The following is a 71,701-nucleotide window of genomic DNA, read 5'->3' as shown; positions in this document are numbered from 1 at the left end:
GTTCAATATAAACATTTGTCGGATGTATTTCATTAGTTGGTACTTATATTTTAGTTTTTTTAAATAAATGAGTATGATATGACATCGTACCATCACCGACACACAAAAAAATTAATAAAAAGAGTTTGTATAGACATATGTTTTTTTAAGAAAATTAAATTAAAAACATTAAAAATAAAAAAGAATTGAAAAAAATTACTATAATAATATAAAAAATTGCTATTAAATGTTAATAGTTTAAAAATATACTATAAAGTTATATTTTTCTTAAATAATTTTTAATATGGTTGATGAGGAAGTAGTTAGTATCTTCTCCAGGGAAAGCAGCAAAACTAACTTTACACATGTTACCTTCCTTTTTTAACATAATCTGCTAAATTTTCTTAGGTAATGTGTCGTTTACTGTTTTTAAGGATAAGAGAAGAAGACATAAGTAGGAACTGTTTTGGAAGCAGGTGATTGCGTTCCTTGTTAGATTTGTGTTAACCAATTCATGAATAGATAGAATAGCTTGTGCATAAGCTATCGATGTTTGAAACTTTTAAAGACCATAAATATACTATGCATAGTTATAAATACAGTCTTGTCACTTCTTGGATGATCATAAGTAGCTAATTGATATTCTGAGATGCTTATTCTTACGTTATTCACGCCAGCCATCGTGATTCACCTTAGTTTGAAAGTCAAATTTTGACATGTTTTACTTTTTGGCACATAATTAAAATGTGGAGGTTGAGAAAGAGAAGTGAGTAGGATCCATATAATGTGACATGAAATGGTAGGTATAGTCCTTACTACTGTTACGTTCAATTTGAACTCTCCACGTTGGCTTAAAAGGGTCAAGTTCTGATGGCAGTTTGACAGTTCTGATATGACAGTTATTTTGTCACACATATAGAAAGCCACCGTGATGATGAGAAGGGAAAGTGGTTCACATTTTATAAATAAAAATAATTAAATTATAATTTAAATTTCATTTCCTGAAATAATAATTGAATAAAAGAGTTTGAGTTTGTATGATTTAACAGTCTTAGACTGATACATAATTTTGTAATAGTTTGACAGTTTAACAAGAAAAAAATTATACTTCATCTAAAACTCAACGAAAGTATAATTATTTAGGAAAAAAATTTAAAGTAAATATAAAGTTATTTATGTAGGAGGGAATTAGGATAAGTTTAATTTATATAAATTCCATCATATAAATTAATTTTATAAAATTAAATTATTGAAAGTATAATATGAGAATTATCCCAAATTGATTCTAATAAAATTTGTTATTTATAAAATTACTTGTCATTTTTAGTGAGATTACTTAATAATATCTTATTTCATGTTTAATATATATATATATATATATATATATATATATATATATATATATATATATATATTAGAATAAACAACAATTATTAAAAATTTATATTAATTAAAGATAAAATAAATTTATTATGTATCAAGTAGTTGTTAATACGATACTATAAATTAATTTTATAGGTTGAGTTAAGTTTGAATTAAGGTTAAATCATTCTAAAAGTCTCCATTTTTATAGCAAAATCTCAATTAGGTCTCCTTAGTTTTATTTGACTCAATTAAGTCCTTATTTTGAAAACTTCGTTACAACTAGGTCTTTTCCGTTAGTAGTACACTAACGGTGTTAATTATGTGCCACGTGTGTGATTTTTTTAATTGTTTTGATTTTTATTTTTTTTTATAATTTAAAAGAAAATAAAAATTGTCACGTGTCAATCTGACATTGTGCCACGTGGTCAAGACAATATGATGTGGCAATGGCAATGTCACGTGTCACTATTGGATGTGAAAAGTTTCAATGCAGTCCCTGTATTTGCTTTTTTATTTCAATTTGGTCCCAATTTTTTAAAAACTGAACCAATTTCATCCCTATATCAAATTTAATTTTTATATAAAATTTACAATGATATTTAAATTATAATTGATATTTTAACAAAATTAAGTTTATTTAAATGTATATTTTGTATTGAACTGAATTTAAATATTGTTTTAAATATTTATATATCAATAATTTATAGATAAATGTTAGAGTTGGTTTAAAAATAACAACTTTATAAATTAAATTGAAAATTTTTAAATAAATTTATTTATTTTAAATTGTTTTAAAATTTTATATTTGAATTTATAAAGTTTTTGTTTTTAAAGCAACTCTAACCTTTATCCATAAATTATAGATATATAAATATTTAAAACAAAATTTAAATAAAATTCAATGCAAAATATACATTTAAATAAACTTAATTTGGTTAAAAATATTAATTATAATAAAAATACCATTGCAAAATTTATATAAAAATTAAATTTTATATAGGGATGAAATTGATTCCATTTTAAAAAATTGGTACTGAGATAAAATAACAAATACAAGAATTACATTGAGACTTTTCATATCAAATAGTAACACATGGCACTACTATTGTTACATCACATTGTCTTTGTCATGTAACATAATGTCATATTGACATGTGATAATTTTTATTTTTTTAAAAAAATTATAAAAAAATAAAAAATGAAAATAAAATTTTAAAAAAAAATCACGTGCTGACATATGACACATAGTTAACACTACTTGGGATTTTACTACAAAAATGGGGATCTCTTAAATGGTCTAACCTTGAATTAACATAACTTAAAAAATATTTAAAAACAAATTGTTAAAATAGATAAAATATAATTAGAACAAATAAGAAGGTTTTGTTTCATTTTATTAAAAATCTAAGAGTGATTAAAAAATAATATAAAAATTAAACAAATATGATGTAAGAATATTTTCTTGTACATGCACACACCACATCCAAATATATTAATAGGATAAATTTACCACAATTTATGATGTGGGTCATTAGAGAAAAACTTTTAATCCACGTCCACCTATCAATTAATATTTCACACAAAATGCTATAAAATTTTAATTTATCATTTTCTTTTTGTTGTATATGTATAATTGTTCAATCATCTACTATCATAATATCTTACCTCTTATAGACAAAATAAAGTATAGATTTATTTTAATAAGAAACTTTTTTCATATTATAGATAAATTTAATACAGTTAAAATTGTTCATATTTCAAAATTTAAGTTCTCTCATCACTTAAAAAAATGAAAAACATGTAATAACAAGCAATTTTACATAATAATAATAATAATAATATTATTATTATAAAATAGTTGATGACAAAATTTCCTATAAAAAACAATGTTAATAATTTTTTTAATACAATTACATTTATCATAAACAGCATTTTGTTTTAATATTTTTATAATACATATGTTCGAGGCTAAATTTGTCTGAGTATAATACAATGTGCTCATAAAACTTTAGAAAATAAGATTGTAATCATCATTCCAATACTTTTGAACACAAGTGTATTATAATTTAGAAATTTTCTAACATTTGCTTTAGTAATTTCTCTTCTTAATGTTTTTTAGTAGTGTTAGTGATAACCAACACAACAAATACACTGATTCCATATAGCAAGTAATAAGTATTTTATCGTTCTCTTTTAAGAAATTTGTGCAACGTATGATAACTATCGCACTTCACGACCCTATTAGGCACAAAGTTCACAAAACACTAAGAAACTCTTTTTATATTTTATCAAACAGTTAGTGTGCAACAAAAAATTAACATAGTGTATTTACAATTTGTCAAGATTAAACTTCAACCACTTCATACTCATGCATTCTAAATTATCTCAATTCTATATTCATGTTAAAATCAACTCACAAATATACTTAAATTCTATTCCTAGAGCCTTTGAGTGTAAGACCCATGAAAAATAAATAAATATTTATTTAAAATAAATGCAATTGAAGGGACCTCTATAGTAATTAATGCAGAGAGTTAGGACAATGAACAATACTAGCTTAAGTGATTGAGAGTACTTGATTATATGGAAATGATTTGAGTTTGAGTCCATTGTATGTCATTAATGTGTTAATTTAATTATTTAATTATTTTGCATGTGTGTTATCACTGCAGTGTGATAGTATAATCATAGGTGTGCATGAATTATATAATGAAACATGGATTGATTGGTTGGTTGTGCATATACTTGGTAATTGGGTGAATTTGAGTTCAAACCTAGGTTAGTGCGAGATAGTTCCTTTTCACATTTTATATTTTTTTTGTTAAGCCGTGGAGAACCTAGAAACCCTAGCCGTCAGGGAAGCCAGAGAGGTAGAGGTAGTGCATTATGGAGGAGAAACCTTAAAGTAATGGCACTTGATGGACATTAAGCTGTATTTTCGTTTTTTTAATTTATTATTATTATTAAGAGCTGGAAAAGAAAGGTGAAGGGTGAAATTAGGGAGGAGAAAGAAGGGAGTTGATACTACTGCGAGGGAGACTATTTTGAGTGCACTAAACCTGACCCAAGGAGTACTCAGAGGACTAGGAAGAGTGCTTTATGAGAGAGGCAAGGAATTGGATCATTTTTTGGATCAAGAGAGGACTAGGATTGCAATTGGAGCAAGGAATCTAGGTAAGAGGAGCTGTAATTTTGTGTTTTAATTGATGTATGTGTTTCATGATGTGTTGAAGTCTTGATGCCTGAAATTCTTTTCAATTCACTTTGTTTTCGAGGTTTTTAGGTTTCTATATAGAAATTGCATGGCGGCATTAAAGGCTCGCCAGATGACACAACATGAGTAAACCCAATTTTCTGAGTTTTGGCACGAACCACCTGGTAGTGATGAATGCCCGCCAGGTGACATAAGCAGACTTGGTTCGTTTTTGGGTTTTTTTTGAATTCTAAGGTTATTTTGTTCAAGGGAATCCAGTTTGTAGTATTTTGTTGAGTGATTGATGTCATAAACTGATGAATTGTTATTGTGTTTTGATGTATTGGATGAATCATTGCGTGAATGAAGATGAATGTGTGCTAGGGTTTTGGGGGAAGAATGGGGAATATTTATTATGTGATTTATGAAAAAAAAATGATGTTGGTATGATAAATTAGATTCCTATATTTACTGGAAGCATGAATACATGTGTTTTGCATGCAATGGGACGACTGTTTGAGTGGTTGGGGGTCCTTGTGGTTCTTCGCAGGTGCAAGAGAATCTGGGATTTTCTCAGAAACTGATGCACCACCTGGCGGTACATGACTTTCTGCCAAGCGACAGCCTAGTGCGCAGTTGCACTTCACGTTGTGGCTGAAATGGTTACGAGTTGAGGGTTCTACTAAGTTTCACTTTGATTTATGAACGTGGTATAGTGATAATATGAGAGGGATGCTATGGTTGTAAGTCTAATGCATGAATTAAGATTAGGGAATAATGTTAAAATTGAGTTTTGGTTAGAGGTATTGCAATGCGGAAAATAGTTCAAATAAAGTTAGATAAATCAGAAATACGCACGAGTTGTATGTGGAACTTGGTTGCTAGTTTTGGTGCCACTAAAACATAATTAATCTTTTTCTAAACTCAATTGCTAGTTTGTAAAGTGATGAATGCATGGATACTTATGTTTATATACTATTGGTGTATGAGATGAGTCATTGTGCAATGGAGTCTTATTGGGATATAAGAATCCACAATGAGGGAATCTTATGTGAGAATACGAGAGCGATGTTCGTATTGGATGGCTCTACTTGATTGTTACGAGCGAGACGTTCATAACGGGATGATTCCACGCGTGTTGGACCACGAGCAACAGGTTCGTGGAAGCATTGAAATCCCTAAGATCATGGTTGAGTAGGTGCTCGTCTTATATAGGTTATGAGACATGTGGGCATTATACAAAGGGTTTTATAAATAATAAAAAAGTTAAGTATTTTGGGTGAGGGTTATTTAACTTCTTTTATGTATGTTTTATTCATTTTAGCTCACCTTTTCTGTTTGTGTTTGGTGATGATCATGTGATTTGCCATACGGGAGGATGATATTTCAAGTGATGTTGTTGACGCATAGAGCCAAAGTGAGAGCAAGCATGGGGATTATTTTAAATAAGCATGTTATTTTGTATTTCTTTTAAGTATGATGTTCAAACTTTGGAACTTGTAATAATTATGTTTGAATTGTGGATTTTGGACTTACGCACGATTAATAAAGTTTTAAATTTTCCACGTTTTTGGGAACTTTATCTTTGATATAATTTATTTGAAATTATAAATTGTTTAATTAAGTAATATTTGCCTAGGATATTACATTGAGCCTATGGTAATTTATCAAGTTCCAATTCCTTGAATCCTTAACAAGTAAAATCATACATTAAGTTCAAGAGTCTTAAGATTATTAATGGTGCAATTATGCATTAAGTTCAAGAGTCTTAAGATTACTAATGAATCATGTTCTATCCCTGGATACAAGCTCTATTATCTAGGTTCAAAAGACATTTTCCAACACCTCAAGAATCATAAATCAAGCATGGGAACGATCCACATCAAGCATGAAGCACGAAAATCAAACACTAACTTGAATTGGAAAATCATAATATTAACAACACAATTTTACATAAGAATTCAATGTTTTACATATAATCTCAACAAATAGAAATTGCTTTCCATAGTGGAGAACCTAGGGTTTTACAAAATTGAAGAAAGGAGAAGAAATTAGAACCATAAAGTAGAAGCAATCCCTCTTCGAAGGTTCTCGACAACTGCTTCATGCTCCAATTTTTCCTCTTATTCGCATCTCTGCCTCCAATTTCGTAACCCATCATCCTCTCCAACACAAAAGGGGTAAAACCTCCATGGATGAAGAAAGAGGTCCAAGAAGGAGAAGGGGGAGTTTCCCAACACCCCTAGCAGCCTCAAAGAGCCTCTCTCAAGCACCCAAGGTGTTTCTATTTGTTCAAAATGAGGAATGCCCCTAAAACTCTTGTAGAAACATGATCAAATAACCATATTCGCGTATCAGGGTCAATATTCTCGCCCACCAGCTTCATTCTCGCCCATTGAGGCCTAAAATCGATGTTATTTGACTTGTAACTCGTTGGGTGAGACATATTTTTGCCCAGCGACTCGAATATTGCAGTTTTGTGCTGTTATTTTGGCCCAACGAGCCATCAACTTACCTAGCGAGTCAGTCTGGCACCCAATGGTGGTTTTTGGGGCTTCCAAGGGTGGTCCAAGGCAGTATATACCTATAGGTGAGTCATTTCTTCATGTTTGCAATACTGGGCACAATTCTGGTTCACTCAAACATGAGCTACATCCAGTTAGTCAAGGCAACCTGAGCTTGACTTTGCACTATTTCAAAAGATTTACAAAGTTCACAACATTACACTTTTAAAATATGTAAGAACACCACACAATGACTCTTGAATCACACAAGAATCAAACCAGCACAACAAGACACCTCTTGCAGACATGGAAAACCACCAGGCATAACCTAAAAGCTTGAGAAAGACCAAACCTTAGTGGTAGCACAACCTTGCCTACCACAACCACCTTCTCCAAGCTTCAAACACCAAGCAAAATGCTCTAAGAATGATCCAAGATCAATATTCACCAGTTGCACTCTGTATGATCACAAAAGAGAGAGAATTCCACAATTTCCAAAAAGATTTCACACTCAAAAATGATCTTCACACCTCTCTTTCGAAAAATATAGCTTTAATAGTCAAATTATCACGAAATTCAACATGTTGATTTTCAAATCAATCCGTTGATTTCACTTAAGTGAAATCAGTCTATTACAAAATAAATCAACTAATTGAATAAGTCTAGTTAAGACTATTGCAACTAACCTTTTAATTTGTTAAAAATTCATTCAATAGATTAAAAGATATCATTTAACCTGTTGAAAAACATTTCAATAGATTAAAAGACACAACAAAGACCTTATACACCTAATTGATGAAAAATGGTCTACAACATGAATTACAATCTTCAAGCTTGTTTTTCCCATGATCAATCCAAATAAAGAACATACACACAAGGCTTGATCAAGACGTGAAACATCAAATCTTCACATCTTCATCAATGTAAGCATGGTTCCAACATCTTCCAAGGCAATGGCTTCAAGTACTTCATTAAAACTTCATCAAATCTTCAAGCACCAAATCATCTAGGGTATTTGTGCCAACACATCAACATATCAATTTGAGCTACCAAACACAATATCAACACACAACCATACATTCAAACAAAAACATCATGCAAGTAAGGTTTAACTTCCCTCACCTTCGAAGATAGACTCGAACTCTAATAACCCTCAAGGCACCTTCAAACTCGCGAAAGTTCAAATTCGACCTGAGACAATGGAAAATAATTCAATCGTGCCCACACAGCCACCGATTAGAAGAGATACAAGTTGGAAACCAAAAAAGATGTAAGCATTGAAGACTTGCATGCATCGTAGAAGAAACAAAAAAGACGAGAAAAACTAACTTGTCCCAAACAAAAAACTAAATGGTAGGAATCGAAGGTCTTGCTACGAGAAATGACCCTACAGTCACAATTTTATAAACGAACAAACAGAAAGTGAAGTATGAGGATTCAAAGATGAAGATGGATGAGATGGAGTTGAGAAAAAAGAAAAAAAGGTTTATGCTTCTTTTGAAAGTAAAAAACTTGAAATTTGGGATTATTTAGAAAAAAAAATTTACAGAATTTTACGAACAACATATTTTACGATATTCATTATTATCATTATCTGTTAAAATTTATTAAAAATTTTAGATTATAGAATATATTTGTTAAATAGTATGTGAAGTTTCAAATTTATACCAATTTTTAACTAATAGTGTTTAAAAAATGTTTATTAGAGAACGTTACTACTTTTTTTCTTTGTAATTATATCATTTACATGATTGTGTATAATTACCAAAAATTAGAGGGACACTACAAAAATATTTGTAAGAAATAAGTATTTGAAAAATATTCATAGATGCTTCTTAAATCAACAGCGCGATTGACGCTATTTAAATCTATTCACAATCATAAAAATTCTGACAAGTATACAGAGAAATAAATTTACTCCATCAATTATAAAAAATACGTGTCTTCTAAACAATCTTTTACCAATATCCAACCAACTTCATATGCATGTCAATAGTAATTTAGTTAGCAAGAAAAGAAACTTGATAGAATTTAGTTAGGATTTAGCCAAAATTAGAATTAGCATTGAATTAGTCAAATGAAAGAAACTACTTATTTCCATAGTTAATGTACAATACCAACTTTTACAATATTTCTAGCAAAATATATATATATATATATATATATATATATATATATATATAATATAATATAATATAATATAATATAATATAATATAATATGGTTAGACGCATGCTAATAAATTTAGCTGAATATATGAATTTTCTTTTTCTACTATTTCAAACATGTGGAATTGAAAAGAAATAAATATTTATAATAAAAACAATTTTTTAAAAGTTTAATATGTTATTTATAGTGGTGTTCCATTCAAAATTATCTTTGAAAACTTTTATATGTATCGAAACTATAAACACTAGTTTAGAGTGTACAAAATGACTTGTTTGAACTGGACCATTTTTTATAAAAAAACTCTAAAGCACTTTAAATTGTATTTATAATTAAACTAGTTAAAAGAATGCATCATACCGTTTTAAATTAAGTTTCATTCAAATTAAATTAGTTTTATTAAACAAGATTATACTGTTACTCATTTATATTTGATTTAATTGATATTCTATTAAAATATTTTGTTTTATTGAGTATTTAACTTTTTTTATTTTTGTCTTAATATTTTTTCATGTGATTTTTGTAGTTATTAAGACGATATGATTGTTTGTTTGTTTTTTTTTTTATATTTTTATCTCTAACTTGTCAATTAGTTTGTTTTCTCTCTCTCTCTCTCAATCATCTTTAACTAATAAACATTAGAATACTTAACAAAAATAAAAAATATTTTAAGTATTCAACAAAACACAAATTTTTAATAAAAATTAGATCAAAAAGATTAATTTATAATGTATTTACTACTTAATTAAATTTTTAAATTTTAATTCCTTTATGCTATCAGGTAATCATTAATTTATTCGTAGCTTTTAAGTAATAAAAATGTATTCCTTTTTAATTTATTATGATCAGTGAAGGATATTAATATTTTTCTCTTGGCTTTATAGTTTTGAACTTCAATGATGATTATTCAAAATATAATAAATTAAGTGAGAAATTTCTTCATAAGGTATTTGTAAAGCTATACGAAGAAAAAGAAATTGGTTAGCCTTTTTAATAACTTAAAGCCCAATAGTCACGGCATTTCTGGAGCCCACTGGATCGAAATGTGAGAAAATATCTGTTTTCGGCTGATTAATATAAGAATTTTCTTGTAGGGTTATTTTCTATTGATATAATAAAATTTTAAAAATTATTGATAATCATATTGAATGTCAAACTTATTTAACAATTAAATTTTTCAATATAAAAAATATTTATGAAAACAATTGATTTCACTCACCTGGATTACAAGATAATTGATGTCATTCTTAATAATATTTTCATAAATAGTTTTTAATTTTAAATATATAGCTTTTAATTTTAAATAAATTTATTTAAAATATAAATTTAGATAAAAAACTATTTTCAACGTACAATTTAAATAAAATTATACGCTAAAATATCAATGTAAATAAATTTGATCTTTCTAAAAAAATAAATTCAAAAGAGTTGCAGTAAAAGATATTTTTTTTTTTAAAATTATTACTTTTTAAATATCTTTAATTTTATATGTCTAAATAAAAATATATATAAATTTTAAACGGTTATTTGATGATTAATATTTTTTCATTATTAATATGTCAAACAATATAAACAACTCAAATTCAATATTAAAATATGTATGAAACATCAAATAAACCTAACAAAATTTGATTAAAATGACTAAATTCACGTATTTCAAAAGATGAAAGACTAAATTAATCTAAAGTTTCGAAATGGACTAATTCCAAAATTTACTAAAAATTAAGAGACAAAAAAACATATTTAACCCTTTGTCTTATTATAAGTATTTTTAGGACAATCATTCCCATGCTTATCTTATCTTTTTGACATCATTTCTATTGATGATCTTTAAGAAAATGATTAAAAGAATGAAAAAAGAGGCATCTGTTTGCATTTTTTAATTAAAAAATACATAATGTATGTGCGTTTTTAAAGAATATTTTTATATTGAGAATGAAATATTAAAATAAATAGGTCAGTTAAATTTTTTCTTTGAAAAATTCTATATTATAATTTAACATATATAGAATTATAATAAACTTGTTTACAAAGGGAAAAAAAAATCTCAATATTAAAAATTAGTCTAAAGATATAGGTAGATGAAATTTATAAAAAAAATGTCATCCTCTAGACACATAAAGCTTTAAATTAGTTGGTTTGAATAATAAATGGTGATGATATTATATATTTCTCGAAAATTTTCTCTAAAACTTTCATCAAAATATTGAAATATATTTATTTGGTTATAACTTATTAAATTATATAAATGAATATAAGTCTTATTTTACAAAGTAATTTTGTACAATTGAATTAAATTTAAAATTTATTTTTGAATATTAATTTTATAAAATTGAATTAAATTTAAAATCTTTTTTTTTTAAACATACTGCCATTCTAACTCTTATTTGATCACCTAATACTTTGAGGTGTTGATTGTTCTTTTATGAGGTGATGGACGTATTTTAAATTTTTTTATGATATGTTTAACCATTTAGTACAGAGTGAAAAGCTAAAAAAAACATGTAATTAATATGAAACATAAAAAACATATTAGACATAACATGATAATTCTTGTAACATACAAGGTATTAGTTGTGTTAAATAAATAAGACATGACATAGTACTGTTTTGTTTTGATTAACTAATAATGTCATGTGAGTCTTGTGATCAGAAAAGGGCGACACTTTTAAGCTTAGTCTTAGATGGCAGCATTCTAGTGGTCCATGGAGGGATTGCAATGTGTAAGGAGATAGGATTCTTCATGGAGAAAGATTGAGAAAAGCGTTTTTCACTTTCAGTTTCAGTTATCCCTCACTTCTCTTCTGATGCTTTTCTCAAACTCAACTAGTTCATCACAGTATTCACTCACCCAAATGATAAGGCAGTAACCCAAATGGCTGCCACGTGCTGCAACTTCACCCAACCTTCTTCTGCTTTCAGCAAACTCCATGACCACATTCAGCTGCAGCGCTACTTCACAAAGTAACTTCCTTTTTCTCTCTCTGTTCATCAACGAAAACGGGAAAGTGAAAGATAGCAAGTGAATTGTTTCTGTAATGCTGTGTTGAAGAGAGCTTTGATTTGCAGGTGCCAGCAGAGATCAACATGTAGTGTTGTGAAAGTCTTTTTTCATAGGAGATATGGGGGAAGGTTGGAAGTTGAACAGTATCAACATGTGTTATGTGCAAGAGGAGTGGAGTTATCCCCTTCTGTCATTGGAGACTCTGGAGATGAAACTGAGGAAGATATTTCAAAGGAAACGTTGATTTGGAGAGCCATCAAGTTGCCAATTTACTCTGTTGCATTGATTCCTCTCACTGTGAGAATCTGAACTTTTAAGTTGAGCAAGAGAAGGTAGTGAGAGAATTTCTAATTTATTTCTTGGTTTCTATGGATAGGTAGGTAGTGCAGCAGCGTATTTGCAGACAGGGATATTCTCAGCTAGATGTTATTTTGTTCTACTGGCTTCCTCAGTTCTTGTTATTACCTGGCTCAATTTAAGGTAAGTTTCAATACTATATTTTCTTAAATATACAATGAAAATGGATTCTGGTGGCAACATCATTCGAACTTTGGAAGCCATAATTTTCTGTCAAAATATAATATAAACTGCCAGTACCCAAATCTTAGGCTAAATATCATTTGAAAACTTGTAACAACATGGACACTAACAAAATGTACTACGTGGTTCTTGAACCATTCTATCAAGTTTAGCAGGTACTAACCATCCAAGGAAAATGATGCAATTCTATGAATTTACTATCAATTTTGGCTCCCTCTCCCGCTTCATTACTCTTATGGATCATTCTTATCAAATACTTCCAATGTTCATAAAAGGAATATACTAATAATTGTTAAGTAATTTCTTATGTCTGGCCATGACAGCAATGATGTTTATGATTTTGACACTGGAGTTGACAAGAACAAAAAGGAATCAGTTGTAAACCTGGTCGGTAGGTGAGTTTTTCTCAGACTTGGTTCTGGTGCTTTCTGTCTTCTTTTGCTTTTGTATTTGATACAGAGAAATAACTCAGTTTGATTATTCCTCATGTTGAATTTGGACAGTCGTAAAGGAACCTTCATTGCTGCGTACTTGTGCCTTGCTCTTGGCTTCGTTGGGCTGGCTTGGACTGCTGTTGCAGAAAAAAACATTCGTTCAATGTTGTTTCTTGTTTGTGCAATTATTTGTGGCTATATATATCAGGTATAAGTTTCTTCTCACATCAGAATAGTGTTAGAAAGTTATTCAGCAGTTATTAACTTTAAATTTCTCTGCTTGGCCCTTTTACGTTGCAGTGTCCACCATTTCGGTTAAGCTACCAGGGGCTGGGAGAGCCCTTGTGTTTTGCAGCATTTGGTCCCTTTGCTACTAGTGCTTTTTATTTACTACATGGGAGTGCAAGGTTGCTTCAGCTACCTAACTAGAATGTCCCTAACACTCTTTTCATTTTTCATGGTTTTGATTCTCAATGTTTTGGACAGTGTGATGAATCGTGTCCCTTTAAGTGGAACAGTTCTTTCTGCATCAATTCTTGTTGGCCTCACAACATCTCTTATCTTGTTTTGCAGTCATTTCCATCAGGTACTTTCATTTCTGTGATTAAACTCTTTATGGTTTTGAGTAACTTTGATTAGGTGGCATGTTTTTATGCACTCCACAGGTGGAAGGAGACAAAGAGGTTGGGAAAATGTCACCATTGGTACATGCACTTTGTCTAATTTAACATATTTTTTTTTTGTTCAAGTTAACAATGTAAATCTACCTTTGTTACTTATTTTCCATTTCTCTTTCAGGTTAGACTTGGCACTGAAAAAGGTGCAGAGGTAGTGAAAGGGGCAGTTTTGATGCTTTATGCTCTTTTGGCTGCTTTTGGTCTAAGCAAGGCACTTCCTCTTACTTGTATAGTATGTACTTCTAAACCTAGTCCGTTTTTGCATCTCATTTATGATGTTTTCCCTTCTTTACGGTTATAGTTGATGTTTGTGTAAATTTGGACCATGCACTTATGATTGTTCTTCTGGTTATGGTTATGATTATGATTGTACTAGTTCCTTTGTGCATTGACCTTGCCAATGGGAAACCTGGTCGTTAGATTTGTAGAAGAGAATCACAAGGCAAGTGAAAAGACTCGTGCTTAGTTTTTGTTTCCCTGGTGTATTTCCTGAAGTTTGCTAAACATAAGTTGTACTGTTTCAGGACAAAAACAAGATTTTCATGGCTAAGTACTTCTGTGTAAGGCTACATGCTTTGTTTGGAGTTGCTCTGGCTTTAGGCCTAGTACTGGCTAGAAAAACAACATTTACACCATGGCCAATATTGAGTTGAAGATTGGCTTGTGGAAAGAGGAAGTAAACCATAACATTCTGGTGATGAACACTTTCTTCTGCATATGGTTTCGAAACAATTCTCATTTTCTTCCTCTTCTTGTGGCCTAATGAGTTTGAAGAAACTGAATGACATTGACAACAATCAAGAGTTGTGCAAAAAGCAGAAGATGGTTCCACTATACATGCACCTTTCCACTGTTAGCCCTTAGTTGATTAGAAGAACAACAACAGTCGCTGCTAAGAATTTTTTTTTTTTTTTGTGAAATCAGATCACATGTAGATTCTTTAATATTTGACAACAAACTATACAGATTAGAATGAAAATTGGATTAACCATAGAGTGAAATGCTTCTAGCTTTACTAATTAATTAATGAGATGTTGAGTAAATAACAGAATAAAAATTCGTAAAGCGTGTAAGCTTCTATTATTCATGATAAAGTAAGAAATATTTGGAAAGAATATCTAATTATGTTTTAGTCATTAGATATTATTGTCTGACCAAAATATAGTTTATGTTTTTTCATGGATTAAATTGTTATTGATTTATACATACAAAGACTAAAATAGTCATCTGTCCTATTATATCTGAATTAGTGCAACTGAAAATACCTTACAACTTCTTACAACATAATTATTATGTTGTTAAAGGGTCCTAAATGTTTTTTATTTTCAAGACGGAATTGAAATATGCAAACTTTTATTTATTTATTTATTATTATATATTTATTGACTTGTGATTAAAATAAGAGCCACATCTCTCCTAAATTTATGTTATGTGGGAAAAGTAGGATCAACAAATAATCACAAAGTAGGACTAGCCTTTTACCCCATGAAATGATATAAACCAATCATCTTCCAAAGGGTCATGTTTGAAAGAAAAACACAGACAAAAATAATTAGCAGTATTGCGACCAATTATTACATGATCGAATTTAAGATATGTTAAGATTTAAAACATGAATATTAATCATTTTGAGATAAGTTTGGATTTATACAACTTGAGTACATTCGATCATGTAATTATACTTATTATAAAACATTAAAAACATGAAATAAAATAAGAAAAGAAAAGAAGATCATATTAAAATAGAATTAAATGTCATAATTATAAAATGTTATAGAATTACACAGTTTAAATAATAAAAAATTTACAAATGAGATGAGACATGGGGGAAATAGCATGCTAAATGAGGTAGTGAAGAGCAAAAAAGGGGTCCTCTTGAGCGGTTCTCCTTCTTCTTCAACTTAGGTCCTAACACAACATTCTTTTCTCAATTTCCCATCTTCTCTGTATTGTTTTCCAGATTGGAAAAGGAGAGGAAACTATTGTACACACAAAAAAAAAAAGGGACATGCATGCATGCATAACGTGAAACATAAGACAGTGTAACATTAAAATGTGGGTGTTCTATATGTTCTCATTGCCCGTGGCTATTGGCATGGTTATTTTTACTTTGCATTATTTCTCTGGGCCTGATGTACCCAGATATGTGTTCTTCACCGTTGCATACACCTGGTTCTGCTCTGTCTCCATCATCATCCTCGTCCCTGCAGACATTTGGACGGTAATGCATACACATTTATTTCTGTTTTCTATGGTTTTTGTTGTTTCTGTACAAAAAAGACAAGAAATAGAGTTAAGTTATAGACTCTATTTCTTTCATGAACAGATATTTTTACTTTTTGGTATTTGATTCACTGCCACTTGATCAATTCATTTCCCTTCATTGATAGGCACTAAATAATTATGAGAGTGGAGCAATCTCCTTCTTATGGAGTTTGTCATATTGGAGTACCTTCTTACTTACATGGTAAGCTGTTTCCCTATAATCTGGTCCCACTTGACTAACTCCTCTGAAATTTCATAGCTTTATGTGATGTTTATGTATGCCTCCATCATGTGGAATAATTCTATTACCTTTTGTAATTGACAAGATTTTGATTTTTTTTCATGAGTTATTATCCTAGTTGGTATGAAATTGTGTGCAATATTTAGGATGTTTATGGCTGCTAGGTGAATAGAAATACACACTCATAGTTCTGTATTAAATTATTTCTCTAAACAGGGCTGTGGTTCCCACTATTCAGGGTTATGAAGATGCTGGAGACTTCACAGTGAAAGAAAGATTGAGGACCAGCTTACACGGAAACCTTGTTTTCTATCTGTCTCTCGGTTCTGTAGCACTCTTTGGAGTCATCTTACTAATTTCTTTACACAAAAATTATTGGTCTGTTTCTTTCTTTTATATTTCTGTTATCTTTCATTTGTTTACTTGAATCATTGGATGTGAACCCTTCTTCTAGTTATCCTTAAATTAATTTTATATCCAACTTTCAAATTTTCTGCACACTGCCAAACTTTTAAATCATTGCAAGCTTACCCTCTCTACTAACTTTATGTTACATAATTTTCAGGAGTGGTAATATTTCGGGTTTTGCCATGGCTTGCTCCAATACGTTTGGACTTGTTACTGGTGCATTTCTACTTGGATTTGGTTTGAGTGAAATTCCAAAGGGCATTTGGTTGAATGCAGATTGGAGCATTGAGCAAAAAGTTCTTTCACATAAAGTTGCAAAAATGGCAGTCAAATTAGACGATGCTCATCGTAATTTTTCAAATGCTATTGTTGTAAGCTATTCATACCATTTGTCTACAATGACCCTCTAACAATTAAATGTGTAAAGTCTTCTGAATTTGCATTCATTGTCTCTTTCCATGAAAGTGGGATTGTTGTCACGTAATTTTAAGTATCCTGCCCTGCAATATCAATCATTATTGATCCAATTTCAATTTGAGAACTGCAATAAAAACTGTAGAAAGTTTGGCATTCTTTCATCTTGATAAGTAGCATATTCACTTTATTGACAAATTTGGTGTGGATCAAACTAAATCTGCATTGCAATGATAAAGAGAAATGCTTTCTTTTTTATCCTTTATTCTTTGCAGATATGATTTTTGATGGTGTGCCATTGTCAGATCACACAGGCAACATCAAAGCAAATGTCGAAGCGGGATTCTTTGAGACCCTACATGAATATAATTGACAGAATGTTGCTTCAGATGGTAAAGCGTTTTTATACATGCTGGTATTTTGCTTCAAAATGTTCTACTGATATATACATGTTCATGTAACTGGATTTTCCAGTTGAAGGAAGACCCCTCCTTCAAACCACAGGGTGGAAGACTAGGAGAAAGTGACATGGATTATGACAGAGATGATAAATCTATGGCATCACTGAGACGTCGTCTTAAGAGAGCTCGTGAGCAGTACTACAGATATAGAAGGTAGCCACTGATATATAGATGTTGGTTCAGGGTTATGCAAGACTCTTGTAGGAGTTATTTTCATCCTTCAAGAAAATCCTTTGCCTCATTCAAATACCTTGAAACTGCATGAAATCTTGATAATTTAATGCAACATGGCTAGCAAAATAAAGGTTAATGAGTTGACCTTTTTGTGTATGTATGTCCTCTTGTGCTGTACACTGTTCTGTTTATATGATGAAGTGTTCGTTTCTGAAATGCCATTTGATACAACATACCATAATACTCCTATTTTCAATAGATGCATATTCTCTGCATGTCCTAAGTAAATCTGTGTAATGAATATCTTACTATTATTTTCATTAATGTTATCTTTCTGCAGTGAATACACAAAATTTGTCTTAGAAGCCCTTGAGCTGGAGGATACCATAAAGAATTATGAGCGTCGTGATACTACAGGATGGTTTGTCTTAACCTTCACTTTTTCTCATTTTTCAGTTTCTTCATTGTCTGTTCTTTTGCAAGTTTCTTCGTTGTGCTGTTTATTTTGAGATTAAAGATATATTTTTTCTCCATGTTGCAGGAAATATACTTCATGCTTGAGGCCTGAACGCATAGGCAGAGTAGGTGCATTTTTGGAAACATGTGGTACTTGCCGCTTATTAAATTTATGAGCTCTTTCTACTCTTTTTTCTGATAAATGCTTGTATTGTCACCTTTAGACTCACTAGTTTTACTTTATGGTATTAAAACTGATCTCTTTACATGTAGCGTGTTTGAAATAAAATCTATGTCCCCAAATATAAAAGCTATCTAGATGATCTCCACAAAAGTCATCACCATGAAGTCATTTTCTTTTGTTTTACAAAAGTATTAGAGTTTGGATCTCCACAAAAAGTTTCTTGTTAGGTACTGAACAGAACCATTATATCTGACTGAAATGTAAATTTATCAGAGTTTCTATGGAGATGTATATTATGGAAATATGTTGAGAAATCATTGGCTGTTATATTGGGCGTCATGTCATTTGCAATTCTATTAGCAGAGGCTACCATACTAACCAGTGGAGTTGATTTATCCCTTTTCTCTATCCTAGTACACGCTGCTGGACAGCAAGAAGTGCTTGTGCAGGTAATTTTTGTAGGCTTCTTCCAATATACTTTTCTTTGTAATAAAGTAATTTTCTTATCTCTTTGTAATAACATCTAGTAGTATACATAATATCCTTCTAACAACACATCCCCTCAAGTTGGTGAATGAATATCTAAAATAACATTTAAAAAAGTTGGTTTATTCATAAATAAAAAAAATAAATTTAAAAGAAATAGTAATTAATCATTTATCCATGAGATAATTTTGTTTAGGAAAGACAAGTTTTCCTGTCAGAAAGATGAAACATTTGCAGAAGTTTCGGTTTTGCCATCTACATACAGCATGAAATTAATAGTTTCCTTTGTTCATTTTCCCAGTTAGCTGCCTTCATCCCCTTGATGTATATGTGTATTTGTACATATTATTCCTTGTTTAAAATGGGAACGATGATGTTTTACTCACTGACTCCAAAGCAAACAAGCCCAGTAAGCTTGCTTATGATATGCTCGTAAGTCGCTTTCTATAAATATACTATTTTCTAATTCATTTGTATGAAGTGTATAATCATTCTAAATTCTTTGCCTTTGCATGTATTTCTTTTTTTGTGTGTGTAGGATGATTGCAAGATATGCCGCACCCATCTCATACAACTTTCTCAATCTCATAAATATTGGAGGGCATAGAAAAACCGTTTTTGAGAAAGTATTTTACTATATACTGGTGCTTAATTTGTTGTTCTAAAGTCATGATGTTCTCCTTATCTATTGTCTAAGAATTTCATCCAAATTTGAGGGTAACAAAGGAATGGATTGGTTGAATATTTTATGTTTATCCCAACTCTTCATTTCAATTCATATACCTACAGAAACTCTGTATTCTAGCTCTTATAAAAACAGTAGGAAGAAACTTAGGAGAGTGTTTCCATCAAACAACCATAAGAATGATAACATGAAAATTTCTGCAATGATTTAACATCTAATCTATCACTGCATGTTATTTAGAAGATCTTCACCTCAGCTCATTAGATATTCCTGACCTCTTCCCTAATATTGTTGAAATACTCATTTTTTTTTGTGCAGAAAATGGGAAAAATCAATGACGCTGTTCCCTTTTTTGGGAAAGGATTCAACAAAATTTACCCCCTAATAATGGTTATATACACTTCACTAATAGCAGCAAATACTTTTGACCGGGTCATCAAGTATTTTGGGAATCTGAAAATATTTAAGTTCATCAATGAGGATGCAGAAGATATGGATGGATTTGATCCATCTGGGGTAATAATCTTGCAGAGAGGTGAGTTCAAACCTTTTTAGTTTCTACAACATCCTTAATTTTGGAGCCGTAACTCCATTACATCTAATTTATTACCTTTTCTCAGAACGTTCTCTACTCCAGCAAGGGCACAATGTTGGTGAACTTGTTTTCCCTCTGGCCAGAAGTTTCAGCATAACTATGGATGTTGAGTCAACAAACAAGACCACGGTATGCATCTAAACTCAGTAGGCTTGATCATTTTTCTTCTTAGAATCTTAGAATGTGTCCCAATTTTAAAACTGGCTCAAATTCTTAAGCTTATTGTATCACTGAACCAAGAAATCTGATCAGCAACAGAACAGAGATTTGTAGAAGAAGCATTACAAGCAATATCGCTAGGCTAGTCTTTTTCAACTAACCATATTAACTAAACTCTCACTTCCCTCCTTCTATTTGTTCTTCAGGATCAGGATGAGAGTGACACTACCAACACACTGGAAGAGGAAAATGAAAACCAGGACAAGATTAGAAAATTTGGCAGCAGAAAATATGCAGCTTTGAGGACAAGCCTCAACGAGGAAGTGTCTACAAAAGATTTGACCCAAGAAGGAGTTTCTTCCTCCTTTACAAGTGATATTAATGATTCTCAGAGCACAAGTTCAGCACCATCATCATCATCATCATCATCAGTGTTAGCCTCAAGATGGGAATCAATGATGGATGGATTCAAAAGTTTTAGATCTAACATTGACTCCAAGAGATTTATCCCTATATCTAATCCTCCCGAGTCAATTCTAAACTCAAAATCTTCATCTGATTCCCTTGATGAAATATTTGAGAAATTGAAACATGCTCCTCCTGAATACAGGGATTCTGATGACTGAAATGATCATGAGTGGACTTCAGGGAATTGGCATTTGCAAGATAAACTGTGTATCTCTTATATAGGGAGAATTAGTGAGCAAATTTTCTCCTCTGATAGAAATGTACCCAGATGATAGATTATGCTGAACTTCATATGCAAAACAAGAACACGTAGAATGTGAACACAGTTTGAAGAAATGCTATAGGGATACTCTTAGCATTTAACAGTAACTCTTCACAACATCACATTTTTCATGAATTATCTGTCTCAATTTTTTTTCTGTTGGAAATGAGTAGAAAAAATTAGGGTATTAATATTTTAATGGTGATGAAATTAATAAAGATTTTTTCTTATTTCACATCAGTTAAATATTATTTAATACAAGTATGGAGGAAGTGTGTACAGTTTCAAATAAGAGACATAGTGTGCAGTAATTAATCTGAAATTAATGATCTCTTTTTCTTACAACAGGTTTTCTACTATCACTGCACCACCATTCACAAATTCCATTGGTATTTCTTAGAATTGCGGAATCAAATGTTACAAGGATGAAGATTAAATAAATAAATTTTAGTTTTGAGAATAGATTTATGGTAAGTAAAACAGCATAAATAGGAAGAAAAATTGAAAATTTTCACGCATGTAATTATTGAGGTCCATCGTTACAGTTACAGTGGCCACTCCACGTTTATGTATGTTCATTAGAGGTAGGTAAACCGGTTCGGATCCACGTACCATTTACGGACCCATTTTTAAGACCTGCCTCCTTCAGCGCCAAGAGGCAGAGACGTCGCCGCTGCAGACCCCGTCGCCGGTGCTAACACACGGTGGTTCCTCAGCGAAGAAGATCCGCTGTTTGAAGAAAAATATTTTACCTATTATTATTTGAACCCGCGAAGCAGTGCTATCTGAAAGCTTTGGCTAGAAAAAATCCGTTTATTTCGTGGGTTGGGACTTATCCGTCAGTTTAAAAAGCGGACCTCAAACGGGTCGGAGCGTCCGCATAAGCAGACTAGTTGTTGATGAATTGACGAAAGAGAAAAGGTAAGGAGGGTGTGATTTTTTGGCATATTCGTATTACGCAACGCAGAGAAGTTCGCTAAAACTCTTCAACGCAAATGGCTTCTTCTATCAGTCTCTCCACTCCTTTCTACCGCCCTAGGTTTGTTTCCATCTCTCCATTTCAACACTTCATACACCATTTCCCCTTTTTTTTTAAAAAAAGAAAAAGTTACTTTACGAATGTTTGGTTCTCGTTTGGTTTAGTTTAACCAGTGTTGGTGATAATTTTGATGTTTTAGTATAACTCTAGTTCAGCATATCACTTGAAACGAAATTAAGATTGGCATAATTTTCAGTTCTGAATTATGGATGTCCATTTTGAGAATTTAATTGAGCATATCAGAGTGTGGATTCAATCAAACATGTTTAATTTCTGGATATCACATGTTGTGTCTGTGATATCACCTTTTGGATGTTAAAAGTGCTAATTGTATACCTTTTGGCTGCTTTCCTGTTGGATGTAGCGTATGCAAACAATTGAAATTGTTTACTGGGTTGCACAAGTTCTCTCTCAATGGACCTGGGTCGGATTTGTCCTTTCTCCAACTCAATGCCAGTGTCTCCAGTGCTACCTTTAGAATTAAAGCTACATTGACCTCTGGACGAGGAGTCTGGGTGTCTTATCCAAACAGCAATGGTGTGGGAACTGAGGGGCAACGTGATGTCGCAGCATTTGGAACTCCGGGAATAGACACAGCAGTGCCAGCAGGCAGTGGTTTTTCTGATGATGATGATGACGAGTATGATTTCGACACTCCAACAGAAGGTTTTGCTTCCGTTCCGGAGGCCATTGAAGACGTTAGGAATGGAAAGGTTGTTGCTTTCTCTGTTTATGGGATCTGTCTTTTTCTTTTAGTTAAGGGGAGGTTTATAGTGTGAAAGGTTTTGGTTTTGCATTTATGAACTAAATTTGTGCTTCAGATGGTTGTGGTTGTCGATGACGAGGATAGGGAAAATGAAGGAGACGTGATAATGGCTGCGGAGTTGGTTACACCTGAGGCCATGGCTTTTATTGTGAAGCATGGAACTGGGATAGTTTGTATAAGCATGAAGGAGGAAGATTTGGAGAGATTGGAGCTTCCTTTGATGGTAAACAGTCAGTATAATGATGAGAAACTTCGCACAGCGTTCACTGTAACAGTGGTATGTACAATTTGGTGCATCCATTCTATGTATGTAGTTGTTCTGTGTATCTATGATGATGGTCCTCCTTTGTTAATGTTAGCTAGAAGCGTTACATTTCATTGCCTAACGAGATAGTCTAGCTAGTTAACTTCAGAGAATAATTTGTCTTATATGAAGCTATCCTTCGATATGCCATATAGTTGGTTAGGAATTCAGTGCAACTTTATTACATTTATCGTGTATCTCCAAATATTTGCAGATCATTTAATCATTTACCAGCATGCATCATGTTAACAGAGCTTATTGAAATTAAATTCATGTTTGCTTCCCCATTAAAAACACTCGTGATATTGAAATATTTTCGCGTCCAAATGAATCAAAATCCTGAAATTACAAAGTGAAGCAACCAAACTGGTGCATTTCAAATTGTTTGGAACATGCATCCTATGATGCAGTTAATCATACGATGTTATGGAATCGTATTTTGTTACCATTAAGGAAATTATTAATGTATCTTTCTATACTTAACGCTTTACGTACTTGCAGGATGCTAAACATGGTACTACCACAGGGGTGTCAGCTCGCGATAGAGCTACGACAGTCTTGGCCCTTGCATCCAAAGATTCAAAACCAAGTGATTTCAACCGCCCAGGCCATATTTTCCCACTAATGTACAGGGAGGGTGGTGTGCTGAAGAGAGCTGGACATACAGAAGCTTCAGTTGATCTTGCCATACTTGCTGGTCTGAATCCTGCAGCAGTTCTGTGTGAGATTGTGGATGATGATGGTTCAATGGCTAGATTACCTAAGCTTCGCCAGTTTGCAGAGCGTGAGAATTTAAAAATTGTATCTATTGCTGACTTAATAAGGTATGTGTTTATATTTCATGAAACATTCACTGTATGCATGTTTATGATATCTTTTAAGTGAGTTTCTTCAGCTACTGAAGATATAATTTAAAATACCAAAAGTTGTTTTTCTGTTATACTTTTGACTTTTGAGGCCATTGTCAAATAACTACAATGATTGCTTATGAAGTACATTTGATTTAAATTTTCATTTACAATGATTTTTTTCAAATAAAATTATTCGAACAGAACTTCTATTTTATTTTTATTCCATTATATGTCCCAGAATTAGAGTGCCATTGAACAAAAAAAAGAATCTATATAAACCGTTAAAATTTTCTCAATGCTTATTTGATTTTGTGCTTTTATTTCTTTTTTTCCTTACACAGGTCTTCTTTCCCTGGGTTTTGCTTCCTGGAGACTTTTCTTTGAATACTCCAGAGATTGACTCTTATTTTTATTGCAGGTATAGAAGGAAGAGAGATAAACTAGTAGAGCCTGCTGGTTCTGCAGTAATACCAACAATGTGGGGGCCATTTACAGCTAACTGCTATAGGTCGCTTTTAGATGGCATTGAGCATATTACAATGGTTAAGGTGAGCAATGCTTGTGTTTATGTTGGACCATTATTTGTAGCAACAGGTGCGAACAGTGTCGATAGTTGGACTGAATATTTTAAATAAATAACAACGAAAAAAATGTGAAAATAGAAAGGATTCCAATATCGTATAACAACATGAATTAAAATCACCAGGCAGCTTCGTCTATGTTAATCATACAGCGCTGCAATAAATCCTTATTGCTATGCTTAAATCCAACCTTTTTACTTTAGGGCAAATTGATATTTCCAAATTTCTTTCTCTGAAAATTAAAATGACTTACTACTTATAATAAGTTTTTTTAAGCTTATTTCAATAAGTGTCTTTGTGAGAATATGATCAAAATACACTCTTTCTAGCATATAAGTTTCATGATTGAATTCATGGCATAAGCTCTCCTGTGATGAAAGCTTATTAAATAAGTGCTTAATTTAGTTATTTATCTTAATTATTGGGATTAAGGCCAAACTCTTAAAGTATAGGGGTGATAATCGTGGTTATCTTTAGGAATTACAAATGTATGTAAGCATATTATTATCATTTAAACTAACATCGGCGTAGTATTTTCTTTCTATGGGGATAAATTGATGTTCAGCCTTTGTTATTTTCATCATTTTGTCTTCAAGGTGTTTGCTGGTAAGTTTATGGACCTGAAGCATTTGCAAAATAGAATTTGCTCAACTTATGTTTAACTTTTTTCCGTTTAGAAAATTAAATTGCTTAACAGTAAACTTTTAGCCAATGTGGTGGTTCTGACTGTTTATAGCTTAACAGGGTGACATTGGTGATGGACATGATGTACTTGTGAGAGTACACTCAGAGTGTCTCACAGGAGACATATTTGGATCTGCCAGATGTGACTGTGGACATCAGCTTTCGATTGCAATGCAACAGATTGAGACTGCTGGTAGAGGTGTATTGGTCTATCTTCGTGGACATGAAGGAAGGGGCATTGGGTTGGGCCACAAACTTCGTGCCTATAACCTACAGGATGATGGACGGGACACTGTAGAGGCTAATGAGGAGTTGGGATTGCCTGTTGACTCAAGGGAGTATGGAATTGGTGCACAGGTAATTATAGTAAAAATACTTAACGAATGGAATATTGAATGTTATACTCTTTGGATTCTTTTACGGTCTTACTTCTTAGTTCATGGTGATTTAGAATGGAATTTAATTTCTTTGCGCGGATCTTAAAAAGTTGGACTTGGTTAACTAATTAGAAATTTCTAAGAATCTTGGATCCAATCCGTTCCTTTTAACATGGGTTAACGGACTAGTCTGTGTGTTCAGCCTGTTTTGTCACCGTAATAGTTATCACAGAAGTCAACAAATTTACTATGTATATCATTTTTGTGATTGAAATGTAAAAATTTACAACGAGATGAAAGTTCATTGGCATGCTATATCTAGTGCAACAGATAATTTCCTACGATTTATTTTTTGTATTGAGTCAGGGTTGGAATTTGAAATTGCTTTTGCAGATTTTGAGAGACTTGGGTGTTCGTTCTATGAAGCTAATGACAAATAATCCAGCAAAGTATGTGGGACTCAAAGGTTATGGTTTGACAATTTCCGGTAGGATACCATTGTTATCACTTATCACAAAAGAGAACAAGAGATACTTAGAGACCAAACGTGCGAAAATGGGTCATGTATATGGCTCAGAATTTAACAGCATATTGAACAATCCAGACAGTGGCAATGGTAAAGCCGGCAGTGGTGATGATTCTAATGCTGCTCCTGGCTTATAAACCTGCTTTTCCTGCCAGATACGCAATTTTATCTCACAAACAGCATAAAGAGTGGTTTTCTATACGGTTCATGATTTAATTTTTCTGATTCATTTGCCTGATTTTTCTTCTGGCAGGCTACAAATTAGGCTTCGTCAAACATTTGTCACTCTTAAACTTTATTAAGTGCCATGTAATGTATGTATATCGTAGTCTCGTAGATGATATATCAGGCATTGTCTAGACAAACTTGAGGTTCACTTTATTGCTTTCTTTTGTGTTCATGATATATATATAAAGGTGTGCGCGTTTGTGTAGTTTCATTTTACAGTATTGTGTGCATTTGTAGCGAGGTTCGTTATCAGAAAAGTACAACTTTTACACTGAGCTTTTGTTACCCAAACCCATCACTACCATTCCAAACCGGCTGCCATACACAATCTTTTTTTTTTTTTTAATTTTGTGTTTGGACGAAAGATTTCAACGATTCTAAAAAATTAAAATAATTTTTATTTAAATTATTTATAATTTTTTTTATTTCTTAAATAATTTGTGTAACATCCTATTTAATAGTCTAAACCATCAAACAAAACATTGCATATCTGATAGTTCAAAGCATAGAACCCAAAATATAAATTGTATGTTACAGTCATCCCACAAAAACTAGATAAACTGCTATACAATTTATATACACAACTTGCACTAGAGTTTTCAAAAGAGAAAACACAGGTCTAAACTAAAAACACAAGAATTTTCATAGAAACTCTATTGTGCAACATTTCCTCCTCTTCCCTGCACGGGACTAGGTGTAAGATCTTCAACTGCTCACACCAATCAGGTGATCACGGCAAGAAATAATAGGCACCAAAAACAAAAGAGACAAAAGAAGGGTAAGCTAATGATTTAAAAAGAGAACTTAAATCAATTCTATAGTTAATAACATACAAAAAGCACAAATAATCAATTAGTTTCACACAAATTAATAATCTAAGACCCAATTAATCCGGATTCATGCATTGAAGTTGGATCCAGGCAGTTGTACACTTGTAGTGACATCTCATGCTTTGTAGAGCGACAGATACAGAGTAAAACTCTACCACATACAAGGTTAGTCCGTGACAGATACAGAGTAAAACTCTACCACATACAAGGTTAGTCCGTTAACATCTATGGTTAAGGAAAAACCCCTAGGCTAGGACCTCTTGCTCCTCTCACCACATACCTCATTCCTCTCTACTTGAGAATTTGAATGGTTACTAAAGCGCCAGAATAACTACCAAAACAATCCCTACCTCAATGCATACACTACCACAATCATTGCTAATCCTCCTTGGGTTAGCATCAACCAATCTCAACTCAATATCATATAAACAATCTCATATCATATACTCATCATTCATAATAATTAAAAAGCTTCTATAACTACAAAAATATCATTCAAATCACTCAAGAATGCAAGTTTCAATTTCGTACTTACTCGCCCAGCTAGTATCACTCGCCCAGCCACTAGTACAGGTATGGAATTTCCTCCTGGAAATTCGCCCAGCAAGTACCACTCGCCCAACCACTAGCCTATGCTTGCCCAACTAGTAGCACTTGCCCAGCCACTGGTCCAGGTTTGGAATTTCCTAACTTGGAAATTCGCCAAGCAAGTCTGTGAATCTGCATAATTCTACAGATCAGTGTTCTGCATAACTATGCAGATCAACTTATTCGCCTAGCGAGGAGGCTCGCCCAACGAGTAAGCAAATCTACACAACTCTACAGAAGCTGATTTAAGCAAAATTATACCTATTCAACCAATCCATACAACCCCAAAACCTCTACAGAGACCATTCGAGTATCACACATTAATTTTATCAATATATTCACACAAATTGCATCCAATTGCACCTATAACATACAATTATTCTCAAACAACAGATAAAACCTAAGTATTTATCATTTTCAAACATCACAACCCAGTCCACATATCAAACACATCAGTCAATTACAGAATAATCATATAATAACATTCCTAGTAGGTTTCTGAGACATGATAAACATTAGCTTCCCTTACTTGAGATACTATACAAACAGTTCACAAAGTTCAAATACACCTCACAACCCGACAGAGTCCCCAATTCTTCCTAAGAACACCAAGAACATGATCAAAGTGCATCAATAGAACCACTGATTAGTGGAAAAACATAAGGAGAACTCAAAAGGCACATGCGGTCTAAAATCATCCACATGCAAGGAGATTTAGACCAAATCAGAGAAAAGAGCAGAAAATACTCTCACTCTGTTTGAGAAATTGATCGGACAGAAACATAGGGTGTGTCGCAGGAATCCCCCTAGCGGTCTTTGATCGTTGAACAGATGATTACAGGAGTCAGAAACTTAGAGAAAAGGTAGAGAGGATTTTAGAAATAGTTATTAGAGAGATAAAATGTTTATAACTAATGAAACTCGTTTATTAGATTTCTATTTATATTTATGATTTTTAATAATAAAATAACCGTGTTCCATTATTTTAAACACTTACTTATTCTAAACTACTATTTTCTAGGTTCTCACAGTTTGTTTAAATGGAATAATTGAAATATTTTATATTTTAATTTTCTTTTTTGGACAAAATAATTTAATTTCTATTTTAAAATAAAGTTAATTTTATCATTAAGTTCAAGTTGAGTTAGTTTGACCTTTAATCTTGTACATGTTTCAACTTTTGGTTTAGGTTGACTCAAGCCGATTTGACCTGACCTAACTCGAACTGATTAAACCTAGTTCAACTTGAGTCAACTCAACCTGGACTAACTTAGCTCAACCTTGGCTTGGGTTGTTTCCACTTGGGCAAAATTGGTTCAACTTTTAGCATAGATTTACTCAATTGATCTTTCAACTCAAGTTAATGTGATTTAAGCCTTTAGCCTGAGTTGACTCAATTGAGGCTTTAGCCTGAGCCGACTTGGCTCGACCTTCGTTAGTGAAGTGAGGATGGGTAAAAGTGAACGAAATTTCAAATTTCTTATATTTTTTAGGGTATTTGAAATTCTTCTTTTTTTTATTAATTTTAAATACCTTCCAAATTTTATGAAATTTAAAGTTCTTTCTAATTATTTTATCCAAATCAATCATTTAGTATAAAAAATTTTAAATTCTTGGAATAAATAAATTATCCTCTAAATTATTCATCGGAGCATAGCATAAACCCTTTCGAAATCTTCCATTAAAATAATGTTCAAATTCTTGTCCTAGGTCACCAGTCTCATTATTCTTCGATTAGAATATGCAACTAAGGTAATGAGATTTACATTTAGTTTTTTTATTTATTTATAGAGTAATGATATTTTGATCCACTTTTAACCCATCTCTCCAATCATATTTAGATCATTCCATCACATCATTAAAAAAATTTAAAATACATAATTGAAGAGTGATTAGAGTGATTGATTAAAATAAGTCAAAGCAAGTGATTCAAAATATTATTTTATATATATATATATATATATATATATATATATATATATATATATATATATATATATATATAATCCCCGCGTTTTGCATTTCTTCTTGAACTTGGCCATAAAACTTCAATGATGCCTCCAAACTGTTTGATAAAATGCATCGGCTGGCCGAGGCCATGAGGTCGTATGGTTCAATGGACTGAAAAATTTGGCAGTGGTGATGTTTTGTACATTGAATTGTTTAAAGCTAACTTTCTACTACGCATAACAAAATTGCTAGGTTTAAAGCTAATTGCAGAAAACAAGAAAAAGAAGAGGAAACAATTCGTTTTGGGACCATTTGATTTGTATTGGTTGGTTAAAACGAGGAGTGTTTAAAGGTAAGGAATTGGCGTCTTGTGTTTCTTTGCTCTGGCTATGAACACTACCTATGGATGAAATTTAGATTCTGACATGTATCATTATTCACATGCGTGATTTTGCATCTCTTTAATTTGTTGTACTGCATGTGATGTTGCTAGACTTCTAAGTTTATTCAAACCTAACTTTACCTTAGGCTCTTGCTGAAAGTACAAGTTGGGCTCTGGCCTTCTTGTGTGTTTTAGGAGTAATACTATTTTAAAGAAAATGTGATGTGAGTTATTAGCATTTCCTTTGAATTTAATAAAGTTAATAGCATTTTTTATTATAAAAATGTTTTTTAGTGAATTTACGAATCATCGGGATCCAAAAGTGTCTTCAAACTCTAAGAACATTTATCGAAATGCTTAAACATAGTTCACCAATAGAGAGAAAAACACATGTCATTATAAGATATGAATTAATTTTAATTTTAAAACATTACTACTTATGATAATCTAAAATAAAATGTGATTTATATTGACATGATCGTAAAAATAAACTTTAATTTAAAAGATTTAGATTTTTAAAAAGTCAGTCTTGTGTGTGTGATTATCACTGTGTAATAGTATATAAAACAAAACAAAAAATGACTCATTAAATCAAAAGACGTTGGAATTAACTTGTCACTAAAAAATTCATCTTAAAACATTAAAACATTGTTAACTTTATCTATACTATATATAAAACTATATATAAAATGGATACCTATATATAAAATGGATAATTCATTTTGGTATATATAATTCTATTTTCAATTTTACCCTTTAATAAATAATATTTTTGAAATTAAAATAGTTGTTTTATTATTTTTACTTTTTAAATAACCTGTTATCTTAAATTTAACTATCTCATTCATTTAATTTCTTTTAAATTAGTCATTTTTAAATTAAAATAAATATTTTCAATAAAAAAATTATTTGCATTTATTTTTCAAATTCAAAAAGTAAACACGCAGCAAATGCATGTGTACGTTCTTGGTGGTTCATTATAAAGACATTTGCTTTCCATTATTTCACAATGATAATGGAAAACCTAAGAAACTTTGTTTTTCATGCATTATCTAACTTCATCTAGCATAATAAGACAACCAGGTAAAGAATGAAGCTAAAATATTGGAGTTACTAAGTGAACTGTTATATATAATCTTTGGTTTTGGTGATCAACTCAGTGGTTATAATCTGGCTGGACAGCATCATTTCAACAAAAAGGAAAGGGTAACATTTTCAAATTTCATAATAGTTTATGAAGACTTGTTTCAGGCTCTGCTCTCAGTATTGTATTGATATATGATTTCTGCAACAGGGTCCAACCTAGCATAAGACCAAACATGCTGCTTCAACTTTTTAGTTTCAAATGCTTACATCAAATATATGGTTCACTTCATTTAAAAACTAATCTCTTTCACCACTTGGTAAATAAAAGGAGAAGAGTTAATATGATTTTGTAACATCAGCTAACACAGATAGATTTTCTTGAAAAGTTGGCCAGAATTTGTTTGGGATGAGTTTCTGGTGCAGATGGTAAGAAGACACTAGAGAGACACCGTTACTTGTTAATTATTACCTTTGTCGAAAACAAACGAGGTGGTCCCTGCCAGTTTTAGAACCGACTCCAACTTTAATGAAACTATGTACCACAGAATTCACATGAAAATTTTGTGCACTTCATTTACTTCTTTCGACCGTTACCACTTTCCTTAACTAGCTTCCATCCAACGCTCACCGATTCATCTCATCCTTCAAACTTCTCCACCACGTGTACGTTCCCGAAAGACAGCTGTATCTGCAGTTTCGCTTTCGCTGCCCACATTCAATCTCTCGCGTGCCGTGTCGTTTCTGCTTTACCCTTCTACTCAACTCAAATTCCTCCCTTTTTTTTCTTTCTTTTTTCCAATTTTTTTTTCACATATTTCGTAAATCAAATACAGTTTTAATTTTATTCCTTATGTTATTGATTAAAATCAGTGAAAAACTTTTTCTAAAAAAAATAAAGGAAACTATTTTTTATTATTATTTATTTGTGCACTGGCAGAAGGAATAAGTGCCGCGTGTTCAACCAGATAATGATTTCAACGCATCAACGGTGAGTAACGACTCACCTCAACGCGATCACGCTTCTATAAATACCCTACAACCCTATGTTTCTCTTCACTACACACACGTTCTCACTCATCAACTTATTCTCTCTGATAGTTCAATTAATACTCCATAATCCTTTTGTGTTTTACTCTCTCTTTCTACAATGGCTAACTCCACCGTTGTGTTCACGTTAGTCGCCGCATTGTTAGTCATCTCCGCGATGGCTCAGTCTCCGGCGTCGTCGCCAGCTCTCTCTCCGAAGAGAACACCCGTGGCCACACCGCGGAGCTCTCCGTCACCGGCGATTTCTCCTGCCGCTGAGTCGCCGTCATCGTCTCCCCCTATTCCGGCACTGAACGCTCCGTCTCCTTCGCCGACCGGCATCGACTCTCCGCCGTCGCCTCCCGTTTCTCCGGCTGGTGCTCCTTCCGTCACTCCTTCTGCAATCTCCGCTCCACCGACCGAAGCACCGGCTCCTTCGCAAAACGGCGCCGCTTTGAACAGATTCACCCTCGCCGGATCTGCCGCTGCCGTGGTTCTCGCTGCGGCTTTGTTTATGTAGAGATAGTTTAGTGGAGTTTATCTTCTTTTTTCTAATGTCGTTGCGAATTTACTCGGATCGCGAATTCCTCTTGTACTTCATTTTTGTTTTTTATTTTTCTTCTTTGCTGTGTGAGAGTTCATTCTTTGGATTATTTCGTGTATTGTATTTATGACGACGATTACTATTGATACACTTTTATTGCTCTTAAATTTTCTCATTCTTATTCCACTACTATTAATAATTTGTTTGCATCATTGTTTAGTTGGTTCAAGAAAAACCGTGAAGAAAAAAAGAGAAAATTCAATGTGTTTGAACTTGTTTACAACGGTAATGAGATAGTGAGAGTTCTTACATCTGTCGCAAATTAGTAAATACAAATATAAGATTTGGGGTTAAGATTGCAGCATGACTCCAAAACTTAGATTGAGAAAGTGATGGTTGGTAAAGTTGTGTGAGGAATGAATCAAAAGTTGAAATGGGGCCGTTGCGAGGAATCATATGCAATGAACTTCGTGGTTCGTTTTCCTTTACTTTTATTTTTCTCTTTTGAAAAAGTTAAGTTGAGAAATTTGAACGAGAGAAATGATACTTTGGTGTGTTAATTTGGCCTCTCTTTCAGTCTCATTGTACGATGAAATAGTGAATTATTGAAGTTTGGTTGGTTACAGTTGAAAACACAAAGGAAGATAAGGTCACATGCCAAAAGCGAAGTGTACTACTAACAAAAGACATGAGAAAGTGTCTCCATTCATTTTGAATAATGTACATTGCAATATAGCAAGCAGGGTGCCCGTTTATCATTATTGATGGACATAGCTATGAAGTGGTCCAAAATTGAATCTTTAAAACATGGTTTCTTTGTAACATGTTTTACTTCACCATATATTTAGTTTAATTATTTGTACAATAAGTTTGAATCTTACATCTTGTATGAAGGTAAAGTCTGTGAGTATTACTTTGATTACAATGTTGCAAGTATAATTTGAAACATTGATTGCACTGTTGCAAGTATATGTTCTTGCTGGTGGATATAATTTGAAAACTATTTCAGATTATTATTTTTATTCTCATCGTCACAGATTTGGGGTGCTTAATATTTTCTATATGAAGTAATTTATTTTATAATCTATTTTGGACATTCTTTATCCATGGTGGTTCAATATAAATCTCATTTATATATTGAAAGTGGTGGATATCTTTATATTGATATTGTAATCAACATAAATCTTACGTCGATTATGTGTCACTATTTTGTTTTTAATATAATTTGTTTTTATTTTTATTATATATAGATTTTTCAATAATATTGAGTGATATAGGAGAGAAAAATTTTACCACTATTATTGTTAGACTTTAAACATACAACGTTTGCCTATATTTATCCATTGATATATATATAGTGCATTTTACATTTAATGTCAAATCATAAAAAAATAATTTGATATTACATAAATTAATGTTGATAATTAGGAAAGTGGTAAGAATAAATATGAAGATAGGTACTAAAATCAGATGAGAGGAAAAAAAGAAGAAGACAGAAAGTTGGGTGATGAGGGTGGCACTGACATTGTAGCTTTTCCTACGCGGCTGAAACGTGAAAAAAGCACTTATATACACTCTAATGTATGTGTGGTGTCCATCACAATCATTTTCTTACCAACTTCAACCAAACAACATAAAACCAACCCAACCAGCACTCACTTTCCATTAAAATAACACCTTCTCACCAAAGTTATTCAATTCTAAATCTACAATTTCAAACTTCAAAATACACCAATGTACAAAACAATAACTACAAGGAAAGGGTTAATTATATCTTTACAATCTTGTCAATTACTGGTTCAACAAAGGCTTCTATACCATCCAGGTCATTCTTCAGTTCTTCAACCTATATTTCAGTAATAGAAGAAAGTAATAATCAGCAATTATTTGAATAAAATGTACCAAAATTTTTTAAAAAATAAATTTTAATTTTTGAGTAAATTAGTACCTTATGTATGAATTGTTGAGTAAGCTGAGCATCATGTGCTGCTTCTTTTGATGCATGTTCTACCACCAAAGTTACTTTCCTTAGTTTACCATCTTCGGGAAGCATCTCTGATATATCTTCAGATACTTTTTCTGCTACGTTTGCCACTTTTTCTACCACTTTTGCCACCGCTTCAGCCTCTTCAATCACAAACTCTGCCTCTCCTGAATTAATTCACATTTTGTTTCCAAACTATTTTCTTAGTATATTTGGAAATTTTAAGAAATTACATCGTCTGTTCAATATTCCATATGTAAGAGATATTCATCTACCTTCTATTCTCTGCAGTTTCTCCCAGTAAGGTTTCCAGAAGGGTAGTAAGATAGAAAGTGTCGTTCCCAAAACCCATCTTAACCTGCATGTTCATAAGGAAAAATGTACATTAAATATTTATTTCCCTTCATTGAGTTTTTTTTCTTTCAATTTTAAGGTGCAATAAGAGGATTTTTCAGAAGATTAATCATCTTAATACTATTCTTATCTAAACCCGTTTAACTGCATAATTCTGATAGAATTTGGTCCATTAATTAATACTTGCAACTTTATCTTAATTTTAGGTGGATTTTTCAATAAAACATGGATTAATGAGTTGTTTATCTATCTTGTTGATGCAGCTAGTTTAAGATTTGAATATCCATATTTTGGATTTAATTCTGAGTTTAATTGCATTAGTCTTTAAATTGACAAAAGAAAAATCAGACAGTTTAAGTTAACAATTACATCAGTAAAAAATGTTACTAAAGTGATAATATAACTAAGACAACAATAAATAATTAAATTTTTAAAAATTTATTTAGAGACATAAAAATTGTGGAACCTCTAATAAATAGCAGCAGCAAGGGATTTTAGTGTCATACCAATAAGAGAAGGCAAAACTTTTAAAAGAATGTGCAGGTGCAGCAGGTTCAGATTCAACCTTCTCATCTTTTATACTGTAAAAAGTTCATAAACAAATTTAAGAATGTAGTATTCAACAGTGAGATTAGGAATTATGGAGATAAAGGTTTTGGGGTGTACCCTTTTGAATTGGTACTTGTGTTGTTGCTATTGGTGCTGTAGAATTGCATATTAGGATGCATCCAATGAACTGTTTCTGGTTTAGCAGCTGACACAATTGTTCTGTTTCTCTGTAATCCAACATAGCCTGATTGGAACTTGGTGGCTCGAACTACATCAAGAACACCTCTGAATTTCAGAGTTATCCATGATGAGCCTCTAACGGGCATGTTGAAAATATTCTTAATCTCTTGAACGAAGTTGGAATGAGAAAAGATGATGATGGATTCTTGCAAGAGGTTTATAATAAGAAATTCAATTATGGGGATGGCTATGGCTTTAGCATTGGTTTATAGTTATGAGATTGGATAGTCTTGCAGGCTAAAAACACTGGAAATGAGAAGAAACTAATAATTTGAACGTGAATTTGGTTACTTGAAGCAAAGTTGTAGCAAAAGAAAGGGAAACGTACGTAAGTGTTGTTGCATGCGTCATGTGTGTGTTCCTTGGAAGTTAGTTCAACCTTTAGGTTTTGAAGGTAAAGTGTGATAATTTGTTCTCCTTTTTTATCATCTAGACGCGTTTCTTCCAAAACATGCAACAAAAAAACATGAAATAAAAAGGGTTGAATACGTGAAACACAAGAAGAAAAAAATTCTGGGTTGACCTTTGCTACAGATATGCACAAAATGGTTTAGGCATTAGCAACTAGCTAGTTCAAGAAACGAAGCAATGTTTGCAGTATCTTTTTTAGCCATGACATGTTTATAATCACTAATTTTTATTGGAAAGTTAACTCACTCTTTTGTTGGAATCTGCTCTCTTAAAACACACTTATTCACAACGCTTAAACTAAAAATATTGCTAAAAGAATTTAAGCAATTATATCCTATAGTATTCTAAATTTCTAGTAAAGTGTTAATTACAATTACATTATTATTAGAAAAGTATAATCTTTAGCAATATAAAAAAATTTAGTTATAATGTTGGATGAATCTAAATAATAAATAATTATGTTATGGACTGATAACATTTTTCAGTGTTTCACAATAATTTTTATTTATTATATATATATATATATATATATATATATATATATATATATAAATAAATGGGGTTCAAATCCTAATTTGTTCCTCTAATTTTTATAAAAAATTCAATTAAATCCTTCGTCTTTATTTGACTTAATTTAGTTATTTGATTTTTTTAAATAATTTAATTAGCTCATTTTCGTTAGATTGATATTAAAATTTCTTTATAATTTATACATCAAATTACTCAAATTACAAAATAAAATTAATTTTAATATTTAGATTTGTTAGATGAAGAGATTTAATGTATATTAATTTTAATGAAAATCTAATATCAATCTAATGAAAATGAACAAATTTAAACATTTTATAAAATTAGAAGACTAAATTGAAAAAGAAAAACTAGGGACCTTATTGATTTTTTTATAAAAATTAGAGGACTAAAAGAGTAATTTAACCCCATTTATATATATATATATATATATATATATATATATATATATATATATATATATATATATATATATATATATATATATATAATCTTCTTCTAATGTACATATTGTTGATATGGAATAAACTAAAATGAATTAGTTGTTGGATCTTGTGGGTAATTAATGAATTAGTCATTAAAATCTTATGGAGAGTTAATGTATTAACGGTTGGAAACTTTTGGTAGTTGATGAATTAGTCGTTATAACCATTTTTGTTTGTTTTGAGTACAATAGTTAGAGATATATAGGTCTATAAATTGTGTTGTTGATTGCATGAATGGAACAAAAATAAGAAGTGAATAAGTTTATTCACAAGAGAGATTTGTTGTTTACAAATTTGTTTCAAGAGCCAGTTAGCTTAAATGTTTGAGTGAAAAAAAAAGAGAAGAAAAGACCTAGAGAGAGCTTGATTGTTTGAAAAAGAAAGAGTGAGATGACTACTTTTACAAATAGTGTGTCCCGGCCTAAGTTGACAAAGGTGGTCAACTATGATAATTAGAGTTTCCAAATGAAGGTCGTTCTTAGTTCCCAAGATAATTGGGAGGTGGTGGAAAATGGTCATGAAGAGCCAACAAACTGTTGGACTCTCAAGAATATGGAGGATAAAATGCAAAAAGAATGAATATTATATGGAAGATATAATATTAGCATATTTGTGCATTGAATAACAAAACATGCTAATATTTATAGCCTTACATCATAAAATTGAAAAACTACTTATGCACATATCACACTGCATATCATGCTTTGTTTCCTAATAACAAGGTGGATTTTTATTCAACAAAAACATAATTGCTCCTAAAATATGTAACCACATTACCCACTAACAAATTGTCCCTTAAATTGAATATTATATTAGTTTATATCATATTCTTTAGATACTCCTAGTGACCTGCGAAACTTTAAGAAGGCATCCAACTTAAGCGGTTTGGTCATTATATCAGCCACTTGTTCTTGTGTCCCACAATGTATTATCTTGATAGTTCCAGTCTTTGTGAAATGTCGAAGGAAGTGAAATCGGACATTACTATGTTTATAACGCCTATGCATTATTGTATTTTTTGACAATTTAATAACAAAGCTACTATCACAATGAATTACAATATCAGCCTACCTTTGCATTCCACACAATTGTTCCTAGTGTTAAACTTACAAAGGATAATACTAGTGTTTTATTTCTTCCAATATTTTATTTCTCACAACTAATGTGGGATCTGATTCAAAATGTGAACAGACAAGGTGGCAGCTTCAACGTAAAAATTTTTGGCCACCTTCTTCTCTAAGAACATGCTTTGAACCATGTTAGTAATGGTTTTGTTCTTACGTTCTACAATTCTATTCTATTATGGAGTGTATGCAACTATTAGTTGCTTACGAATACCATTATTAGAGCAAAAATTGGTGAAGGCCTGAGAGGTAAACTCTCCCCGTGATCAGTACGTAAACATTTGATTAATGAGTCAGCTTCTTTTTCAACATGACTTTTAAAACTCTTAAACATAGAAAGAGCTTTTGATTTTCAGTCAAGAAATAAATCCAAGTTTTCGTACTAAAATCATCAATGGAGGTGAACATATACATTTTTTTTACTGTGAGAGGTAGGTGCGATTGGTCCACAAATATCTGCATGAATTAGTTGCAGAACTTGTGTAGCCCTCCAAGTGCTTTTCTTTGGAAACGAATCTTGCAATTGTTTCCCAACCAAACAATCCTTGCATATTTTCATAGGTGCTTTCGTCGTTAGCAAACCATGTACCATATATCTTGTTGATACTATGTGTTTAGAACCTGAAAATCCAAATGTCCATATCTACAATGCTAAAGATGCATTATATCCTTCAAAACTGTGTGGAAACAAGTGGATTTGGTAGGTGGGGGGATTGCATGCAAAAGAAACATGTGATTGGAAGATATTCTGGTTTCCATACTATTACTAAGATGCAACACTTTGCACTTGCCATGTTGAAAAACAATACCAAGACCATTTTCTTGTAATTGCCCAATACTAAGTAAGTTGTTCCTTAAATCTAGCACAAAAAAGATGTCAATAATAGTATAAGTGTTGCCATTATGTGTATTAGAACATTGCCTTTGTCCGCTATAGTCGTATTAGAATTATTGCCCAACTTGACTGAATCTTTGTAATTTTCATCAAGAGTTGAAAAATATTCATTTTTTCCCGCATATGTAATTGTTGCATCCAGAACATAATCAAACTTGGGAGTCACGAACCGTAGGATTTTCTCAACAACTACAACATTACCTTTGTTTTCACCATTGGTTTTCATCTTGTTGGAAATAGTAAGTGTTTGAGCAAAATAATCATTGGCAAATTCTCCTTCCTTCATTTGGAGAATTTCAAATTCTCCGTGGAGAGCTTGTAACTGGGCATGCTTGACCCATGAAGTATCGTGATACTTTGTTTCAAAGAGTCTCATATATCATTTTATGTATCCTTGTTAAGAATTTTCTCCAAGACTAGACAATCTAATGCTTGAAATAGATAGTTATTTTCCTACAAATCCTTTAATTGAAGACCATTAATGTGTTTCCTCTATGCGTTTGAAAGAGGTGTTCCTTCTGTTGATGTAGGAATGCCTTTTTTTACCAGCCCTAATACTCCTTTGAATGCAAAAAATTCTCCATGAGCATCAAACTTTGGTATAGCAGGCTGAACAAACAAACTTTCCAATGCCATGTGTGATGCTTTAGAAGGTTGTGGCTTCTACTTTGGACCATGCCCCGTGATGGAGCTTTGATACAACAATGTTGGATTCTCGAGAATATAGAGGATAAAATGAAAAAAGAACGTGTTTTATTCACTGTGCATTGAATCATATAATTGGCTAATATTTATAGCCTTACATAAGAAAACTGAAAAACTACCTATGCACATATCACACTACATATCATACTCTGTTTCCTAATAATAAGGTGGATTTTTGTTCAACAAAAACATAATTGCTCCTAAAATATGTAACCACATTACTCACTAACACAAACACCACGAATTGCTTGAATGCTTAGTTAAATGCATTGAAAGCAACACGTATGAAGGACAAGAAGCCCTATACATATTGTATCAAACTATTGATAAGTCTGACTTTGAAAAGATTGCAAGTGTCAAATCTTCAAAAGAAATGTGAGATATATTGGAGAAAGCCCATAAGGGGATGACCGAGTGAAATATATGTGGGGAGAGTTAGAGAACATGAGGTTGAAAAAGATAGAAAGAGTTTCCGAGTACATTACTAAGGTAGAAAACATGGTGAACTAGCTCAGTAAATGATGCCCCACTAGCTGAGTTGTGTAGAAGATCTTGAGGTCGATGACAAATGACTTTGAGAATGTGGTGTATAAAATTAACATGAGTCCAAGGACCTGTCAACGCTATTGGTTGAAAAACTCATTGAGTCTCTTGAAGCATATAAGCGGCTAAAGAAGAATAAGTGAGAATCACTTAATCAACTACTTCAAATGAAGGAAAAGACACAAACAACGAAAATTGATTACCTATTATTTTTTACAATTAAATCGTCTCAATGTGAGGTTTTTTCACAAGACTAGTAAACACTAATTTTTCAATCTAACCGGGATGTTTCAAATCTCATTATCAATACAACGGATAAATTTAACGTAAAGGATAGTTTATGCAATTTTTTCATCCATTTTTCTTATTTATGTTTCATTTTTTATTTTTTCTATTATTTTATAGAATAAATATAATTCTTAAGTAGAAGTCTTAGTGGAGTAAAATCAGTTAGAGAGACTAATTGTCCTCCCATGGCCAAATTTTCAACTTAATCATTCATATTTAGTAGATTTGAAATTGTCAAACGGGAAACCTCCAAAATTTATGGTGAAAGAAGGTAATAGACATGTGGCAACGTAATGATGATTAAGGATAACAATCATTAATTTATTAAATGATCACAATTTCTTTTCAATGCCTTCCATAGTTTATCTTAATTATTTTTCTTGATTCAAATCAGGGGGACATTAGGTCTTTTCTTCTCTTTTAAAAAAGAGAGTTGGACAAATTGAAGTGACGTGACCAATTTATCAGATGTTTATGTTTATTTCTTCACTACGGCAATAAAATGCTTAATTTAAAAATTTAGATCAACTTTAAAATATGAATTGGAAAATAAAATTTGAAATGTATTTTGAATAATAGAATAAGAAAAGGGTATATGTAATTTCATTTCATAGAAAACGAATATAATTTAATGTACAGTTATACTTTTGTTAAAATATTTGAGAATCAAAGTAGCTAACGTTTGCATAATATTTTGTATATGAAAAATTATATTTGAGGAAGGCGAAATAAACGAAAAACTAATCATATAACTACAATAATAATTTATAACCATATATATAAAAAGATATTATTTTTGTTATTATACTAGTTTTACTCTTAATTATTATTTTAAAAATTAATTACTTTATAAATAGATTAATTTTAATGGTTATTTTAAACACCTCTTTTATTTTAATGGTTATTTTAAAAATTTATTTTCTAATTTTATTTAACAATTATTTTAAAAATTAATTATATATTTGTTATTTATTTTAATTTAAACTTTTATAAAAATTAAAAAATACGAACACACAACACATATATTTTAGCTAATCTATAACAATATACGAGGAAATATTCTTTTTTAATTCACCCGTTATTTTATTTTTATCCTTAATTATTATTTTAAAAATTAATTATTTTATAAATAGTTCAACTTTAACCGTTATTTTAAAAATCTCTTTTATTTTAAATAATAATTTTAAAAATATTTTTTATATTCATATTGTATTTTTTAATTTTATATTTTATAATTATTTTAAAAATTAATTATATATCTTGATAATAATAAAAACAATATTCAAAAGAGTCTTGTTTCTCTTTCCGTTACCATTCCCTTCGCGAGCCACTCAATTTTTTTGACAATTTTTATTTCTCATCAGACAAATGATGTTCTAAAAATCATAAACACTTAGATATTTAAACATAAACACTTAACTACATTTTTAAAATGTATAAAATATTTATTTAGCTATATTAATACATAAAGATAATATATAACTGCTTTTTATATTGTTGTGGATGTCGTGAAAAATTGATCTAATCGGCAATCACAATGGGTTAATGGGTTAGAAGTTAGACCATATAAGTCGTTTTGTTCCAGTTTAACTCATTTAAAAAAAAAAAAAAAAAAAAAAAACTTATTTAACCAAATTTGAAATAACTTAATCCATATAGCACCATTCGTATGTTTAAAAGTTATTTTTTAACTAATTTCAATGATCTTTTCAAAATCTATATATGCTTAACACAATTTAAGATCATGATCTTTTTCTACAAGTAGCAACATTGCGTTTAGATTTTCAAAGTTTAATTTACATGAGATTAATAATCTGAAAAGTATTACAAACACAATTGTGTTGAGGCATGAGATTTGAGAAGAAGAATGATAGTGTAAGAATGTTGGCTCCATTGATGGTTGTGATAAAGCTCACGGCACACCATTTGCAGAGAAAAAGGTTGTTAAATGCTTTTTGTGGGTTTAAAAAGAACAAAAAGTAGAAAGCAATCAATTCCGAGGATGTTCTTTAGTGAAAGGAATCCCTTAATTCTAGCGTCCACTCTCCCAAATCTAACCACACTTTCGGGGTACATGTAACCCAAACACTAGACCTCATTATATGATTTTTCGTATTTCCTCCACCATCTACTTCATTTATACAATTCTACAAAATTCCTATATTTCTTTTAATAATAACTAATATGTGTTCAAAAATTTAAATAATTGGTTTTTTTTTTTTTTTTTACTTTGTATGTATTTTGTTTTAACCATATTTATATTTTAATGTGTAATCTTCAATACTCTTTTAATGACATTGTATTATCACAAGTTAAAAGCTTAAAATTTAATTTTACTTTAAACAATGAGGTATTGATGGCCTCTTTAAAATTTGGAGAGTCTCTCTTGCTTTCATCAAACGCACGGGTGTAATATATTAGATTGGATTATTGTTGTTAGTGGGAAAAATTTGGATTGCACTTGATGGTTTTTGCATTTGTGTAATTTTCTTGTCCTACATTAATTAATTAATTAATTAATTAATTAATTATTTATTTATTATTATTTATTTGTTTAGTTATGTATTTATTGTGATGCTCCTGAATGATTCATCCAATATAGTGTGGTGACTTTGGTGGGGGCTAATGGACCCATTAAATTAGGTTGGAATGTGGTAAGCAATGGATTAATAATTTCATTAGTGTTTATGTCTCTTATCAACTCTTCACCAATGCTATTGTCGTCATTGCCATTCTAATCATATCTATTCAACCGTGTTGTAAGCATGCTTATGCTTCTTATTATCACTAATCTTTTCAACCTAACTATTCTTTTCAACTATCATAACTTAATTTGCTTCAACTCACAAGGTCAAGAACCAAATTATTGTCAAATTATCTATAACTATCTAAACAAAAATTATTTCTTATAAATTTAAATTATTGTTATATTGAATTTATTTCTTATAATTTTACTATTTATAAAAAGTTATAAGTCATAAGTTATAAACCAATTAAAATAGTTTATAATTTATAAATTAAAAGTTAATAAAACAAACTATTTTGAAATGTTTATCAAAAATTTCATTTTGATTAAATTAAATTATAAATTAGTAAAATACACTGATACATAATTTATTATTCTTACCAAATTTCAGTAAAGTTACTCTGTAGCTACACCAACATATTCTAATATTACCTTTGAGAGATCCAAAGTTCTTCAAAGAAATTCACGAGAGATCCAAAGTTGTTCTCCATTTCAAATCTAAATAGGTACAGACAATATTATATAGGTAATTTGTTGCTAAAAAATAACCTATTTTATGTTTAAAAACTCATTATAAGAATGTCTCCTTTTTTGGTATTGCCCTATAATACATACGTATTTTTAAAGGCTCTTCATGGGTATCCTTTTCAAAAAAAAAAAAAAAAGAAGCTTTATTAATCAATGCCTTCATTTTTAAATCAAAATAATATATAAATTATGATAAAAAAATACATTAATAATATTTATTGATAAAAAATTCACTGTTAGTTTAACGACTCTGATGAGCAACTGCCAAGAAATTAAGTCTAAAGCCACGTTTAGATGTCTATATAGCAGTGGCTTCCACATTCAGCAGTATCTCTTTGGACATTTTCTTGTTGTAGTGAATGCTTCCTTCCTTGCTCTTCCCTATTCATTCTCAATCACCCCTTTTTCTCTTCTCTCTTATATCTTTCACTCTGTTCAATTCAAAACACCCTTTCCTTCCAATCCATCTGTAAGTATTTCAAACATTGATTACTTCTTAATTTTTCTTTGTGGGTTTTTTGAATTATTTGCTATGGTTAGTGGGTAAGGGGTGGGGAGTAAAAAGCTGAAGCCTTTGGTTGAATTAGGATCTCCTTGATGAAGTTTGGTTTCGGAGTCAAGTCTTGTAAGAGTATCTGTGTGTCTATTCTTATTGGATCATACTCTGTTTAACTGACAGGCTTCTGCTTTTGAGAAATTTGAGGATTGTAGTATTTATTTTGCTATTTTTTATTCTCCTTTATGTTGAAGAAACCTTTATGGTTGACAGATTTTGCAAATAGGCTAAGTGTATTTCATGTCCTCGTCTGTTACTTGAGAACAAGTCAGCCTGTAGTGAATATGTTCAATTTCTGTTTCTGTTTTCTTATTATGGATGTTTCCATTTGAACAAGAAAATTAACAGAAGGATGAGGTTCATACAGGTTTATTTTGAATGAATGAACGGTTAAGTTAGATTGTATAATGTCTCTGGCCATGGCCATGGTGGTTATTTGTTGATGTTTTCTCTTTTAAGGCTTGACTGTAATATTAGGCTATTTGGTTTATTAAAAAAAAAAAAGTTGTGATGTTTTGGATAAAATGAAATTATGATGTTTATTCTATGATATCATTTTGTTTCAGGGATATTGGTTTCTTTGAGTGCATAATATCAGCCTGAAGGTCTAAGTAATTCTTTATATCTAAAGCCACACAGGAAAAATCAGCATGCGTTGGTTGGGTCTTTCTGTTGATGTGTTCCGCCAAGTTATACAGTTGAACTTATATTGTAAAGTTATTCTGTAGATCATCATTCCCAAAAATCTCTGTGCTTAGCTACTGCCATGGAAGCTAATTGTTTGATCGTTTCTTCTGATAAGTATAGAATAGGCTAAAAGATAGGAAGTGAAGGAACATTCCGTGTTTTGTATTTTCAGTATGTTCTCATCTCTTGTTATTCTAAAGTTTAGCTGATTCTGATTGTGTTTAGATTGGGGTATCTTCATTGTGATATTCTATTAGACTTTTCTTCTTTGTGTACAATAACATTAGATTGATTGAGTATTGTGGTGAGAAACAAAAGAAGTTATGGTGTACCAAGCAGCGAGCCAAACAAGATTCCGAGCATTAAAACATGAGTATGGCATTAATGGTGAAGCAACAATTATTGTTAGAGTGATAGCATGCTTTCAACCTTTGCATTTTTGTCAGGTTAGTACATATTTCTGATTGGCGTTTGCCATTTGCGATATTTTTTAACGATATCCTTGGTTACGAAGCTTGTTGGATGGAAATTTCCTTATGTGTCAGCATAAGAAATGAACATTATGACCATTGAATATTAAAAAGCCTCTCTGATCCGTTTTTAAATTTATGAATATGAGCTCAATGAGTGACATATGCTATCTTCTGATTCTTTTGCAGGCTGAGTACTTCCGTCATTTGCTTAAGCCTGTCACGTAGATTAAGTCATAATTGTTTCTCTTTAAGCTGGAGTTTGTAGTTTCCCTTTTTCCCCTTTTGTTCCTTAGAAAATCAGCAAGTAAGAAAAGATCTCTTACAAGAGCACCATAGCATCTACTGGTACTTTTTTCCAATGTGGTTTTTTCATCTTTTCAACCGAAAGTGTTTCATATTTAACATTGGCTGATATGTTCTATTGTTCTGTAGGTCATTTGTTTTGTTAGATGGTTAAGGCTGACAGCTCCTTGCCTTGCTCACACCATGTGGCTTGGCAATCACCTTCTTTGAATTACTTAAGCATGCTGCCTAAGCCCGGCTCACTCGGTCTCCCAACATATCTGAACTCAAGCACTTCCATCTTACCTCATGGGCTTGCAGCTCCTTCTATTCGAAGTCTCAAGACTGAACTAACAAATGAAATGCAAGGATACCTTAAGTATCATCACAATGCAGACACAAGTCTGAAAGAAATGCATCTTGGAGGAGCTTTACAAAATGCAAATCCTTCTTTGCAGAAGAGGTTACTTATCTTTGACCGCTCTGATAATAAGACAAGGTTGTTTTATGGGCCTGTCCCTCCTCTTGTCCAGAGTCCAACTGTCACTGCTAAGAAATTTGCTCAAAGTTATGATGTAAATGGGGAGGAACAGACTAGAATTATGGGTCAAAAGCATCTTGCCAGTTATGGTATACTGGAAGAGTCTGTTGAGGATAATGCAGTTATTGAAGAAAGTGAAAAGCATGAAGATACGGAAGAAATAAATGCATTGCTTTATTCCGATGATGACAGCAGTGAATATGATGAGGATGATTGTGATGAGGTAACAAGTACAGATCGTTCTCCTTTGGCAACTAGAAGGACTTATACGATACAAGAACAATGTGAAGACTTGAAGGAGGAGGTTGCCAGCTCTTATTGGCCTAAGAAAAGGATGAAGTTAATTGATGGTGGCGACAATAGATCATCCCCACGTGTGGAAAAAACTACTTTGGTACAACCAAATGAAACCTGTGATAATATTAGTGATGCTGAATCAAAGAACTCTAGTGGCTGGACATATTCTGTTGATAAAACTAAAGTAGATGATTCAGGGGTGTGTGATATCAAATTAAAAAAGGATAAGATCCGAGAATCTTTGAGAGTTCTGGAGAATTTAATTCCTGGTGCAAAAGGAAAGGAGCCAATGTTAGTCATTGATGGAACTATTGAGTACTTGAAAGTTTTGATGTCCCAAACTGGTTCTCCTGGGGTAGAACATCACTAAGTAGTACTCACAGTCAATCAGTGAGTCAATCACAGCCACTAAGGTTATAGTATGTTGGTTGAAGGACACATCCATGGTGAAAAGATGTAGTTCTTTGAATTCTTAGCTTTGTTGGTTGATATGTTTATCTTAGAATGTTTGCATTTTGTCTTGTTTAATCCTCTTTCTTGAGGAGGTGCAGATATATGGTTGGGAAATAAAGGTACTGATGTTGAAATAGATAGTATTGCACTTTGGCACTTGGGTTGGAAAAGGATGCAGGATATGGGGTTTCAATTTGTTGACCAACATGATTATCCTGTAGCTTTTTTTGGAGGATTAAAGATCACAGGTTGAAGTGATGGAGATGGTAGTGGGGGGCTTTGCTGTAAATGAGGACACTTTTTTTTTTTTCTCTCAAGTGTTGCACTCTCTTGGTGATTGAATGCATGCGCATTAGGCAACTGGGGTCCCACTCTCCACCCTCTCTTTTCATTCTTGGGTTCGTGCTTTTGTCCTCTCTTTCAAGGTTGCACGCATATCATGCTGGCATATACTCTAAAGTAACAAGAAAGTTTCCTGATGTTTGGCAGAGTGAGGGTAGTGTTTCATCATGAGTTGCTGGGGCCCTTTGTTTGGATATATAGCATTTTGTGGTAAAGGTTACTTTGTTTTACATGTTGATGGAGTGCGGAATTATGACAAGCAATTCTAGTTTCTGCTTTGTGATTCATATTGGTGGTCTAGGTCTCCTTTTGAGGATGCTATTATGAAGCTGTCAGGTGTGATTGTATGAATAATTGGAGTGTGAATGGTTATGGAAGTGTTGTATGCATTAGAGTGTATCATGGACATAGTTATCTGATGTTGTTTCATGTTTGTAAATATGATTTTCTGTCAATATGTGCTTCCTCATTTCCTGTCTAAATATGATTGTTTTAAGGAAACAAAGGGTCAAGCAAGGTTAACCAGATTGATCAGGTGATGTTGGCTAGTAGAATAGTTCATAGTTATATGGTAGTATGAATGTATAACCGTTAGCATCATATAAAAAGTTTTCCATTCCTAAATTTGTAGTTTCTTCCACAAAAATTGTTGCTAAGAGTCATCGATGTCTGCTGCAGTGTAGTCGTTCCAATTAGCAATTTCATCCCTGTCAACAATATTCAAATCCTTATATCATAATCAACCAAACTTTTTTTTTAAAGTTTGTTGTGAGCGGGGTGGGATTAGCAAAACAAAATATAATTTATTGTTAATATAATGCAAATAAATTTATGCTAAACCAATAATTTATTTAAAAGATTATGGACAAGGTTTACCTTCAAGTATTTTCTCTTACATTATAACTACTTGTCAATGTCTTTTGTAATTGGATCACATCCAAAGCTAGAGTTCTCATGCATAACTGTTGAATTTGTTCTACTGATTTTTGAACCATTTTATTCGATTCAAATAATGGTTATAGATTCCAGGAAAACTAGTTTCTACTTTTATGTATTGTGTTAGTAAAAGTCTAGGTAGAGGTGTAAATTTATCCATGATTCATGTCTAAATTCTAATATACTTCTAAATAAGTTCATTTTTATTGACCCACCAAATGACCAGGATGAAAAAGTCTCAATTCTCAAAGTCCTCTCTTAAACTGGGTTAGGGTCAGGACCAAACTAGGTTTGGCTACACTAGAAGATTTTAATTAACCTTTTAAATATGTTTTATAAAAAACTTGTCTTAAACTTCGATCCAAGACTAATTTTGACTTTTATCCTGAACGACTTGTCTTGACCTTCACATTGGGTCGACTCCGTTTTGACATTCATGCTCGGCCAACTCAACTCGGTTACTCGATTTGTGTCGACTCAGCTCGAACGTTCGACATCAGGCATACACTGTTTGACCCTTTGTTTAGGGCCGACTCTACTAGACCCTCCTACTCAACTATTGGTTTAGGTTAACTCTTCTCGACCCTTTAGGTCGACATGACTCTACTCAACCTTCAGTTCGAACCGACATGGCTCGAATTTCATCTCAAACGGACTTGGCATGATCCTGGCCCCAAGATAACTTGACTCTACCTTTTGACCTGAGCCGACTTGCCTTAACCATCGATTTGAACCTACTTGTTTAGACCTTCGGCCTAGGCCGACTTGTCTCAACCTTCGACTCGAATCGACACATCTTCTTTCTTCAAGCTGAGCCAACTTTTCGCTACCTTTCACCTAGGTCGACTCAGCTCGATCTTTGGTATAGGCTGACTCAACCCAACATGACTCGATCTTTTGGCTAGAGCTAACTTGTCTCGATTCTTTGGCTCAGGTTGACTCATCTATATTCTTTTTCCCATATTAAACGACCTGAACAAAACGGAATTGTTGAAAGGAAGCACCAACACTTGTTAAATGTCACTAGGACTTTGCTTTTTCAAACTAAACTATAAAAACAATTTTGGTCCTATGCTTTATTACATGTAGCTTTTCTGATAAACCGTATTCACATGCCTCTTCTCAAGAATTCTACTCCTTATGAGAAATTATATAATAAAATGTATGATCTTAGATCCATCAAGGTTTTTTGTTGTCTCTGTTGTGCTCAAACCTTATCTACTAGGAGGAAAAAATTTGATCCTCGTGCCAATGCTACTATATTTCTTGGTTTCAAACACACCATAAAAGGGTACGTTGTTTTTTATTCAAAAGTGCATGAGGTGAGAATTTCCCGTAATGTTACTTTTAATGGAGATGTCTTTCCTAGCTACCACAATTTAAATGATAATGTTGTTGAACAAATATGTCTACCTATTCATCACAGTCACCAAAATGACTTAAACTATGATTTTACTTGTGAAAATTCTTTCACGCGTGATGACAATTCTGATAGTGTTATTAATACTTCATGCAATAATGATACACAAGATCAGGATATCGACATGAATAATATAACATAGGATCAGAATGTCAACACTGATAATGTAAGAAAATCCTCGAAAGTCATCAAGTTGCCTTGATATCTTCAGGATTACTATGTGAATAACGTTAATGTTAATAAGAAGACTAAGTATCCTATACAATCCTTTCTTTCTCTATCTCGTTTGTCTCCTTCTTTTCAGGGTATGACCATGAATATCAATAGTAGTGTGGAACCAAAAAACTACAACGAAGTTGTCAAATATCCCGATTGGTAAAAAGCCATGGAAGCATATTAGTGTAGAGCCAGTTGTTACTCTTTAAATAGTTATCATTCTGTTATGCTTAGTTGGTATACATTTGTCAATTTGTTGTTAATCTGTTAGTATTGTTGTGTATAAATACGTGTTATTACTCTATTGTAAAAGTCAAGTAACATTTATTCAATATATTCAGTTTTCCTATTTTGAGAGTGCTTATCCTTTTCTGTTCTTACTCTTTTCTGTTATGGTATCACGAGCCCGAAATCTCCATTAATGGAGTCGTCACATCCTACTTTCTCAACCTCCTCCATTTCTTCTTTTCATACTATCTTTGAGAAGTTGAGTGAGTCCAACTTTCTTTTATGGAGGCAGCAAGTTGAACCGGTGATCAAAGCGCACAAACTGCAAAGATTTGTTGTGAATCCTGTTATTCCTGTGCGGTTTCTTACTAAAGATGATCGTGAAGCAAGTAGTGAGAATCCAACGTACTCTACTTGGGAACAACAAGACCAAGTCCTTCTATTGTGGCTTCAACCGACGCTTTCTTCTTCGATCTTGTCTTGATTGATCAATTGTGTACATTCGTATGAAGTTTGGGAACAACTTCATAACTATTTTCAAAAACAGACACGTGCGAAAGCCAGACAGTTACGAACAGAGCTTCGCACCACGACGCTTGAGCAAAAATCAATGTCTAAGTTTCTTCTTCACATTAAGTGTCTAGTTGATGCTCTCAGCACTTGCGATGATCATGTTTCGCCTCACGAACATCTAGATGCTATTCTCGAAGGTTTACCAGAAGATTATGGACCGGTTATATCTATTATCGAAAGCAAATTTGATCCTCTTCCGATTCATGAGGTTGAGGCATTGCTCATGCATGAGTTCCGTTCATAAAAGTTTCGAAAGAAGTTACTCAAATCTCATTCGATTAATGTTGCTCAAGAAGAATCCAGTTACAATTCTCCAAACAGTTTTCGTTCTCAGGTCCAACATTTCAATAACACATACTCTGTTAATAGAGGTGCTTCTGGCTATACTGGCAATTCTAATTGGTCTGGAAATTTTGATCAAATAACCATTGCCTATAATTATGGAGGTGGTGGTTTAGTCGCGACACTTATGGTCGTTATGCAAACTTTCAATGCCAAGTTTGCTTGAAATTTGGCCATATTGTAGCTGTGTGTCATTATCGGTTTGATTCTGATTATCAACCTAAGTCAACGTTAAGCCTTTAAGAGCCTGTGTTCTGTAATTCTTCAAGCACGTCAGATGTTCGATAGAATGTGTCACAGACCAAAAATGTTGTTCCAAGTGCCATGCTCCTTAACTCTGAAAATCAGGATCCACACCTTACTACGTGGATTCCTAACTCTGGTGTTTCGTTTCATGTTACTGGAGAGTCTCAAAATATTCAACAACTGCAGTCCTTTGAAGGTCCAAACCAGATTTACATAGACAATGGCCAAGGGCTCCCTGTTCAGTCGTCAGGTTTCATAAAAATTTGTTCGCCTTTGAATCCCAGTTTTCCTTTAGCTCTTAATAGACTGTTGCTTGTTTCGTCTGTTACCAAGAATTTAATTAGTGTCAGTCAATTTTGCAAAGATAATCATGTCTTCTTTGAATTTCATCCTAATTGTTGTGTTGTTAAATCACAAGCCACAAATGAGATCTTGCTTCATGGCTCCTTGGGTCCTGATGGTCTCTAAGTCTTTCCACCGTTACTGACTTTTTAATTTGTTGCTCAACGATCCTTCTCAATCTTTGTTATGTCTCCAAGTATTACTACCAATAAAAGTATTGGTCCAAGGTTTTTTATTCAAAATTTCGAGCCATCTGAGCATGTTGCTCCTAGTTCTCAAACTTTGTGGCACCTTAGATTGGGTCATCCCAATTCAAATGTACTCAAAATTGTTCTGAATCATTGTAATATTCCCATATCAAATAAAAATTTGTTTGAGTTTTGTGCAACTTATTGTGTTGGAAAATCACATTGTTTACCCTCTTCCTCATCTCAAATTGTTTATTTTGTTCCGCTTGAACTTGTCTATAGTGATCTATGGGGTCCTTCCAATGTTGTGTCAACAAATGGTTTCTCTTATTACATAAACTTTATTGATGCTTTCTCTAAGTTCACTTGGATTTATTTTCTGAAAAATAAGTCTGAAACCTTCATTATTTTTCAACAATTTAAGGCCATGGATGAACTGCATTTTAATACCAAATTAAAGAGCATTCAAACAGATTGGGGGGGGGGTGAATTCAGACCTTTGTCTTCATACGGTAAAACTTATGGTATTGTTCATAAGATTATTTGTCCTCATACACATCATCAAAATGGTGTTGTTGAGAGGAAGCATAGACATATTGTTGAGTTGGGAATGACTCTTATTAAGCAAGCCTCTATTCCAATCAAGTTTTGGAACTTTGCCCTTCAAACCTTTGTTTACTTAATCAACAGGTTGCCCACATCCTCCTTACAGTTTCAAGTTCCTTACACTGTCTTGTTTCACAAATCTCCTGATTATGCCTTCCTAAGAAACTTTGATTGCTCTTGTTATCCCTTTCTACGTCTCTATAACAAACACAAGTTGGAATTCAGGTCTCATGAATGTATATTTTTAGGCTATTGTCCTTCTTATAAGGGTTATAAGTGTTTGTCACCTAGTGGTATATTTCCAAGGATGTTGTCTTTAATGAGTTGAAGTATCCTTTTCATGACTTATTTCCCACCACTAGTAATAAATCTGTTGTTTCTTCCATTGTGGATACTTTTCCCAGAGCCAATATTCCCATTGTTTCGTCTTCTCCTTCTACTCCAGGTGTAACAAGTTAGTTTTCTCCACCCACCAATACTATTTATGTTGTTATTCCTCATGAGCCAGTTGTTACTGCTCCTGTTTCTGGTCAGTCTCTAGGTTGTGTGAGTCATTCTTCTCCTCCTCATTCCTCTCTAGAAAATATAGATCCTATGCAGACCAGGTGTAAAGCTAGAGTTCTTAAACCCAAAGTTCACCCTTCTTTTTTTTTAACAACCTGTGAACCCAACAGTGTGAAACATGCCTTTGTTGATCATGAGTGGTTTGCTGCTATGAAACAAGAGTTTCAAGCTCTTATTGATAATAATACTTGGGAGTTAGTTGCTCTTCCGCATGATAGACAACTAGTGGGTTGTAAGTGGGTTTTTTGAATAAAAGAAAATGTTGATGGTTTTGTGAACAGGTACAAAGTCCGCTTAGTGGCTAAATGATTCTATCAAGTTGCGGGTTGTGATTTTATTGAGACATTCTTTCATCATAAAACATGTTACCATTCGATTGATTCTTATTCTTGTTGTTACTAACAAGTGGGATTTGTTTCAGCTCGATGTTAATAATGCATTCCTAAATGGTTCTCTTTAAGAAACTATATATATGCAACAACCTCCAGGGTTTGACAATGGTGATAAATATTTGGTTTGCAGACTTAATAAAGCCATATATGGTCTTAAGCAAGCCCCTAGGCAATGGTTTTAGCATCTAAAACAGATTCTACTACAGCTTGGTTTTGTTGATAGCAAGTGTGATCCTTCTTTGTTCATTTACAAGGATAACAAGAATAATGTGTATGTTTTAATATATGAGGACGATATCATAATTACTGGTAACTCAGTTTCTCTGGTTCAACGCTTTATATCTCAACTTCATTCTAACTTTTCTCTTAAACAATTGGGTAAATTGGATTACTTTCTTGGTATAGAGGTTAAGTCTCTTCTTGATGGCTCTACACTAATAAAGCAAAACTCACAGCCTTGGAACATAACAGAACATGGACACTTACAAATCTCCCACCAGGTTGCAACATAGTGGGTTGTTAATGGGTTTACAAAGTAAAATATAAAGCAGATGGAACCGTTGAGTGACACAAAGCATGCCTAGTCGCAAAAGGCTTTACACAACTCGAAGGCATATATTTCCATGACACATATGCTCTAGTGGCTAAACTTTCTACCATATGTCTTATCCTTGTAGTTGCAGCCTCTAAAAGTTGGAAACTCACAAATAGACGTGAACAATGCATTCCTTCACGAAGATTTAGAGGAAACTATCTACATGGAAACACCTCATAGACTATCCTCCTCAAAAGCATAGGTTTGCCTTTTGCAAAAATCATTATATGGTCTTCAACAGGCCAACAGACAATGGTATGTCAAATTATCTACTTTCCTCTTAGATGTAAGAAATAAAATAAGATAAGTATTTAGGAAGTGATTTGATGTATAGATGATAAGAAATTATTTTAACATGAATATATCAGTTGCAATTAAGCCTAATTATTAATTTGTTCTCAAATTGAGTGGATAAAATTGAATTATTTTAAAGAATAGAGAGTCTAAATTGAATCAAAATTTTAAATAGAGCGACTAAATTGAAAACAATCACAGTTAGCCTGACACGTGATACAATCAAGACTTATCACGTGGCAGTTTTTTTTAATAAAAATTAAAAAAAGGGAAAAATACGTTTTTGGTCCATGAAGTTTCACCAAAAATTGCAAATGGTCCCTCACCGAAACTTTCTCACCGTATGGTCCTCATAGTTTTGAAATGAGTGTTATTGGTCCTTTTGTTAGGACGGCGTTACAAAAAATGGTGAGTGGCAAACAGCGTTCCACCTCAGCATGTCAGATGTTGACACGTCTTCACATAAATTATTGACGCGTGTCATTAATTTTTTATTTTAAAATCTCTGATATATCAAAATGCACGTTTAACTTGAATGAGTGAAGTAAAGGTGAAAGGCAAATGTTTCTGACCTAAGTAAAACACGAGCAGCACTTTACCTAAGTAAAAATCCGGAGCACCACCATTGTTGCATACTTCAATCGTGACGACCACCGTGAGGGAGAAGAATCTTCATAGCGCTTGAGAGAAATTGGTTCTAGGTTGTAGAGAAAGGGGGTTTCGCGTGGTTCTTGAGTCGAAGTGGGAAAGCTTGTTGTTGAAGGGCATTTCGTCCTGTATCCCGTGGTGAAGACGAAGTCGAAGGTATGGGTTTATTCATTTGAGCGATGTTGTTTTATTCATGAACGTTGTTGTATTCTGATTTAGCTATGGTTTGTGTTGGTTGCCATTTCTGTTTATTTTCATGCATTTAGGGTTTCTATTTCTTTCATTTTTCAGAGATGGGTTTTTCGATTGTGTTTTACCACATAGGGAAATTCGAGGCCTTTAAAGGAAGGTTTCTGAGATACAAGGGAGGGGAAGAACATGTGGTCCATGGCCTGGATGTTGATAGGTGGTCATCTTTCGATGCACTGTCCATCTTAAAGGATGAATTTAAATATGACGGAATGGTGAAATTGTGGTGGAAGCCTAAAAGAGGTAGGATGGACAAAGATTTGAAGCCTCTGGTAACAGATAAAGATGCATTGGAATTGTCTAGCTATGCTGAAAACAGAAAAGAAGAGGTCCAGATTTTCGTAGAACATGTTGTTAGTACCGCTGAGCCAATTAAGTTTATTGAATGGACACAGAGTGGTACTGAGGGTGCTGGTGGTGAGGATGGAGATGGTGCTCTTAATGATAATGGTGTTCAGGATGAAGTTGCTATTGTTGATGATAATGGTGGTCAGGATGAAGCTGCTGCTGTTAATGATCATGGTGGGCATGGTGGAGCTGCTATTGATGCTGACGGACAGGCTGAGTCAAATGTTGCTGCTGTGGATTATGGAAATGTGGCTGTTGCTGCTGTGCATGATGCAAATGTGGCTGCTGCTGTGCATGAGTCAAATGTTGCTGCTGTGGAAGATGTAAATATGACTGCTACTGTTGTGGATGATGGAAATGTGGCTGTTGCTGCTGTGCATGATGCAAATGTGGCTGCTGCTGTGCATAAGGCAAATGTAGCTGCAGATGTGGATGTGCAAAGTGGTGATGAAAGTGCAGTTGAAAATGGGTATGAAGTGTTGGATGAAAGTGAAGAAGAACTTCATAGAGACAGTGATGATGGATTTGGATGCAGTGATACACCACGCAGGAACATAAGAGATGTTCTTCAAAGGTGGTCCAATATGAGAAAGAGTAGGAGAAAAAGGAAGCGTTCAGCTAATGCAAGTGTTGGTGGTTTTGAAACACCCCAATTTGGTGGAAATCATGACATGGATGCAACATATAGCACAGATGAATTACAAAGCGATGTGGACTGTGAAGGGGAGGAAGTGCATAAGTACCCGATGTTCAAAGCTGATGACGTGGGAAGAGATTTCAAATTCTACCTGGGAATGGAGTTTTGTTCCCTTAAAGAGTTTAAACAAGCTTTGAAGGAGTATTCTGTGTTGAATGGGAGAGAGGTAATATTTCTTAAAAATGATGATGTTAGAGTTAGGGCTATTTGTAAGAAGAAATGTGGTTTTTTGATTCTGGGTAGTAAAGTTGGAGGCAACCACACATTTCGGGTCAAAACATTGGTTGATTCACATAGTTGTGGGAGGGTATTTGTGAATAGGAATGCGAACAAAGATTGGGTTTCAAAAGTTGTTTCTGGCAAGTACAGAAACGTGGGCAAGATGACTGCAAATGAAATTATAGATGACATAAAGAAGACTTACAGTGTTGGGATTAGTAGGTGGAGGGCTATGAAAGGAAAACAAATTGCCATGGACATTGTAAAAGGGGATGGGGATTAGATCATACTTGATGACTAGATTTGCTACTTTAAGAGAAAAGTTTGCTGCATATCCTGGAGCTGTTATGCCTAAACCAAGTAAAAGGCTAGATAGGGAAGTGGAGAAGAGTGGCAATTGGATTGTTGTTTGGAGTGGTGATGCAATTTTTGAAGTTACTCAAGGATTTACTATGGAGAAGTTTGTTGTTGATCTTACAAATCGTAGGTGTTCTTGTTATTTTTGGGACTTAGTAGGCATTCCATGTAGACATGTCATTGCCGCTATTAACTACAAGTTAGAACAGCCTGAAGACTATGTCCATCGATTTTATAAAAGAGAGGCATATGAAGCTTGTTATGGGCCTCATATTTCACCTATTAATGGGCAACAATTATGGCCAAAGACAAATGCAACTCCACTACTTCCTCCTACATACAAGGCTCCTCCAAGGAGGCCCAAGAAACTAAGAAGAAGAGAGGCTGATGAAAATGTTAGTCACTCTAAAGCAGGGAAAAAACCAGTGAAGATGAAGTGCAATAAGTGTAACCAATACGACCACAATTCAGAGGTTGTAGAACTACAAAAAAACAGAAGGTAATCTCTGCACCATAATTTATAAACATTTAGAGTTAAATTACAAACATTTAACTTCATTCATGCATCTTACATACAGGGGAAAGGACATCAAAAGAAGAGCATTGCTGGAAGTGAATGTACCCCTAGTGCATATGGAGCAAGACGAAGCAACAAGTTCAGATCTACCACATGGAGCACCTCACAACCACCAACTAGAACGGAAGGACGAAGGCCTAATAAAGGAGTGGCAGCCACTGTGGTTTTAGGCTCCCAAGCAAGTTCTAGCAACCCAAGTTGACAGCGCATGTGACGAACATTCAGAAGTGTGTGCTTTTGTTGTTTCAACGACAGTGGATGGTTATTTTTAATTGTAATTTTTGGAAGCTGTGTTTTGGGCCAAGTATTATTAAGTTATAGCCAGCTATGAATCAGCTTTTGTGTGCACTTTATCAGACAAATATGGTCAAGTTGTTTGGACCACTTGTTACCTTTATGACTAAATGACTTGTTTTGTAATATCTTTATTTTTATGACTACTGATGTTGTTTCGAATTGCAAAAAAATCTAGTTAATTAATTCTGTAAGCGTTTTCATGTATTAATCTCTATACATGAGATTTATCCCACAGGTTCAAATAACACACAGGTTCATAACAGCGTAGGGACTAAAAAGAACGACTAATAAAGGGCTACTAACAATTTCAAGTTATATCACAATGCCTTAAGACATCTTAATTTAACAACAAATGACAAAAAAAACACTACCCGTTACAGTTGATCTTCATCACAAAAAAAAAAACACAAAACATAACAGTGAATGCCCATGATACAAGGAATGCACACATCTTCAATTGACCCATTTTTCTCCCTTCGATCAACTTCTTCTTCAACTTAGCATTCTTCTGCAACACATCCACAAGCATTCTTTCATTAACACAAACATTGTCCTCCTCGTTTTTCTCTATTGGTACTTCCTTTTCAGGTTCAACTTCATCAGCCCATTGGAAGAACCTACAATTTCTGTCATTCTGAAGTGAAAAAAAAATCAATTCAACAAAAATATTTATCCCAAATCAAAACCCTAAACACTCAAAATGACTTTGTTACATACCGCCCAGTTTTTACATCTCCAAAAAAATCTCCCATTGTTCTTTTGGGTAGTGGCTTTCAAAAGCAACAAAGTTTCCCCACATCCGCAAATTCTTGGCACAAATCCAGAACTTCAAATTTGAGAAGATGAAGATGAAGTCGTCGAACACTTGGATCCATAACTCCTCCTCATATTGGGAAAGCTTAAACAACAAATATACAAACCCTAATCCCACCTTTCACTTCCACTGCAACTTCGAATCTCTATTCCACTTCACGGTTAATCAATTACGATTTGGGTCCTGTCGCACGCTGGTTGTCGTCATTCTCTTTTTCGGTGCTGGTCTTCCAATTCAAGTAGGGAGGTAAAACAAGGGCAACGAAATGTAGGTTAAAAATTCAAGTTAAACGTGCGTTTTGATATATCAGAGACATAAAAAAAAAATTAATGACACGTGTCAACAATTTATGTGAAGACGTGTCAACATCTGACATGCTGAGGTGGAACGCCGTTTGCCACTCACCATTTTTTGTAACGCCGTCCTAACAGAAGGACCAATAACACTCATTTCAAAACTATGAGGACCATACGGTGAGAAAGTTTCGGTGAGGGACCATTTGCAATTTTTGGTGAAACTTCAGGGACCAAAAACGTATTTTTCCCTAAAAAAAATTAAGAAAAATAAAAATTTCTCGAATGAACACATGGCGACACCTGGCAGTTTATTTTTTTTTTTTGTAATTAAAAAAATTTGAAAATTTCACAAAATGATATGTAGCATGTATAGACACTGTGTTAACGTCAACTTAATGTAGAAAACCAAATTGAACATTTTTTTTAAAGAATTAGAGGACCACATTTAACCAAAAAATAATAAGAGGACCAAAATGAACTAAACCAATAAATTAGGGGATTAAATCAGTAATTAATAATATATTTGGTCTTCTTTAATATTTTTATTTAAAAATATTTTAATGCTTAATTTTTTTATACTATGGTAAATAAATATAATTGATGGTAGTTTATGAAATAAAAATATTAGTTAAATTAATATATGATTTGATGGTGTTATCCAGTTAAGAAATGAATTTGAAGTTTGAGTAGAAGTACATGCTGAGGGTTTAGAAATGATTGAAGATGAAACTGTTTAGGACTAGACGAACTTACAAATCCAAATCCTTGTCTGTTATTAGCGGACAAAACAAACAATTATGAAGAAAATTTTGGCATCACTGGCCACAATAATACACTGCACAATCACTACTTCACCAAATCACTAATATCTAATTAATTCTATGTCTACAATCATTCATCCTCACTTCAACCTTTAACTTCATCTATTAATATTTAAAATATCTTTTTCATTAATATATTTTATTAGAATATATATTTCTTAAGGAATATTAATACTTATACAACTAAGAAAGTTTGTATAAACGATGCTACGTTAAGTAATGTTAGAGAATATTTCAGATAAAATGTGAGGAAAAAAAAAAGAGAAATAGACCTGAAATGCAATATAAATATAAGTTGTGTTTAGGAGAAATAAAAAAATATAGTTAAAACAAGTAAGACCAAGAAAAAAGAAACTCAAATAATTTACTATGTTCATGATATAATTGAACATATTTTCTTTTGAAAAATCAATATTTAAATTTTATGATGGCTAAAAACCATTTCTGAAGAAAAAAGTATCGATATTTCTCTTAAAGTTAAAAAATAATCACAAAAATGTCAATCACACATTTTTTTTCTATCCACTTTTTCTTTGGCACGTTTTAATAAAGAAATAAAAATGTATGACTTACATTTATTTATTTTCCTTTTAACCATTTCGAACATACTTCTCATTTTATCTATTTCTTCTTATCTCCTCTCTTTTATCCTCTCTTTCATGGCCCATTATATTAAACAAAATTTAATAGTGTGTTTAGTATAATAAATATAGTTGGAGAGAAAGGAAAATGATGGATGAGAATAGAAGTGGATGGATGTTGGTAATAGAAATACAATTAAATATTTGTTTGGTTGAAGGAGGAAAATAAAATAAGAATAAAGTAAAATTTAGCTGCTAAAGGTGTTTTTGTTTGAAAGGAAAAGAAAATAAATGGATTTTTTTTTTTTAAATCTACCCTTTTATCGCTTAGTTATTTCTTATTTCCAATTTAGATTGAAGTATAACTATAGTGAATAATTAATCTGAAATCTGGTCATTTTTATATGAACTGAACCTTATTTAATCAATTGTATTATAAATTAATTATGTATCCAATTTTATTGACTCAACATTTTTGGGAGGTTATGGTTTGCATAAGGGTGTGTAGTTTAGTTCCTAATGTAAATAATTGTGGACATATTCTTTCATTAAACTAAAACTGACCAGTTGTGTTATTTTTATTTATTTTTTATCTTAGGAGAGAGTGTAGCACTCTGAAGAAACCTGATACTTGAAAGGAAGATACTTGTTGGATAAATTAACATGATTTGGACATGGATTAGTATACTCATAAAAGCTTATAGAAGATATCTATTTGTATTTTATTGTTATAAAAGGGTTAGACTACTTGAAATGCTCTTTATTAATTTGTTTTTTTTTAATAAAAAAAAATTGCATAAGGTAACAATTCAATCATTTCACATTCAAAAATGATTTTACATGTATACGTCAAAATGAATTTTACCTTCTAAACCAACTTGGCTCACTAGAGTTCGAATCGAGTTAGATTGAGAAAAATTCAGTTTTTTTAAGAGTATGTGAATTAAACTTAGTTCGCTTAATTCACGGGTTAAATAGATTTAAGCTAGGTTGAAGGTGGGTTGACTCACTTAACCACCAATTTTTTTTTTTAATTTTTTAAAAATAATTTTGCTATAATTATTTACTACTTTTAATTATTTAGATTCATAATTTCATATTTTTAAATGCTAGAATGTTGTTCAATAATATTTGAATAGTTAGAATGTTTAATTAATTTGTTTGTCAAGTTATATACCTTAATACTTTAATTTTTAACTATTATTTTTATAATAATATTTCGATAATTAGGTAAAAATTTTGATTTCACTATTCTAAAAAATAAATTAAATCAATTCACTCTCATTATAATACAATAAATATATAAAATAAATTATAAAAAAAATATTCATGGTCGGAAAAATTTCGTAAAATTTTTGACTCACCGAAAGTGAGCCAAATTAAATTTTTTTTAACTCAACCCGTACTTACTCTTAAAATCAACTAGATTTTATACCATTTATATTAGAATTATACAATTCATATTTCTCTAAGAAAAATCGTTCTTTTTTAAGTTTTTCACTTAAACGATAGTTCATTCTGTTGATTTCTTCTTACTTCAGGAACTTTTTGTTATGATCGAATCATTTAGAAATTAAGTTATACAGTTACATTTCACTTCAAGCTATTATAGCTTATTTTTATAATAGTTTTCAATTGTATTGATCAATTAATATGTGAGAAAATATTTTCCAATTGTATTGATCAATTAATATGTGAGAAAATTCTTTTACGTGAGCTCTTTCTTTATATAAAGCTCTTTCATTATTTAAACGAAATACTTATAATTTATCGTTTTTTCGCTTTTAAAAATTCAGTTTTTTTTCTTTGATTAATCATGATTATAAAATCACTAAAATGAAGTTTCTGGATTGTCTTATCAATCTTGCAAATTTGTATTTTTTTTTATTTCAGGATAAATTCAGCTTTTGTTTATGTTTCATAACTTTTAATCAACAAAAAAAATTATCAATAGGAATAAAATTTCATAAACCTTATATGGCTTAAAGAAAAGTAGCATATAGTGGAGTCAAAAGCTCACTTTAAGTCTTCTTAACCTTAGATACATTCAAAGCTCAACAAATCACTTTCTATTTGTTTAAAAGGACACATTGCCTTCTACAATATTATTTTGTGTTCATCATGTAGTGCTTACCGAAAATAATCTAAGATAAACTAACAAAGTATAAAAGAAGCACCTTCATGATTTTTTTTCACATCAAAGAACTTGGTGATTTTAAGTTTTTAGGTTTTGAAGTTGCTAAATCTAAACTAGTCTCGTATTAAGTTAAATGAAGTTGTTTGGAGGAAAAAAAAAACAAAAAGTAGTTAGTTTAATATACTTCACTTGTAAACAACATTAATAAAGATTTTAAGAAATTTGAAAGGTGTTACGAAATGGAATTATTTTATTCAATTCATAATGATTAGAAGATATTCAGATATTCAAGTTTTCTCATATTCAAATTAGGCTACCTATCAAGTTAGCATAAAATATGTTGAAGTGTTTGTTATGCCTGCCTTAAACTGTATCAACACAAACAAACAATTATATCAGAAAAAACCAGAATATGATGTAAGAACCTCCTCCTTGTAGTATTCCTCAAGCGGAAAAGAAAAAATAACAGTAGAGAAAAGAGAAGGAAAAGACAAAATAGTGGTAAAGGTTCACACTCCAGAGAAGAAGAAAATAAGCACCCCCATACAATTCCTCAATCCCCCTTTAAATACCCACTCACTCCATCAATCGTGCAGGTATCTTCACGAATCGCTTACTGCGCCTAACAAACTTTGGTGCCACCTGTCCCTCTTCATCATGGACTGCTACCTGTCCCTTGGTTCCACTACTAACCTCTCTAATGGGTATTACATTACCTTCCCCATCAAGAGAGACCTTGTCCGCAAGGTCATCAAAATGCTGCAAGGGCAAGGGAATGATTGGATCAAACGGTGCACAATGACAAAGTTTGAGAACTGAAACATGAAAGACCGGATGAATTTTAGCCTGGGGTGGTAGTTCTAGCATGTAAGCCACAGAACTGATTTTGGATAGAACCTTGAAAGGGCCAAAGTAACGCATGCCCAACTTATGATTGCGCTGTAAACGAATTGAATGTTGGCGATAAGGTTGAAGTTTCACAACAACATAATCACCCACAGAAAATTGTAAATCAGTACGATGTTTATCGGCATATAGTTTCATGCGAGTTTGTGCCTTGTGGAGGTTTGCTTTGAGAGTGGTAAGAAGTTGATCACGTTGCTGCAATTGTTGTTGAAGGTCTCAGGGTGTGTCATCATTGATAGATGCTGGTATAATGGAAGGAGGATCCCTACCATACAACACCTTAAAAGGAGTCATACCCATGGAAGTGTGAAAAGACGAGTTATACGAGAATTCTGCCCAAGGCAAAAATTGAACCCACTGATGAGGTTGTTCAGAGCTGAAACAACACAGATACATCTCAAGGCATTTATTGACAACCTCCGATTGGCCATCCGTTTGAGGATGGTATGCCGAACTCATTTTCAATGAAGTTCTATAAAGCTTAAAGAGGTGTTGCCAAAAAGAACTAATGAACACCTTGTCCCGGTCAGAAACGATGGAACAGGGAAAGCCATGCAACTTAACCACATTAGCTACAAATACTTCAACAACTTTTATAGCAGTAAACGAAGTTTTCAAAGGAGCAAAATGAGCATACTTGGACAAACGGTCAACAACCATAAAGATCACAAAATATCCGCGAGATGCTGGTAACCCAGTTATAAAATCCATAGCAATGTCTTCCCACACCTTATTTTGAACGGGTAAGGGACTTAACAACCCAGCTGGCAAAGTCTGGATGTGTTTGGCACGTTGACACACATGACAAGCACGAACCCAAGCTCAAACATCACAACGCATGCCTTGCCAAGCAAAGGAAGCTGCAATGCGAGTATATGTCCGCAGAAACCCTGCATGACCCCCAATTCTGAAAGAGTGAAATTCTTGAAGGATCAAGGAAATAACATGGGACGTATCATTAGGTATCCATACCCTATGATGTATAAATAATAAGCCATCACGGAAAGAATGATAAAGGTAATCTTGTGGATCTGCCTTGAACAAATCGACTCGTTGTTGGAAGGCCAGAGAGGTCAATAAAGCGGCACGAATATCATCCATTAAAGACGACTGGGCAGTAGAGATAGCCATGTGAAAAGAACGAGATAAGGCGTCGGTTGTTGCATTTGTCGGGCCTGGTTTGTACTCGATGGCATAAGAAAAACCCAAGAGTTTTGGAAGCCACGCTTCTTGTTCTGGAGTTTGGATAGTTTAATCTTGTAAATGCTTCAAGCTACATTGATCTGTGCGAATCACAAAGTGGTGACCAATTAAATAATGGCGAAATTTTGCCACCGCTTCAGTGATGGCATAAAGCTCTCGAACATAAGCAAATTGTTGTTGGAGACAACTAGATAATTTCTTGAAGAAAAATGCAATGGGGTGACCATCTTGAGCTAAAACAGCACCAATCCCCACGGCAGATGCATCTGTTTCCAGAATAAAAGGTTTAGAAAAGTCAGGGAGAGCTAACACTAGTGCTAACACTAAGGCTGTTTTCAGATGCTCAAAAGTAGCTTGTGCGGTGGGGGACCACTGGAACCCATTCTTCTGAAGAAGATCAGTTAATGGCCCAACAATCGCAGCATAATGCCTAATAAAACAACGGTAGTATCCCGTGAGTCTGAGGAAAGCACGCAATTGCATAACTGAAGAGGGAGTGGGTCATTCACACACCGCTTGCAGCTTTGTAGGTTCCATTTCTACTCCTCGTCTAGAAACCACATGTCCTAAATAGGCCACTTGCAATTGACCAAAAGAACATTTTGATAAGTTTACATAAAACTTATCATTGTGTAAGACTTGAAGAACCAAGGATAAATGCTCCAAGTGTCGGGACCAATCTAAGCTATACACCAGAATATCGTCGAAGAATACCAAAACAAACTTGCGAAGGAAAGGCCGAAATAGATCATTCATGACTGCCTGGAAAGTGGTTGGAGCATTCGAGAGACCAAACGGCATAACAACCCACTCATAATGGCCATTATGAGTACGAAAGGCAGTCTTAACATGATCCTTTGGACGAACAAGGATCTGATGATAGCCTGCTCGAAGATCCAATTTGGAGAAGTAAAGAGAACTGCGCAATTCATCTAATAGCTCATCCATAGTGGGTATCGGAAAGGAATCTTTGATAGTAACGACATTCAAGGCACGATAATTAATGCAGAACCGCCAAGATCCATCATGCTTTTTGACCAATAGGATTGGAGCAGAAAAAGAAGAGTTGTTGGGCTGAAGAAGGCCCTGCTGTAACATTTCGGCAACCATACGTTCAATTTCAGATTTCTGAACAAACGGATAGCAGTAGGGTTTAACTAAAATTACTGATACACCCTCTCGTAGAGGAATAGCATGATCGTGGCGGCGGGATGGCGGAAGACCCATGGGAACCTGAAATATTGAGGTGTACTGACAAAGGACTTGTAGCAGGTCTGAGGGAGTGTCAGGGGGAAAACAGGGCATTATAGTATTTTCCAGCTCAAGGGAAGAACATGACAGCATGTAGGCTTCAAATATCTGATCAATTGAGCAAAGCCTCCGAAAGTGATTGTATTGCGCGATTTGAGGGACAAATGAATTTTCCCCTTGTAAGGTAACAAAATCAGAACCCATGGTAAATTTAATCTGTGCCGTGCTATAATCAGCAATATGCGGACCCAACGTCGCCAACCACGATGTACCCATCACGACCTCAAAGCCACTCACCTCTAACACATAAGCCGGAAACTTAATAGCATGGCCATTAATAGAAACAGAGAGGCGAGGTATGTAGCCTTCGATTTGTAGACAGTATGCATCTCGTACCATAACCCGAAGACAAGGGGAAGGTTGAACGGGAAGACGAAGAAGGTGAACGAGTCGAGGTTGGATGAAGCTGTCTGAACTGCCCCCATCTAAGAGAACGCGAACCGGTTTTCCTTTGATAAACCCAAGAAAATATGTAGTAGTGCGACTGGAGGATCCACAAAAAGCATGGAGGGACAGATGAGAAGGGTCATCCTGAACGGGAACCTCCGCAAGGGTTGAGTCGAACAAGGGTGTTTCGGATGGATCTTCTTCCAAGTCAAATAACATCAACTGTTTGTTTGGGCATTTGTGATTCCAAGTATATTTGGCGTCACAGGTAAAGCAAAGACCCTTCTCACGTCGCAATTGTTGCTCAGCGGGAGAAATGCGACGAACGAGAGGCGAAGCTTTAGTCAATGGGGTGGGAAGAATTGGTGGTAAAGCATTGGGCGAGGAAGAATTGCTTTTCTGAAGAGAACTGGTGCCAAAATTAGGGTTCGCCTTGAAAGTGGAATAAGAAGTGGGCTGGTTGTGTGGAACCGAGAGGCCCAAAGTTGCCTTTTCATCAAATAATCGCGCCAATGACACTGCCTTCAACATAGTACATGGAGATTGGGCCAGAACATCTCGGCGGATAGGATACTTGAGCCCACTAATAAAACAATCTAATAATGCAGCCTCCGTTAAACCCTGACTACAATTAGCGAGAAGCAGGAACTCATTGTAATATTCCACAACAGAAGATGTTTGGGACAGCTTAAATAGGCGTGCACGAGGGCTATCAAAAGGTGATGGCCCAAATTGTAATTCAATCGCAGTGACTAAAGCCGACCAAGTGGGGAGTTGATTAGCACGTTGGAGAAGCTAAAACCATGGAATAACGACACCTTCAAAGTTGACGGAGGCAATTGTGAGACGATCAACATTCGGAGTGTGGTAATAAGCAAAATATTGTTTTGCCCAAAATATCCAATCTAACGGATTTGAGCCATCGAATCGGGGAAAATCTAATTTCACGTGACGCATATGTAAAGGAGGAACAACAGCGGAGGGAGAGGCAACCCGGGATGATGAGTCCAACGCTCCAACTGGTGGCCCAGACGTTAATTTCTCTAATGAGTGAGCAATGGAATCTAAGGAAAGTTGCAAGGCAGATAAGTGGGATTCAACCTTGGTCAAGCGAGAGCCCATGGCAACATTGCTCTGGTTATGTGCTTCAATAGCATCGAGGCCTTCCGCATCTCTGATTGCAAGTCCTTGAGACGAGTGTTCTCTGCCATTGGAGCTCAACGAAAGCACCAATTGTTATGGCTGCCTTAAACTGTATCAACACAAACAAACAATTATACAAGAAAAAAACCAGAATTTGATGTAAGAACCTCCTCCTTGTATTATTCCTCAAGCGGAAAAGGAAAAATAACAGTAGAGAAAAGAGAAGGAAAAGACAAAACAGTGGTAAAGGTCCACACTCCAGAGAAGAAGAAAATAACCACCCCCATACAATTCCTCAATCCCCCCTTAAATACCCACTCACTCCCCCAATCGTGCAGGTATCTTCACAAATCGCTTACTGCGCCTAACAAACTTTGGTGCCACCTGTCCCTCTTCATCATGGACTACCACCTGTCCTTTGATTCCACTACTAACCTCTCTAGTAGGTATTACAGTGTTTTCTTTGGTAGATCTTTAATTTCTTGAAAATCCAAAAAGTAATTTGTATTCTTTAGAAGTTCTACAAAGACTAGTCTTAGTTTCACTTGTTTATCAATTACAATAAATAAAGTATATATCTTTGTGACAATTTCTGTCCTAATATTCAAATTCCTTTTTATACATTCTCATACAGTGAATTTATCATTCAATTTTTTACAAACCTTTCTTTTCATATTGATATTTTGTCACCTTATTTAGGTCAAGATTTATATCTTCCCATGTTCCTTCAAGTTGTACATTTCTATACTTTTTTTTCCCTAAAGTTTTGTATCCGAATTCCTTTCCAAAAATATGTGTATATTGGTTCTTGTTAACATCCATAACCCTTTTTGAGATGATATTAGGATTAAAAAAAAATTATCAATCTTTTTAGAAGATAGTTGGTTTTTTAGTTTCTTAGCTTTCTATTATAATTAGATCAAGTAGATAGTTAACTTAATATATATATATATATATATATATATATATATATATATATATATATATATATATATATATATATATATGTGTGTGTATATTATTTTTCAGTATTGTTAATCAGTAAATCTGTTAGAAAATTTTCAAATTGAGTCTTTTCTTTTCTTCTTTACAAAAGTTCTTTCAATTTATTTATTTCTATATGAATTTTAATTATTAAGTGCGTCATTAACTCTCCAAATTGATTATTTAACGAAGATAATCAAAGTAACATAATAATATGACATTTATATAACAACTTAAGAAAGAAGTATCTTATGCTTATATAATATGCCTAAGCACTTCTCTTAAAGGTAACTTGGTTTATTATCCTTCTATTTATTAAGGTCACTAGTTATTTTTAGACAAAATATAAAGTATTAGTACGCATAAAAAAGGTTCCAAATTACAATGTGTTTCTTATTAAATTTTAAAATAATTATTTTAAAAACCACACCACCAATATTTTAGGATTAAATAATAATATAAAATTTTTTTTACTACATATTTATTTCTTAATTAATTATGTAACCTTATTTTTTTAACATCATATGTATTTTCTTGTCATACAACTTTTAATTGAGTTTAACCTTTGTTGGGACTTTTAGGAATTATATAAATATATGAGATATATAAGATATGTTGTATGAACTTGTAATTTTTTTATTTATTTATGTACTATATGTATATAATAATATATAACAGAATATCAAATATTTAGACATCTCAATATTAACTTATTAAATATAAATAATAATTAATTTGTAAGATCGAAAAATATTTTAAAAAATAATTTAAATAGAAAATATTATGTAAATATTCTTCACGATATTACTAATATCTACTCATTTCTTTCAATTTAGTTTCCCTTCAAATGTTTTATTAATATATGGCCCTATTCTCATTAAATTATAAAACAAATAATATTTAATAAAAAGGAATATAATAAACATAAACATAATAATTTTTATGTGTTTGGTTTTATGCCAAGAAAATAATCATACTCTAATTTACGAAAATGAAAAATTTTGAAAAAACTTACCACTTTTGTGTTAGAGTTTCATGGTTGGTTATTTGCAAGTTATAGGCACCATGACTTTTAATTTAACAAAAATGATAACTTGTGATATGCTTACACGATTTTAGTATGATTTGTCTTTTACTAAAATTAAGCATATAATTCACAACTTCTTATTTCAAAAATAGAAATCGAGAGTTATTATTTGCACAAAGAAAATAAGAAAAGAAAATATGAAAAACCACATCAAACTCATTATAAAATTACATACACATCTAAAAAAATCATGATTTCCTCCATGAAAATTATTTCCTACTTTGAACTCCATGTAAAAAACTTAATTATTATAAACAAAGTTATCATCTTGTCCTACGACTTCTTAAGTAAAGATTGTGTGCATGAAACACAATCTCTCTATGAAGTCATTTTTTCCATACACGATTTATCCAGAAGTGACAATTGTTTTTTTTAAATATATAGATTATAGTAAAATTGGTGTAAAATTACACAATTTTTTGTAAAGAAAACCCATTTTTAGAATAAAAAGAAATCAAATTTTAAACATATATTTCACTTAAATAAAGCAATGTTAATCGAGTTTAATTATAAAAAACTATGATGTCACATAAAACTGAGAACAAAAAGTTAGAGCAGTTTAAAATTAGGAACGCAGTGGCCAAACGTTGATTATGTCATGTGTGTTCCTCTATTTCTTAACAACAACACTAACATCCTTCCATATACTGTTACTTTGCTTTAATCTTTCATCATCTTCTTTTCTATATTGCTTACCATGAAAAATTCTATCCATGACCTCAAACAAGACCAAAGAATTATTGGTCTGATGCACACATTGGGCAAGATCATGTGGTATGAGGTCATCCTCATTCTTTTAGGAACATGATTGAAGTTTAAATCTATAAAAGACAATTTTTGTTAGAATGGTTAGGCATGATATTTGAAGTCTTGCATAAATGGCTTTATCATAGCCTTGTACATAAATAATTTATTAATAAATAAAAGGTACATAAAAGAAAAAGGTTTTGTCCAACTGTAACACCCGTGCATACTCAGTAAGAAACTGGCCCATTTTTGTTTCTGCATGATAGCCAACATATTTAACTTTCTAAGGCGCGTCATAACCCAAAACTTTTCCATAAACAAGCTATTTCAAAAGCTTAAACAATTGTTAAAATATGAATCAATGCTTTTGTATATCATATTTAACACTGTGAAACACTTTCATGTTTCATATATTTTGCTGATACGTCTGTTGCTGTTTAATTAAGTCAGGATTTCATGGTTGAAATTGAGAAAAAATATTGTAAACTTGTGACATTAGTGTCTCTTTAAGTCCTAAATATTTGTACTGGTCTAATGCAGTAAATTTAATGCATGAGGTAGAAAAGTTAATCAGTGCCTCTAGAACTTGCAAAGGAAAACTATGATTGGATCTGGTGAAAAATTACAATGTAGTTTGAATTTCACAGCGATTTCTATAAAAGAAGGAAGAAAGAATTAAACGAAGAGAAGCCACAAATTCTTGCTGTTTAAAAGAAAGAAAGAAGGAATGAAATATGGTAAAAAAAAAAGGGAATAAAGTCTGGAACACAAACTGAAACATGAGAGGTATAAGTTCCAATCCAATGCAGTTGAGAGTTTATTATCTCTCAGGATATTGAGTTTCTCCACTTTCTAGTTGTTGTCTTTCTGTTCTGTTCTTCTGAAGTTGGAAGCTGAGGAGAAATATCATGATTTTCCACGTTGGTCATTTTGGTAAGTTTGCTTAGTTTCTTCCACCCACTGGTCCATGCTGATGTATGCTTCTGCTTTAGCAGCTTATCAAACTGTTTCTGCAGATTTTCCATGTCGTTTTGAAGCTCCAAGTACTTGGTTTTCA

At 32.7% G+C, this 71,701-nt stretch overlaps 8 protein-coding genes across 8 annotated transcripts in view; 5 read left to right on the top strand and 3 right to left on the bottom strand.

The window, feature by feature from the left end:
• Positions 1-11,916: 11,916 nt before the first annotated feature.
• On the top strand, positions 11,917-14,863 carry LOC114176967 (2-carboxy-1,4-naphthoquinone phytyltransferase, chloroplastic). Its single transcript, XM_028062170.1, has 11 exons — positions 11,917-12,171; positions 12,277-12,508; positions 12,588-12,691; positions 13,075-13,146; positions 13,255-13,393; positions 13,486-13,592; positions 13,672-13,771; positions 13,851-13,889; positions 13,984-14,094; positions 14,239-14,304; positions 14,387-14,863. The coding sequence occupies exons 1-11, from the start codon at positions 12,083-12,085 to the stop codon at positions 14,513-14,515; spliced, it is 1,188 nt and encodes a 395-aa protein (XP_027917971.1). The 5' UTR covers positions 11,917-12,082; the 3' UTR covers positions 14,516-14,863.
• Positions 14,864-16,944: 2,081 nt separating this feature from the next.
• LOC114179666 (LMBR1 domain-containing protein 2 homolog A-like) lies at positions 16,945-21,228 on the top strand. The gene is made up of 11 exons (XM_028066078.1): positions 16,945-17,147; positions 17,496-17,582; positions 17,665-17,804; positions 18,166-18,246; positions 18,367-18,431; positions 18,739-18,914; positions 19,253-19,383; positions 19,490-19,577; positions 19,955-20,171; positions 20,257-20,360; positions 20,597-21,228. Exons 1-11 carry the CDS (start codon positions 16,959-16,961, stop codon positions 21,014-21,016), a joined length of 1,698 nt encoding a protein of 565 aa, XP_027921879.1. The 5' UTR covers positions 16,945-16,958; the 3' UTR covers positions 21,017-21,228.
• Positions 21,229-21,669: 441 nt separating this feature from the next.
• On the top strand, positions 21,670-26,653 carry LOC114178695 (bifunctional riboflavin biosynthesis protein RIBA 1, chloroplastic-like). The gene is made up of 7 exons (XM_028064750.1): positions 21,670-22,159; positions 22,524-22,872; positions 22,981-23,202; positions 23,731-24,053; positions 24,499-24,628; positions 25,406-25,702; positions 26,116-26,653. The coding sequence occupies exons 1-7, from the start codon at positions 22,116-22,118 to the stop codon at positions 26,383-26,385; spliced, it is 1,635 nt and encodes a 544-aa protein (XP_027920551.1). The 5' UTR covers positions 21,670-22,115; the 3' UTR covers positions 26,386-26,653.
• A 5,703-nt stretch (positions 26,654-32,356) lies between these two features.
• LOC114176843 (classical arabinogalactan protein 1-like) lies at positions 32,357-33,049 on the top strand. Its single transcript, XM_028062024.1, has one exon. It carries the CDS (start codon positions 32,460-32,462, stop codon positions 32,856-32,858), a length of 399 nt encoding a protein of 132 aa, XP_027917825.1. The 5' UTR covers positions 32,357-32,459; the 3' UTR covers positions 32,859-33,049.
• Positions 33,050-34,382: 1,333 nt separating this feature from the next.
• LOC114177282 lies at positions 34,383-36,229 on the bottom strand. Its single transcript, XM_028062560.1, has 5 exons — positions 35,887-36,229; positions 35,727-35,801; positions 35,142-35,224; positions 34,831-35,033; positions 34,383-34,728 (listed from the first exon to the last, which is right to left on the bottom strand). Exons 1-5 carry the CDS (start codon positions 36,093-36,095, stop codon positions 34,651-34,653), a joined length of 648 nt encoding a protein of 215 aa, XP_027918361.1. The 5' UTR covers positions 36,096-36,229; the 3' UTR covers positions 34,383-34,650.
• An 8,304-nt stretch (positions 36,230-44,533) lies between these two features.
• LOC114177749 (transcription factor bHLH143-like) lies at positions 44,534-48,517 on the top strand. The gene is made up of 4 exons (XM_028063256.1): positions 44,534-44,731; positions 45,385-45,951; positions 46,165-46,323; positions 46,411-48,517. Exon 4 carries the CDS (start codon positions 46,428-46,430, stop codon positions 47,466-47,468), a length of 1,041 nt encoding a protein of 346 aa, XP_027919057.1. The 5' UTR covers positions 44,534-44,731; positions 45,385-45,951; positions 46,165-46,323; positions 46,411-46,427; the 3' UTR covers positions 47,469-48,517.
• A 16,969-nt stretch (positions 48,518-65,486) lies between these two features.
• On the bottom strand, positions 65,487-67,805 carry LOC114175029. The gene is made up of 2 exons (XM_028059786.1): positions 67,486-67,805; positions 65,487-67,392 (listed from the first exon to the last, which is right to left on the bottom strand). The coding sequence occupies exons 1-2, from the start codon at positions 67,803-67,805 to the stop codon at positions 65,487-65,489; spliced, it is 2,226 nt and encodes a 741-aa protein (XP_027915587.1).
• Positions 67,806-71,218: 3,413 nt separating this feature from the next.
• Positions 71,219-71,701, bottom strand: part of LOC114178723 (root phototropism protein 3-like) — a 3,108-nt gene continuing 2,625 nt past the window's right edge. The window contains exon 5 of the mRNA XM_028064781.1: positions 71,219-71,701. This exon is cut by the window's right edge and continues 322 nt beyond it. Coding sequence (XP_027920582.1) covers positions 71,472-71,701 — 230 coding nt within the window. The 3' untranslated portion in view covers positions 71,219-71,471.

This window comes from Vigna unguiculata, chromosome 3 (assembly GCF_004118075.2).
Source record: "Vigna unguiculata cultivar IT97K-499-35 chromosome 3, ASM411807v1, whole genome shotgun sequence".
NCBI lineage: Eukaryota > Viridiplantae > Streptophyta > Magnoliopsida > Fabales > Fabaceae > Vigna > Vigna unguiculata.
Note: the sequence above shows the minus strand (reverse complement) of the source record. Positions and strands in the feature narration are given on the sequence as shown.

Excerpts from the sequence above, each read along its gene's own strand:
- LOC114176967 (XM_028062170.1), top strand. The coding sequence starts at position 12,083 with ATGGCTGCCACGTGCTGCAACTTCACCCAACCTTCTTCTGCTTTCAGC. Across the intron at positions 12,172-12,276 it reads CTGCAGCGCTACTTCACAAA|GTGCCAGCAGAGATCAACAT; the intron begins GTAACTTCCTTT and ends TTTGATTTGCAG. Across the intron at positions 14,095-14,238 it reads CACTTCCTCTTACTTGTATA|TTCCTTTGTGCATTGACCTT; the intron begins GTATGTACTTCT and ends TGATTGTACTAG.
- LOC114179666 (XM_028066078.1), top strand. The coding sequence starts at position 16,959 with ATGGCTTGCTCCAATACGTTTGGACTTGTTACTGGTGCATTTCTACTT. Across the intron at positions 18,915-19,252 it reads AGCAAGAAGTGCTTGTGCAG|TTAGCTGCCTTCATCCCCTT; the intron begins GTAATTTTTGTA and ends TCATTTTCCCAG. Across the intron at positions 19,578-19,954 it reads GAAAAACCGTTTTTGAGAAA|AAAATGGGAAAAATCAATGA; the intron begins GTATTTTACTAT and ends TTTTTTGTGCAG.
- LOC114178695 (XM_028064750.1), top strand. The coding sequence starts at position 22,116 with ATGGCTTCTTCTATCAGTCTCTCCACTCCTTTCTACCGCCCTAG. Across the intron at positions 23,203-23,730 it reads CAGCGTTCACTGTAACAGTG|GATGCTAAACATGGTACTAC; the intron begins GTATGTACAATT and ends ACGTACTTGCAG. Across the intron at positions 24,629-25,405 it reads AGCATATTACAATGGTTAAG|GGTGACATTGGTGATGGACA; the intron begins GTGAGCAATGCT and ends ATAGCTTAACAG.
- LOC114176843 (XM_028062024.1), top strand. The coding sequence starts at position 32,460 with ATGGCTAACTCCACCGTTGTGTTCACGTTAGTCGCCGCATTGTTAGTC.
- LOC114177282 (XM_028062560.1), bottom strand. The coding sequence starts at position 36,095 with ATGCCCGTTAGAGGCTCATCATGGATAACTCTGAAATTCAGAGGTGTT. Across the intron at positions 35,802-35,886 it reads ACAAGTACCAATTCAAAAGG|TATAAAAGATGAGAAGGTTG; the intron begins GTACACCCCAAA and ends AACTTTTTACAG. Across the intron at positions 34,729-34,830 it reads CTCAACAATTCATACATAAG|GTTGAAGAACTGAAGAATGA; the intron begins GTACTAATTTAC and ends ACTGAAATATAG.
- LOC114177749 (XM_028063256.1), top strand. The coding sequence starts at position 46,428 with ATGGTTAAGGCTGACAGCTCCTTGCCTTGCTCACACCATGTGGCTTGG.
- LOC114175029 (XM_028059786.1), bottom strand. The coding sequence starts at position 67,805 with ATGGGCTCTCGCTTGACCAAGGTTGAATCCCACTTATCTGCCTTGCAA. Across the intron at positions 67,393-67,485 it reads GAAGGTGTCGTTATTCCATG|CCCTCGTGCACGCCTATTTA; the intron begins GTTTTAGCTTCT and ends ACCTTTTGATAG.